General features: G+C 39.8%; 1 protein-coding gene, 1 long non-coding RNA gene and 1 pseudogene across 6 annotated transcripts; 2 read left to right on the top strand and 1 right to left on the bottom strand.

Moving 5' to 3' along the window:
- Positions 1–19,148: 19,148 nt before the first annotated feature.
- On the bottom strand, positions 19,149–51,516 carry tspan11 (tetraspanin 11). 3 transcript variants are annotated; one of them, XM_079656358.1, is made up of 9 exons: positions 51,354–51,516; positions 49,156–49,259; positions 46,947–47,138; positions 42,973–43,047; positions 41,519–41,623; positions 41,102–41,260; positions 38,946–39,032; positions 37,799–37,922; positions 34,096–36,033 (listed from the first exon to the last, which is right to left on the bottom strand). In XM_079656358.1, exons 2-8 carry the CDS (start codon positions 49,240–49,242, stop codon positions 37,845–37,847), a joined length of 783 nt encoding a protein of 260 aa, XP_079512484.1. In that variant the 5' UTR covers positions 49,243–49,259; positions 51,354–51,516; the 3' UTR covers positions 34,096–36,033; positions 37,799–37,844. The 3 variants fall into 3 exon arrangements, with proteins under 3 accessions (XP_079512486.1, XP_079512484.1, XP_079512485.1); XM_079656360.1 differs by lacking the exons at positions 34,096–36,033; positions 37,799–37,922 and adding an exon at positions 19,149–19,684 and having other exon boundaries at positions 51,354–51,515; XM_079656359.1 differs by lacking the exon at positions 37,799–37,922 and having other exon boundaries at positions 51,354–51,513.
- Positions 51,517–54,505: 2,989 nt separating this feature from the next.
- LOC307022777 (zinc finger protein RFP-like) lies at positions 54,506–56,723 on the top strand (annotated as a pseudogene). The gene is made up of 3 exons: positions 54,506–54,523; positions 54,698–54,836; positions 55,776–56,723. The product of its transcript is annotated as a zinc finger protein RFP-like (transcript).
- A 12,663-nt stretch (positions 56,724–69,386) lies between these two features.
- LOC307023112 lies at positions 69,387–71,487 on the top strand. 2 transcript variants are annotated; one of them, XR_013803603.1, is made up of 5 exons: positions 69,387–69,783; positions 69,885–70,011; positions 70,117–70,237; positions 70,316–70,386; positions 70,708–71,487. It is a non-coding gene; the product is annotated as an uncharacterized lncRNA (long non-coding RNA). The 2 variants fall into 2 exon arrangements; XR_013803604.1 differs by having other exon boundaries at positions 69,392–70,011.
- The last annotated feature ends 602 nt before the right edge of the window (positions 71,488–72,089 follow it).

Raw genomic sequence — 72,089 nt, 5'->3', positions numbered from 1 at the left:
GGAGGGGCACAACTACAAAAAGCCCTCCCTGTGTATGTTCAAGGGGGTAGGAAGGATGGCTGTGAAAAAACCTTTAATCCAGTCTCACTGTGGAAATGGAGGAAATGAGCAGGGACACAGAGGACTCATGTATTTGAAGAGGGGGGGGGACAGGAAAACCAGCTGGAGGAACAAGTGGTGTGAAAATACACCAGAGCATCCTTTAACACCCAGTGTTGGGGGTAACGCGCTACAGAGTAACGCACTACGGAGTAATACGCTAAAAGTAACTTTTGTCTGTAATGCAGGAATTGATTGTTGTTGATAACAGTATAATTATTACAGTAACTAGGCAGGAAATGTTCTTGTTACTTGCGTTACTTTAATGTCTTGAGCTGCCTGCGTGACAGGAGGACAGAAAAAATAAATCAAACGTCCCTTTTAGCTTGCGCTACACTCGTGAGTTCATGGATTAGGAGACAGAGTTGCACAGCAGAGATAAACAGGCTTGTTGCCGCATACATCGTGGAGGAAATGTTGCCCGTTTTGACGGTGGGATCGCCATCTTTCCGAATCATATCGAGCAAGATACAGGTAATGGACAGCTACCTGGACCAGTATCATGGAAACTGAGCTAAAGAGAACTGATGATCTAACAAAGAGCAGAAACAGAGGTCTGTGTTCAGTATTGTCCTTTTTACATTAAGCATGTGCTGATCTGGAATAAATGAGGTATGACTTTATATGGTTATTTATCATTTGATTTATGGTGCATCTCCGGTGATGTTACAGTCCTAAAGTGACGTCACTAGCAGTGTTGGGTGTGACGCGTTACAAAGTTATCACATTACATTTTTCGGAGTAATGTAACGCGTTACTGTTATAAATTCAGTAATCACACTACAGTTACTAACATTGCGCAAAAAAACTACTAGATTCTCCCTTTGACAGACTAGACTCTAGTAGTTACTACATTATTTAGAAGTCTACAGTAACTTTGGATAATAACACGGAAATAATAAGAGGAGCTTCTCTATCTATCTCTCTCTCTCCTTCTCTCCCTCTCCTGAAAGCGCGTCTGTATCAGTCTCGCAGCTCGCTGATCCAGTGAATGAGTGACCCGAGATGACAGTAAATAATAAACATATTTATAACTAGTTTAGCTAGTTCCAGGGGTAGATAAGATTGGTAAATGTGATAGGTCTAACTTTTTTTATATTTCTAGTCACTTGAAGGATTTCCGCCGAAGGTTTATATTTGCGTAACATTTGCGCGACTTGTCCACATGCAACTGTCACAGGGATTGTGCTGCAGAGACATGGCTGAGTCATCAACAGCTATTACTTTCGAGGGGTGGAGGTATGCCCATTATTTTACATTTGTAAGAAGAAAGGATAGGAATGTGACGGTAAGGTGCACTGCTGCAAACACAACATCAAACCTCTCAAAGCACCTGCAAAGGCAACATGCTAACACGAAGCTAGTAGCTGAAGGCCCCCGAACCCACAGTGATGATGTTCAGTGTGTGCCGACTCCGAACAAGCAGCAAAAACTAGAATTGTCACCGTTATTAACTTGTCTTATGTCTTCCTTATTGCAATAGTAATTGTTATATGTGTGCCTACGTTTTAAGTGTTGGCTATAGGCTGTTGCTGAGTAACGCAAAAGTAATGTAAAGAGCAGTGGCGAGCCCCTAAGATATTCCAAAAAATAATATTTGAAAACATTAAAACATTTTTTTTTTTTCATTAGTTTTACCAAAATAACTTGATTTAATTGTATTTAGAATAACATTTCCAAAGAAAAAAATCCTTTGAATTAGCATGTTCAGTTTCTGTTGGAATGTGAAGGTTTAAATGCCGTCTCTGCAAGTTATGTGAAGACGGGAGAGCTTGTTGGTCCCTCTGTAGATTCACAGAGGGCCCGCTATAGTAACTCAATGAGAGAGTAATGTCAAATGAAAGTACAATTGACCAATCATATCTTCCCTCTAAATGGGTTGACTTTATTTTCGCGGACTTTACAAGATCCGCCCCCTGTGAGGTTTATGTGTATAAAGAGCTGCAGTGACGCGTCCTAAAACCCATGAAGTAAGCTGCGCTTGGATTCCCTCGACACAAAAGCAATGGGATTTCTCCATAGGATTTTGGAAAATAGCTGGAAATAAGGTCTGTGGAAAACGAACCTGTTAGATAAATGCACGTTTTGTTCAGCCGGATAATCTCCACATGTCTACCCTACTTTTATTATTTTCGAATCATAAATCTAATCGATAGATTTATGATCGATAGATTTATGATTAGTATAAGTTCGTTCATGATGGCTCACTTCAGTGATAGTGATGATGACATCGTTGTGAAATTATTAACCGAGTCATTTTCAAGATTGAGTTACAATGATAAACTGGAGGGGCAAAGGATCAGCTGAATTATCTGCCATCAAGTGCTTCATCCAAAAGGACAGGAGGATGGACTTTGTGTTTAAGTGATTTGATCATCAAAGGTAGGCCTAAATCATTTTCAATGTGGGCCGCCGTGCCGAATTAATTCATTTTTAATTGTTACTTGGTTCTGGGTGCCCTGTCATGATAGGTGTTTATATAAATGGTGTTGTTTTGTGTGGTAGAGGGTCGCTGTCATTGATGCTTTTTGCACCACGGGCCGCTGTTTTGATATTCCGCTGAAGTATACGGTGTGACGTAATAACTCTTCTTTTTTTTCGAGGGAGGGGGGGGGGGGGGGTCTAGGTATAAAAGCAGGGCCAACTTGGCCCCCCCCCCCCCCCCCCCAACCGACAGGAGTGAAAACAATTTTTTTGGAAACAAAGTAGGCTACTTTGTAAATATAATTCCTGTTTATTATTATTATGAACAGTTACTTTTGTATACAGTGAAGTAAATGGTAAATGTGCATTTCGTTCAGTATGCGTTTACAGGTGAATACGTCTGCATTTCCTGCCAAATACGAACCTCAAAAAGATAAAAATATAATTAATGCAAATAAACTACTTCTACTAATAATCATAATCAATTCAATAATATAAATACCATATTATTTTATTATAATATAGTTTTAATATAGTCAAGACAAAACATGCTTATGACATGCTCAAAAACTGATATTTCTTAAATCTGTATTCAAATGTAGTTCCCTCTTTCAGCAATGTATCAACAACTACACACACATTTCTATCAGTCTTTCTCTGTGTTGTGGTTGACATGATGATGACTGTTAGGAGTTAAGGGGAGAGGCTGAGCATCACCATGAAATGTGCAAATTGACATAAAAATGAATATAAGGGGAAAAAATGCTCCATGTTTTTTAGGCTGTAAACTTCAACTGTTATGTAAGCCAACTAGACAGACAGTTTATCACTCTTCCTCCTGTACATTAGCAGATACAAGGAATCACATACTTGAATGAATGGTAAATAAAGAATGCTGGAAATAACTGCATCTCCATTAGCCTATGCCAGGCATCCTCAAAGTCCGGACTCCGGTCCGGATCCGGACCGAACCACAACTGTCTCTGGACTCTGAGCAAATTATACTTTTCATATGTGTTATCTGCGAGACATCGCCACAACGCAACGAGTCAAAATGTTCCGCTATGTCCAACAACAAACAGTGCTCTGCATGTCCGACTGTTCCACTGTCTGTGTGTGTCTGTCAACGCATTGGTCCAATCACATTCAGCATCCCGTCAGCGTTTTTTCCCCCCACCAACAGTCTGCGAATCAGAGGCACAGTAGGGCTGGTCTTCGCGGAATGCGGGTGGGAAAAATGCGTGTGTTTTAAAAAGTCAGAGCGAGAGTTAACAGCTCATCTAGTTGCATCTGTACTGTAGCTAGTAGCCTAGTTTCACCTACTGGGGTGGCATGGGGCCTTGCCACCCCAGCTGCCACCCCAGTTGGCAGCTTTGTTTTGAAAGAAAAGTTGTGGCTCATCGGACATTTATGAGAGAAAGTCTCTAATGTCCGAGTACAAGTGAATGCAGCACAAGACGCACGCCTTGTAACCCCTCCCCCGGCCCTGGCGCGAGCGTGGAAATATGATAGGCGGCGATTTCATTAGAACGGTACGGCGCAAAACGAGAAGCATTCGGACCCAAGTACTGAAGGAATGAGGTATTTGAGGTCTACAATGAGAGACTGTCAGGTTGGCTGTACTCAGCATTGAATCAAAACGCACTAAAGCTGTTGATCTTAATCAGTTTGTGAGGCGTTTTGCTGAACAAGATGGTAATCGCCGCATTCAGCTGTAATAGACATGTCAACTTGATGCTCTGCTCACGGATGAGCATACAAAACTGTTAAGATGATGACCTTACGTGTGTAAATATATGTTTTTCTTTGTGGGGGTCTGCCCCCAAAAAACAGTTTTAAGTCCTGAGAAAGTCAAATAAGACGGTGTTTAAAACTACACTGCCCAGCCAAAAAAAAGTAACCACTTTGATTGAACTAGGCCAGTAGGTAAGGACTTTCCACTGGATCATAACTGAAGTATAAAAGAATGCATGACTGAAGTGATGGAGAGTAGAGACCATGTTTGAAGGCAAACAAAAAGAGGAAATAACAGGTCAAGCAAATCCCCCTCTCAGATTCCACAGCAACCAGAAGAACAGAAACACTGGCTGGTGATTTGATTCACCAGCTTTGTGATGGAATACAAAATGCACAGTGCATTTCCTTAGCGGTGGATGAGTCCACTGACATCACTGACAATGCTCAGTTGCTGGTCTTTGTGAGTTTTTATGATGAGGCAAAGGGGAAGTTTGTTGAAGATGTGTTGGGCCTGACGAACCTCAGTGGACACACAAGGGGGCAAGACACTTATAAAGCAATAATGGGAATGCTGAATGAAAGAGGGTGCGGCTGCCTTTATTCATAACTGTGCAGCTCTTACACTGCGACTCTGAGGGATCAAACACAGACACAATAACAATGAAAATGCTGCATACAGATTATTTTTGTTTTTGCAACCTCGTGTTAAGAATCTTGTTATAATTTTTTAAAAGTTTGAATGACCGTAATAAACGGACCTTTGTCTTATTGAAAAACTTTTTATGGACCTTTAAGATTTGTATTTGAGTACCCCTGGCCTATGCTATGCAGAGACTGCCTTCTTCATGTCGTGAATTGCAGCTGATGTTTTAATATGGCAATTGGCAATTTGACAACATTCGCAAGTTGTACATTTGACTCATACAATAACCCACCTTCGAGTGATGCTCTAGTTTCTTCATGTTTTTTTTTTTTTCCCTCTTGCTTGCGCCGGACTGAAACTGTCTTTTCACCGACATCTCTTCACCTGCACTAGTGGCCGTATCAAAGCCGTGATTGGTCAGATGTCGATTCATTGCAACGGTGTCGGGTTACAGAAGTGGTCCCCTTGTCACCTCTCACTCTCGCGTGTCAGCTGGGGGTGCGCGGAGAACTGAGCGGAGAACTGCGCACAGCAGCTGAGGCCCTCTGGGCGGGGCCCCATGCAGCCTGCGTGATTGGCCTGTAGGGAGGGGCGGCCCTGTATAAAAGTCACGGCTCGCCACTGGTAAAGAGTAATGTAACGAGTTCCTTTATCTATAGAGTAACGAAGTAAAGTAATATTACTTTTTTTTAGAAGTAATATGTAATATATTACTTTTTTTGAGTAACGACCCCATCACTGGTCACTAGTAGTGTAACTGATTACTTACAGCAGTGAGGAATTTAGTAAAGTAAGGCATTACTTTTTTTTAAAGCTCACCTATTATGCAAAATAGTTTTTTATACATAAACATGTGTCCCCTCTGTGTAAAGAGATTCTGAAAGTTTCAGGAAAAAAGATTCCCTCTCTTTTTGTCGTGATCCATCAAAAACCTGAAAATGAGCTGATCAGATTTTGGCCACTTTATGTCTTAACGATTTTTTGGCTTGTGTGACAATTAGCCAATAACCAACCGGTAGCCCCCCGCCCCCCCCCCCCCCCCCCCACACCCCACACCTTATCACCTGAATCTCCTCCTAGAGCAGTGGGGCGTGGCACCTTATTTTCATCTAAAGTAACAGACAGAGAATCAGCACAGGACTGAAACAGAGGGGATTATGGGAAGCTACAATGATCTGTTTGGTATTTGGAGCCAAACACTTCAGAGACATGTTTTGTATATATCTGAGACCTATAATATATTGATGAAAAATAGTATAATAGGGGACCTTTAAGTCACTAGTAATGTGTAATGCAGAGTAACTACCAAAACACTGGTAATGAAAGGTGTTTGATTGTTAGAATAAAGGCTATGCAGAGATTACACCGGTAACGAGAACCACAACAAGACAGAAAGCTGTTCTCACCGATGTTCCTCACACCTTGAAACTTTGCCAAAAGGTTACAGTCTATGGCGTCCATCATGCCGTGTTCAGGAGAGTATCTTACACAGATCAGCGCATCTCCTCTCTGTCTCAGCATTTTTAATACAAGAGGGGCAATTCTGCTCTAAGCACATCTCCCCCCCACCCCCTGAGGACGTGCTGACTGGGGGAGGGATCGATGCTCCGCTCCAGCAGACTCCAGTATGTCGATTCAGCACCGGGCGGGGGGGACAAGGTAAAAGAGAGAGAATAAGGTGACGTCCCGGCTCACTCTGAAGAACTTGTGGCTTACTTTGTGAAGGTGAGTCGTTTTATTGCTTACAGGGACCCTCGGGACCGCCCCCGTCCTTTAGTGGGACAATGCAGGAAGGTGAGCCACAGCGAGACAAAGTGTCCCCAACCCTTACGGTGTGGATGAATGAGCATGACATGATACTGTTTTTTCTTTAAGGTGAGCTTTTTTCAAATATAACTGGCAATACTGACAAATGCTCAATGTTTGTCTATTGGTATATTGGTCTTTTATACAACATTCTAGAATATTTTATATTGTGTATTCTGATATACGTCTTTTTTATTGTAGATACTGTATGTATATACTTGCTGTTTATGTTTATTTTATTATGTATCTTATTCCACATTTTAAACAAAAAGAAACTACATGTTACTTATTATATATAATTTCCCAATTTGAGATGAAAAAAGTCTATCTATCTATCTACCTACCAATCCAACAATTACCCAAATAATCGTTATGTTTTTATTTGGTTCTTCGTTCGGTTTGTATCACATTGGCACTTCCTTGCCAATGGTTTCCTGATATGCCTCTGATACACACATGTGCCAATAAATGCAGCAATGTGGATGTAAAAAGAATGCATGTTTTCTAACTTTGGCAAATGTTTTGTAAGTAGGAGAAATGTATTTCCTTGACCTCAAATGCAATACAATGCATGAGGTGAGTAAGACTAAATGCAAGCAGAATGTTAGAAATAAAACTTCCCAGGATGCATATTAACATGATCATATTATGTAGCTACACTTATTCTACACCAAACCTGTCAACAAACAATAGGCCACTGATATCAGTCCAGATCAATTAATTTCGACCAGACAACCTTTTAAAAAAACTGCAGAAGAAGCACTGAATTCTTCTTAGACCCACATTGAACAGGATGCAAGAACACCTTGCAGCCATTTGTATCCCAAATGTGGATTTGCTTTGTCAAAGCAACAGAACAACGTCATTAGCATGCGTTTGGCATTATTTATACGTGTGCTGGAGGATCAGACTGGGACATCTGCTCTGTGTTGAGTGAGTGAGGAGGGCCATTTGAGCGAGCGTGGCTGAGGATCCTGATTGATGTCGCACACGGCGGATCGTCCCGGCGGTCCCATTAGCAGCTACAGCCTGCATTACTGTCACAGCCGTCAGCCTGACAGAGGACTGCTGCGCCGCCACAGCCATCCGTAACCCGCCCTGTCTACAGAACGACTCACAGGGACAAATGAATCCAATGCAGCACTTCCCAAACCAACACCGGTGGAAACCAGAGACACACAGTGCTTTAATGCAGCCCTCAGCCCTTGTGAAATAACTCTCATTTCCAGCACTCGCATTTGGCATTCATCAAAATCCATATCACCTTTCATGGTCTAGGTTGCCTCTGTGGCCCATTCTCAATCTTAACAATTCGCTTGGGATTAATAAAAGAGGGAATACTTCACATTATTTACATGACAACTCAATATGATGTTATGTACGTACAGCAGACTCTGTTTTGTTTTTGCCGGAGCGGTCCAGATGCGACATTTCATTACTTCCTTTTTCTCTAGGGTGAGTGATGATATTGGACAAGGATAAGATATGAATCCACACACTAGTAGTGCTTCAAAGGTCGCTCATACTGTATATAGATGTCTGCTTCACAAGAGTATGCTACGCTAACTAGAAACAAAGTTCTACAGAAATCAGTGTTGAACCTTCCCATTTGGCAATTCCCACAGCCTGTGGCATGCCTCAGTTTCCCACAAAGCTCTAAGGACCATGCCATATGTCATACAAGTACTCCTAAACTCAAATCAAATGTCTGTTTGAACAGCTCCGACTACACAAGACAACACAGAAAAACAAAAGGCTTCTTGTACCCAACTAGTACGCAGAGGGGAGAAGTAACTAAGTACATTTACTCAAGAACTGTACTTAAGTTCAATTTGTTTACTTGAGTATTTCCATGTTATGCTACTTTATACTTCTCCTCGACTACATTTGAAAGGAAACATTTTTTATTTTACAGCTTACGCTACTTATTAATGAAATGCATCTCAAAAGAAATTGTCACCAAATATTTTACATAAAGTAAATCAGAACTTTGTTTGTCTCCAACAGTAAAATGCTACTTGATGCCTCAATATTATCTAGAAATGTCACATAAATATAATTATATATCCACACATAACGGTCATTTTTCAGAACTATGATTGCTTTTACTTTTCATACTTTAAGTTCATTTTGCTGATAAAACTTTTTCACTTTTACTTAAAGTGTCATGGCCATTTCTACTGATCATAATTCCATTGTTGAGGTCACCTAAAATCAATTTATATTGTGCAATTCTCTAAACTCCCATTGGTTTCTCATACAGCATCTCTGTACAGTATGTGTATTCACTCTCTGTCCTAAACGGCTTGTTGGAGCTCCTTACCCCCCCCCCCCTCACCCTCCCTGTGAGCCCAGTGGCCGTTTGTGAGACACACACACCCGCAGCCTGGCTGGGAGTTTGTGTGTCTCGCTGTCTTGCCGACCCCACACCAGTGAGCCAGCTCACACTGTCCCGCTCCTCGCAGCAGCGAGCCTCGCAACGTCCCCCCGAGTGTGTGTGAGGAAGTCCGCGGATTGGTCCAAACGTAACGGCTCCGCGGACGTAACGTAACGGCTCCGCGGATTGGTCAATTTGGACCAATCTGCAGAGCCGTTACGTTACGTCACTATACCCAAGAAGTAAACAATGGAAAAAGAGAAATCCCCAACGAGGCGTTCTGGGGCAGCATAGACAGGTATTTTCTGTGTTAGAGTTGTACTCGCTACAGGGTGTACTTTGAGGGTTTGTGACTCTGCAGACCGTTTACATGCAGAACAAGCTACATAACACAAAAGGGGACGGGTAATAACCAGAAAAGCATGACATGGGACTTTTAAGTAATATTTTGAATGCAGGACTTTAACTTGTAATGGAGTATGTTGACAGTAATGTATTAGTACGTTTGCTGAAGTAAAGGGTCTGAATACTTCTTCCACCACTGCTAGTACTTCTCCGGCACCCACAACTATTTCCTCCACACAGTTCATGACAACTGCTCTCCGATCTGTTTGTAGAAGAATTATTTACTCTTTCAATCTAATTACCCTGATCCCTCCTGCACCCAAAGGCTTTCAACTCACAATGGAGCTGTTTGTAGAGAGCTGAGTGGGGATTTCAGCTGACATAATTGTGATGAATATGCATCTTAACCAAGACAAACAAGCAAGGATACTTAGAATTCCACAATAATTTAATTAAGACATGACAAGATGTATTTTTCGTTCTGGCACATTCCCTTACAGTAGCTCGAGTTATTGAGAATCAACAGAGCGGTTTACATAAGTGTAAGTGCATGAACATCCACAGGCTTTATTGCATTGGGCTCATTGGATAGCTTTTGTGTTGTGAAAGTGAATCTATCCTATTCTGTATTGTTCATTGTTTGTGCAGATAACACATGTGCACAAAAAGTAATTACTCATTTTTTGACACACGGTATAGCTGGGAAACCGAATTTAATCTCTGGGATTCAAGAAGAAGAAGGAATGTCTGTGATGGAGGGGCTGATGATAATCTGAACTCTGCAGGACTTCGCTGGGGAAGAAGGGCCTTCAAAGTCATGCCAGTCATACTCTCTGCATGTTTGGGATAGAATTGCATGCCCTGTACTTGATTCTTGCTCTAGTTTTCCAGCAATCCTTCTCATGTAAACACTGATGTTGATTCTGTTGGAGAATATCACAAAGGACATCCTATAGATCCAGACTATAAATAAACACAGCTGGAGGTCAGTGCTTTGTGCATACCATGTATACAGAAACTGTTCACCTGAATTACTGACAGTAGAAGTACTCAAATCCGGCCATTTCAGAATCATAAACAATATCACAAAATGTGAAGTAGCCATGCATTATTGCCAGGTAATTCAGACTACTGATAGGTGGCTAATCCATATTAATACATAAGAATGTATTTGTTGTTCATATTTTTGTATTAATAATCAGAATTTGAAATGTACTAACTTTAAGTTATCAAATCATTGCAGTAAGTGGTAAAAAAAAAAGTACAATATGTGTACAATAGTACAAAAGGTAGTCAAGTACTGTAGCATAACATGAAATAACTTTTAGACCTCTAAATTGTATGAGTAATTGAGTGAATGCAAATACCAATGCTGCTATATTTCTTTTTAAATGGACCGACAGTTGGAATGTTCATTAGCTTTCTGTCAGCAAAAGGAATGTACTGTCACAGAGAGAACGTTTTTATCAAGAGCGGAACTCGTGCAAAAACAAGTGTGCAAGTTCATCACCACTTGCAGGAGACACGTGTGAAGTTCAGCCAAAGGACGCACACCAAAAACACTTAATTCCTTCGCTAAGAACATGGCAACCTAAAGCCTTCACTTTCAACACTGTTGCAAATCAACTCCAACGATGCTCCTGACAGCGTCCCCCAGCCTCTGGCAACCAGAGGGGGGAGAGCAGGAGTGGACGGAGGTGTCAGTAATGAGAATGGATAGCAGCTCGGCTCCATTGATCACATGACGGTGAAGAGTGATGGAGCCCGGTGCGGGGAGAGTGCAGTGTGCATGTTCTAATTCTGCTTAGATCCATTCTAATTTGGCTCTTTATTGATAACTTCTCCCAAAGAACCCTTAGTAGCAATGTTCGAAAGCACAGCATAGAGTACATACAGCCAATGAGGTGTATTCATCATGGTGAAGAAGGTGGATGTAATTGGAGACGTTTATGGATGAATTCATGAATGCTGTGTGTGTCCAAATGCAGTGATCACTTCAAGTGTGTGTCGATACATGTACTAATGTTTACTCTGGAGCTGGGAGTTTGTCGCCATCAATCAGAATGACCGATAGCATGTCGCTGAATGATGCTGAGGCTGCAAATGTGAGGATGGGTCATGGTGATGGTCTCTGTACTGCATTTCAGTTTACATTATATTTGTAGCTCATCTTATTCTATTTGACTTGTATATAATTAACTCTTCCTGCATATCTTGCAATATTTAATTTCTACTCTGCATTGGTGTAAAGTAACTTAAAGTAATTTGTTTTGCTACATTGTACTTCTACTTCACTACAGTTCAGAGATCAATTGTGTACTTTTCCTCCACTACTATTACTTTAATATAGTTACTTTGCAGATTTGGATTAATGATGTGAAATACACTGCCCGTCCAAAAAAAAAGTCACCAACTGGATTTAACTAAGCAAATCTGTAAGAGCCTTCCATTAGATAATTACTGCAGTGAATAATATGTTTCAGCTGGCAACTATTTATTTAACCCTAGCTGATGTGGTGAGTAGCTTCTCATTTCTTAAACAAACATGTCGGAAGACTTATCCTGCGGTCATGAAAAGGATGTTAATCAGTTTCAGAAGGGTCAAATTATGGGCCTGCATTAAGCAAAGAAAACAACTAAGGAGATTGCTGAAACTATGAAAATCAGGTTAAGAACTGTCCAACGCAGTATTAAAACCAAACTAGAGAATGCAATTCCTGAAGAAATTGCTAGTGGGAATGCTTTATGCTGAAAAGCTGACGCTGAATTGCTATGCTGAAATGTAATGTGTAAGAAGAAAGTGAAGAATTTAGATTGTAATGATACAAGAACACTGGGGGCTTGAATGTGTGATGAGAGAAGAAAAGAAAGTAAAAAGGCTTGGAAAGCAGCAGAATATTTGAACTGCAAACTTTTGAACTAAGTTGATGGTGAATGATCTGTCGCCATGCCAACAGCATTTGATGACACCCCATAATACGCTTAGATGCGTTGATGGCTGCATCGTTACCAAACCTGTGAAGTTTTGGGCCATTTGGAGCATTTTCACTGAAGTTATGAGAAAACCGTGTTTCATGGCAAGCATTGTGTTTCCATGGCAACGACATTTGAAGAAATCTCAAAACTGTCCCTTAGATGTCTTCACGGCTGGACTGTTAGCACACATGTGAAGTTTGAGCACTTTTTGAACATTTTCATAGGAGTTACGGTAAAGCGTCATCGTCTTTTATGACGAGGGATGCGTTTCCATGGAAACGGCATATGATGGCACCCCATAATTGACGTAGAGCTGTTGAGGGCAGGACCGTTAACCTTTATCTGAAGTCTGCTGCTCTGAGCATGTCAGGTGGAGTGATGACATCATCGTGTTCCATGACACAGGTGTTTATATTTGAGCTAACGAGGCGTCCAGAGATCAGAGGTTTCCATTGTTCTGAATGAGAGGTAAACCTCTTACATGTGGACGTTTTGTTGAAGAACCGTAACAGATATCGGTGAATTTCAAATCGTGAAGCATCTCAAGGACCTTGAGTATCTGAAGTGTGCTTTTTGTGTACTTTCGGGTCAATAATGTGGCCTTTTTGGCAGATTAACTAAAGGTGTGCGGCTGCTGCTGTGAGGAAATATCAGCCTGAAATTACAATAGGCTTTAATGGAGACATGTTGAATGTTTTTGTCATTTCATGCCCTCAAGAGGCATTTTGTTTAATTATTTTTGCTTAATTATTTGTCATTTCTCAAGCTACGAGATGTTTTCCTACGTTTGTCATGAAAAATTATGTCTCAGGAAGGGTTTGGGAATTACAGGACTGTCTCAGAAAATTAGAATATTGTGATAAAGTTCTTTATTTTCTGTAATGCAATTAAAAAAACAAAAATGTCATACATTCTGGATGCATTACAAATCAACTGAAATATTGCAAGCCTTTTATTATTTTAATATTGCTGATTATGGCATACAGCTTAAGAAAACTCAAAAATCCTATCTCAAAAAATTAGAATAGTTCCTCAGACCAAGTAAAAAAAAAAGATTTATAACAGCAAAACACAATCAAACATTTGAAAATGTCCATTAATGCACTCAGTACTTGGTTGGGAATCCTTTTGCACGGATTACTGCATCAATGCGGCGTGGCATGGAGGCAATCAGCCTGTGGCATTGCTGAGGTGTTATGGATGCCCAGGATGCTTCAATAGCGGCCTTTAGCTCATTAGCATTGTTGGGTCTGGTGTCTTTCAGCTTCTTCTTCACAATACCCCACATATTCTCTATGGGGTTCAGGTCAGGGGAATTTGCAGGCCAATCGAGGACAGTAATGCCATGGTCAGTACACCAGTTACTGGTGGTTTTGGCACTGTGGGCAGGTGCCAGATCATGCTGGAAAATGAATTCCTCATCTCCATAGAGCTTTTCAGCAGACGGAAGCATGTAGTGCTCTAAAATCTCTTGGTACACAGCTGCATTTACTCTGGGCTTGATGAAACACAGTGGACCAACACCAGCAGCTGACATGGCTCCCCAAACCATCGCTGACTGTGGGAACTTCACACTGGATTTCAAGCAACTTGGATTTTGCTCCTCTCCAGCCTTTCTCCAGACTCTGGCGCCTTGACTTCCAAATGAAATACAAAACTTGCTTTCGTCTGAAAAGAGGACTTTGGACCACTGTGCAACTGTCCAGTGCTTCTTTTCCTTAGCCCAAGTCAGACGCCTCTTCCGTTGTCTTGAGTTCAGAAGTGGCTTGACCATGGGAATACGGCTATTGTAGCCCATTTCCCGGACACGTCTGTGAACAGTGACTTTTGATACCTGGACTCCAGCTTCAGTCCACTGTCTTTGAAGCTCCCCCAAATTCTGGAAGCGACTCTTCTTCACAATGCTGTTAAGGCTGCGGTCATCTCTCTTGGTTGTGCAGCGTTTCCTGCCACATTTCCCCCTTCCAACAGACTTTTTGTGGATGTGCTTTGAAACTGCACTCTGTGAACAGCTTGCTCTTTGAGAAATTTCTTTTTGTGTCTTACCCTCCTGATGGAGGGTGTCAATGACGGTCCTCTGGACAGCAGTCAGATCAGCAGTCTTCCCCATACTTGTGATTTAGTTTACTGAACCAAGCTGAGTGTTTTTCAAGGCTCAGGAAACCCTTGCAGGTGTTTTGAGTTAATTAGACGATTCAAGTGATTCGTTGAACACCCTACTAGTATACTTTTTCATGATATTCTAATATTTAGAGATAGGATATTTGAGTTTTCTTAAGCTGTATGCCATAATCAGCAATATTAAAATAATAAAAGGCTTGCAATATTTCAGTTGATTTGTAATGAATCCAGAATGTATGACATTTGTTTTTTTAATTGCATTACAGAAAATAAAGAACTTTATCACAATATTCTAATTTTCTGAGACAGTCCTGTATGGCAGTTTTAAAAAAATATATGAAGGCAAATTTCAAACTGTCTTCCACTCTAACATCACACACTCCTTAACGAGCTGCGCAATGTTAAAGTTAAAATGTTAAAAATGTGATGAATTATGGGCTATATCTCGGGAATTATGAAAGTTATGGATGGGAAAAGTAATAGCCATCGATTCCCGACCGAGCTCAACGTTTTGATGTTTGAACGGAGTTTCTGCGATGTGGAATGTGGGAGAAGAAGAGGGCCAAAATAACAGGCGGATAAAATAAAGAATTTCGTGCGTAGAAAAACAGATAGTTGGAATGCTGTTAACAGCATTCCCACTAAATCAATGAATCCAGAGTGATGGGCACATCAGGGTAAGAAGAGGCGGATTAAGTTATGTTCCCATCATGCCTACTGCCAAGCCTGTGGGGGCAGTGTATGATCTGGGGGTGCTGCAGTTTGTCAGGTCTATCTTCAGCAACGATAATGTTCCCAAAGAATAAGGTCAGCTGACTACCTGATACTGAATGACCAGGTCTTTCCATCAATAGAGTTTTTCTTCCCTGGTGGCACGGCCATATCCAAGATGACAATGCCAGCGGGGCACACATTGTGAATGAGGGGTTCAGGGAGCATGAGACATCCTTTCCACTCATGGATTGGCCCCCACAGAGTCCAGACCTCAGCCCCATTGAGGATCTTTGGGATGTGCTGAAGAAAACTTTGCGCAGAGCGGTGCAACCCTCCCATCATCAATACAAGATCTTGGCAGAAAATGAATGCAAATGTGGACAGAAATACATTTGTTGACATTGCAGAAGCTTATCGAAACGATGCCATGGCGACGGCGTGCCGCACTCAAAGCTAAAGGCGAGTGTGTGACTTTCTTTTTGGACGTGCAGTGTATAATCAAACTTTAATGGTCCTCTATTATACTCTTTTTCAACAATATAATTTAGGTCTCAGATATATACAAAACATGTCTCTGAAGTTGTTGGCTCTAAATACCAATCGGATCATGCGTTGTAGCATGCCATAAACCCCCCGGTTGAGCCCTGTTTAAAAAGTGCTGATTCTGTGTCTGTAGCTTTAAAGTCTAATTAACTTCCACCTGGAGTAAATTCTCAAGCTACCCTGCAGTATACAAAGTCATTCAAACTAGCTGCACCTTTACCAGCTTTGAGAACACTTTAATGATCAATCATTATAAAACATATCATATATATTATTCTGAAATGGACCAATCTGCACAATGACTACTTTTACTTTTGGTACTTTAAGTATATTTTGATGCAAATACTTTTGTACTTTTACTTGAGAAACATTTTTGATTGCAGGACTTTTACTGTAACAGAGTATTCCTAAACTCTGGTACTACTACTTCTACTTAAGTACAAGATCTATATTCTGTATCTTCTTGCACAATTTGTATTGTTTTTACATTTGTTTTTATGTCTTATATATATTTATGTTTCATTGTTGCTGGAACCTGGGATTTTCATTGTCACTACACTGTAGCTGTGCATATGACAATAAAGCATTTCAGTCTTAGTTTTGGATGAGAACTTCATTTTTAAGATTCAGCTTCTTTTCTTATTTCTTCATCCTGCAACAAACTTAAGTCCTCATTCTGGCTCTCAGTGGGTTTCCCTTCAGAAGTGGTGCTGTGAGTCATGAAGGGTCACATTGGAGCCAACACCATTACCCCGTTCTCTTTCCCCTTCTTCTATCCTCTACTCCAGTCCATGCCTCATAAATGTCATCCCGGCCTGTGTACGCATTAATCTCTATGAAGCTGGGGCCCAGTGACTCTCCAAAACAAACCAGTCTTGTTGAACTGCTTCCCTGCTGAATGCTAGAAGCTTGGCAGAGCTGGAGGAAACAGAGAAGTATGGATTGGGAGCGATGGAGGGAGAGAGGAGGGGTGTCTATGTCCATTTTCTTTTTTTGTTATGGATGTGAGGCAGCAGCAACAACAGTGGGGTCTCCAGTGGGAAAAATATCAGCAGCATTATAGAGTGGGGTTGAGCCTGCCATCACTATCAATGAGAGGAAGAGGCCTGTCACTGTGCACAAAGGGGAGACAGACACAATGCCAGACAAAGAATAACGGGAGGGACGGAGGGAAGGAGAGAGGAGAAGAGGGAGACAACGCGCGAGGAAGCGAGAGTCTGACAAAGAGAGGGATTAGAAAGCATTCCAATTAGGAATGGAGGAGAGGAAAGAGCCCCGATGAGAGATGCAGATAAACGGGCAAATTGAAAGAGATGGAGAAAAGATAGCAAGCCAGAGAGGGGAAGACAAAGAGGATAAGACAAAGGACAAGCAAGAGTGAGCAAAACAAAAAAAGGCACGGGCCAAAGAGAAAAAAATTAATGACTTTAACGAATGACGCAAGGAGGAACAAAAGGGAAGAAAATAGACAATGAGAGACAGAATTAGATGAAAGGGAGAAAAACGTCCTGTCACAGTGGCTTCAGAGCCCGCATGTGGCTCCGCTCGATAAGACGAGTGTTTGCCACCTTCTACGCTGGCATCCGAGCCCCTGCCCCCCCACCCCCCCTTCCTCCAACCATCTGTGCCATACAAACACACCAAGCTGTCCGTCAGCGGCTCGAGCTCACGACTGTTCCAGTTTGGTGACATCAGCCCGGCTCTCTGTGACAACCAGGGGCCCGGGGATCTGTGACATCACCAGAATTGTCATTTACGCTGGGGACATGTCCCGACCACTTTTTGAAATGGCCAATTTTGTCTCTACCACTTATTAAAAGTAGAACTTGATGTACATTTGTTTTTTTGTTTTTTTAAATAGCGTACTAAACAAGAGCCCTGGTTTATTTTGCACAAGAGAATGTACATCTAGAGAACAGTTGGTCTGTTCACTTTTGGTGGGTGTATTTCTGGGGACCCAAGATGTGCAATTTGGACATGTTAGTAAACTTTAAATAGAAAATGTAAAAATAAACATTGCTACTTACATAAAAAAAAGAATGTCAACTAAAAATAATTCCTACTTACTCTACTGACTCTAAAGTGACCCAAAAATATGCTTAAATATTGTTTGGCTTGTTTGCCTTTAGTAAATGTTGTCTTTTTGCTTTCTTTTTTTCTTGGACAGTACTAGAATGCGTATTTAAAATGTTAAAATAAAAAGTCTTATAAGGGAGGATCCACCCAGAATCCCTGCAGGGTTTCGGTTTGAAAACATGTCGTCTTTTTCACATGAGGTGAGTTTTTATGTCTCGCCGTGGAGAACAGGTGTGTGCAAATCTCATAAATAAAAACGGAGATCATTTGCTTCCTCAATAATTGTCCCGCCGCCTCCTATAATGGTTCCCATGACAATAGTCTGTAGCCTGACACTGTGAATCCTGTCAGGTGTTGCTGACGAATAGCAGGGAAACTAGTGTGTTCAAAAAAAAGGGTGGCGCGGAATACAGTATTATTTTTATCTGAAAAAAGGGTCCCCGCCACTTTTCAAAACAAAGCGACATCACTTACCAACAAGTGGAAGGTGCAAAGTAGTTAGGGTTTCAGTCATGTGAGCTGGGATCCCAACCGCAGGGCCTTAATGGTTATTCTGGACCCAGAGAGGAGCAGGAAGACGGAGGGAGAGTTCGCCGGGACTTTTGAGGAGCTGATCGACTCAAGTTCCGCTCTCCTCCCTTTTTTCCGTCTAAAGCTGCTGCGAACAGCTGTGGGGATTTGAGTTGGCCTTACACACCGCCCAGCAGGGTAGCACCCGTTGGCCAGGAATGACTGACATCTGACAAAGAGGCAAAGTTCCACACAAGGATGAATGACTTGGAGAAATCTGCTCCCCTAGAATAGAACCGTAGTGCTCAGAGTTAACCCGTCGACGCCTCCAAGGAAATGTGGTGAAAAAACAGGGTTGGTTACAGTTGTTTGGTTCAATAATGTCATCAAGGGCTACAACTAATGATCACATGTACTATCAACTGATTCATCCATGTTTTGGGCGGATTAATATCGTCTTTGAAAGTGAAAACTGCCTCGTATTTTTCCACAGCTCATCGAAAAGTCTTCAAAGTTGATTGGTGTCCCGCAAATGGTCCAGAAACAAAAGATATTCAATTTAGAATAATACCAAACTGAGGGAAAACATAAATATTTGAGAAGGCGAAGTCTGCAAATAGTTGGCCTTTTTGCTTTAACTCAACAATTGTCCTAATAGTTAGTCAATAAAATCACTAATTGAGCACTGATACCATCAGTTTAATCCGGTCCAAAAAAAATGTTATATACAGTGGAAGTTATCCACTTCTTATAAATTCAATTGTTTTAATAAACAGACTAGCATCAAATATGATATTTATGCCCTATTTCCTGCCTTAAATGGAAGAAAACACAACTCAATACTTCCAAGTAATCAATTATTTGCAGTGCCCTGTAAGAGCATTGCCGTGTGTGTGACTCAAGGACCTTTTCACAAAAAGTAATATCATATCCATGGCAACAAATCTATTATCCCAGATGAAGAGTGAAAGGCGTGACATGTAATGGAAAAAGATTAAATGTCTACAAGATATCCTCAATTGGTCAGAGTGAAAAAAGAGAGCGCACTTTGTCTTTCTCTTGCACACACACTTATTACTCGACCTATCACAGTCTCTATATCCGTTAAAGTTCCTGCCTGGCAGTATCTGGAGAAGCTCTCCCCGAGTTCTCTCTGAGCCGGGCAGGAATCCAAGCACTCTCCGCAGGCTTTGATGAAGTGTGCTGTCAGGATGTCAGCCTCCATCGCTCTGCGGCTCACCTGGGACCCCCCTCACTCTGAACCACTCCGAAAGTGAAAAAGGAAGCAATCCTCCTCCTCACTCCTTAAAAATCTGCCAATAGAAAGGGAACATTTGCTTGGTTCGATTTTTTTTAAATAAGATGGGATATTTAGATACATTTGATCTTTTAATAAGCAGGTCAAACTTATTTTGAACTATATCTTACAAGGAACAGTCAATGTTGTTTTACAAAATAAGCCTGACATGCTCAACATTTTTCAGTTAGTTAGTTAGTTAGTTTATGATTTTACAATAAGATTTTTTTTTTTTTTTAAATCAAGTAAGACGTATTTCTTGAAACAAGATGATACATCTTTTACAAAAACCCAAGCAGCTATAAAAAAAACTTGTTTCATTTGAGATACAACTCAAAATAAGATGTTTTCAAGAGTCTTGAAGATGCATTGTCTAAAAACAAGACCCTATATATCACTGCACTGTTACTTCTTAAGTTATTATATCTGTTATCAAGTGTAAAGACATATTCCGACTACATATTAGACTTGGCAAGATTCCGAGTTTCTAAAGCGTAACAATATGGATTATTTGTATTTCATACTCTTGTTTTCTCTCGTTCCTCCTGCTGCTTGCTGGCTGTCAGCAGGTTAGAAATGGCTGGGCACTAGCGAGGGAGAAACAATTACTCATGGCGCAGGCTGTGTAGACTTTAGAGGCTCTGTACTCCTCTGCGATCTCAGGGCCATGTGTTTCTAATTAAACGGTGCACTGGAGGAATTATCAAAGCTTAGGATTGCATAATGAGCACTGGCACATATCTGTGGCAGGCAGTGACACTCTAGGTCCCGAGAGGAAGACGGTGGTGAAAAGTGAATTAAAAATGGAAGTGTTTCAATAAGTGTCTGGGAGGAGCATTTGTTTTTGTGTGAGAGGATTCTCTGACTGTATTGTATAATTGTTTTTTTAATAATCAGCACCCATATGTTCCTCTAAATGGAAATACCCCAATAAAAATGGCCAACAGACTACTTTACCTTTGCCAGTAGAAGATAAAGCCTTTCAGTTTATTTTGTAAGAGTGTTTGATGGCACAAACGTGCTGGGCAGCAAAGTTAACATGAGAAAGCACTGCCATTGGTTATGAGTTGGTTGTTATTAGTATGTAATACCCCATACTAATTTAATCTGTCATAATTTGATTCGCATTCTAGCATCCGAAAAAGTTGATAAAAATGAGCGTGTTGACCCTAGTGTTACGTTTCCATCGACAGAGTAATTTAGCCTAAGAATAAATGCCAAATTGAACCTTTCCCACTGAAGACAAGAGCCATAAGTTATTGGGTTTTTCTTTTTTACAAAATGTGCAGATAAATGTTCCTTTAATTTGGAAAACCCCAATCCAAATGGCCAATAGGCTACTTTGTCAGTAGAAGATCAGCCTCAAGAGCGTTTGATGGCACAAACGTGCTGGGCAGCATATTTAACATGAGAAAGCACTGCCATTGGTTATTAGTTGGTTGCTATTAGTATGTAATACCCCATACTAATTTAATCTGTCATAATTAACGCCAACCAGAGTTGGTGAATTTTATTTCTTTCAAATTTGAATAAAGTGGGTTTAACAACAATAATGTTAAATTACAGTTTTGTTCAACTGAGTCTTCTTGCTATGATAAGAGCCTATTAATTTGAAGTTTCTATGTTAAGTTAACAAATTGTAATAACTCTCAAAATGCATAACATTTTGATTTATTATATTGACTTTGATTCGCATTCTAGCATCGCTCCGAAAATGTTGATAAAAATGTGCGTGTTGTCCCTAATGTTACGTTTCCAAGATTAGCCTCAAGAGCCTTTGATGGCACAAACGTGCTGGGCAGCATATTTAACAGGAGAAAGCACAATCAATGCTATTCATTCTTGTTGTTTTTACACCCCAAACTAATTTAATCTATCGTTTTATACCAGAGTTGGTGAATTTGACTTGTTTTGAGTTTCAAAAGGGGGTTCAACAATGATAAAGTAAATGTACTGTTTTGTTCAACTGGGTCTGGTGGCTTTGAGTAGAGCATATTGATTGTTCGTTTTTACGTTAATAAAATTGTAATAACTGTCAAAATCCATACAAATGTTATTTATTAAATAATGACTTCTGCGCAATGTAGAATCGCACCCAAAAAGGAGCTAAAATTGTGCGTGTTCACCCTGGTGTCACGTTACAGAGTCATTCACCCTGAGAATTAATGCCAATTTCAACTGAAGACAAAAGCCAGATGTTGGGTTTTGCCTCTGGTGGGAAACACTTAAAGCCATGTTACTGCACCATCACTACTAAAATATTGCTCAAATCTGAAATCAAGATGAAGTAATTCATTAAAAAGGGCTGCTGTAAGCCTGATTCTATTCATAAAAGACGTCTGTGGCATCAGATCCCGTGCCTCTGCTGGTGTGATGATCACTCACACCTCCCTGCTCCTCTCCTCAGTGTTCCTCTCCTCACACACACCATCATACACACACCAGTTGGCCGGAGACCGACATGGCTGATGGAGCTCGCCAAATGGAGGCATGTCCGTCCGTACACACCGAGAGAGAGAGAGTACATACAGACGCTGCTATAATAGACGTCGGGTCAGCTTTTGTGAAACATCACACGTGAGCCTACACACGCATGTGCCTCTACCACACAAAGGACACACACACACTTTAATCGCGGTCTCCATGGTGATTGTTTTAGTGGCCATGTGAACTTCCCCCCCCCCTGCATCTGTTTCTATTTGTTCCTTGCGATTGAGAAACAACATAATTACTTATTCATAACCACATTTTCATTTACTACACAGCATTACCCATAAATACTGAGAATAGGAATGGAACAAAGAGTGGCGACATTCTTTAGAGGAACACAGTGTTTCTGGTAAAGCCGCCTCTTGTTTTTACTGACGTATTTCACAGACTTGATTTTCACGCAGACCATCATCACAGCCTTCAGCACATAGTCTGAGTTTAAGGTTTACATTTCTAACAAGGAGAGTCTGTAAAAGAAAGCCTGCCTGCTCGACGCCAAAATGGCCATTTTATGCACCGAGTCCATCTGCTGGATAAAAGGAGAATCACAGTTCATCCTGTCCTTTGAATGTTTAATGCTGACTCTCAGAGGTGGGAGGAGTACTCCGATTGTGTACATGAGTAAAAGTAGAAGTACCAGAGTGTGGGAATACTCTGTTACAATTAAAAGTCCTATAATCAAAATGTTACTCAAGTAAAAGTACAAAAGTATTATCATCAAAATATAGTTAAAGTACCAAAAGTAAACGAGTCATTGTGCAGGTTGGTCCATTTCAGAATAATATATATGATATGTTTTATAATGATTGATCATTAAAGTGTTATCAAAGCTGGTAAAGGTGCAGCTAGTTTGAATGACTTTGTATACTGCAGAGGTGGGAAGTAACTAAGTACATTTATGCAAGTACATTCGAGGTACTTGTACTTAACTTGAGAGTATTTCCAATTAATGCTACTTTATACTTCTACTCCACTACAATTAAAAGGGAAATAATTGAATTTTATTTCACTACATTTATTCAAAAAGCTTGTCACAAAAGAGTCACATTATTTAAATATTTAACAAAAAGTAAATCAGAACTTTGTTTGTGTCCAACAGTAAAATGCTACTTGATGCAACAATATTACTGTATGTAGAAATGTCACAAATACTGTATAAATATACACACACTAAAAGGCCATATATCTACACAATGAGTACTTTTACTTTTTAAACTTTCAGTACATTTTGTTGATAACTCTTTTGTACTTTTACTAAGTAAGATTTCAAATGCAGGACGTTTAATTGCGGTGAAGTATTTTGACAATAATGTATTAGATACGTTACTAAAGTAAAGCATCTGGATACTTCTTACACCACTGGAGTGATGCAGGGTAGCTTGTAAATTTACTCCAAGTGGAACTAAAGTCTGATTTAAGACTTGATTATATTTCACATCATTCATCCAAATCTGTAAAGTAACTAAAGCTATTAAATAAATGTAGTGGAGGAAATGTACAATATTTACCTTGGATCTCATGGGGAGCATCTCTCATGCAAATATATGTGAAAAGTAAAGCTGGGGAACCCACACTCATACAGCTCACTGAGGAGCAGGGAAGACGCCAGGAGTAATGTGAGGCATGTGTGTCAGAGACAGTCTTAACTCTGGGTTATGTGTTGCATGGATCCTATTCTGGCAATGTGTGTCCATGTGTTTGAGTGTCTGTGCGATGGTATGTGGGTTTCAGAGTCATACAGAGTTTCCTTTATACACACAGACACACACACAAACACACACATACACACATTGCGGTCACGATATTGGTGAGCCTTTCCTTGCCACACAGAAGAAACAGATTACCAATGTCTGCTGAGCTCTCTGAACACCAGACTGTCAGCGGTAAATATTTGGACCCTGTAGAATTCAGGAGGATTTCAGTAGATTAGTATATTATAGAGAATTCCAACTTATTCTGTATATTTGATATTTCTTTTTTTACTGAGAATACTGTATGTATATATTGTTTTTTACATTTTCATTTTTGTATGTTTATCTTTATTGTACTTTTATTTTAATGTACGTTTTATTTTTTGCTTTATTTTAATGGTACAAAACGAGATTAATAAAAAAGTTATAAATATCCTAAAAATAAAATAATAATAATAATAATAATAATAGACATATGAAAGATAAGGACATAAATAAATAAATATAATAATATTAATAATAGGGGGGGGATTCCATGTGTGTCTGTGTACTTGCGTGTTGCTAAGGTGAAGGTTAGTGTCATTTAGGCTGGGGCTAAGTGGGTAGTGTGCTGGACTTCAAATCAGGGGATAGCAAGTTCGAGTCCCACAGCAGTCAGCATGTCGTTGTGTCCCTGGGCAAAACACTTCACCCCAAATTGCTCCTGTGGGGATTGTCCACAGTACCGAATGTATGTAAGTCGCTTTGGATAAAAGCGTCTAACAAATTAGATGTAATGTAATATAATACACATCCATCAGGAGGTTAAGGACCCTGGAGGGGATTAATATGTGGGGAAAGTGTTTTTAAGTACTTCTGTAATTCTTGTAGATTAACTGTCAAAATGCTGCTGGGACAAAACTATTTCCCAACTTGGGATAAATAAAGTATCTATCTATCTTCAAATCACCTGCGAGGGAAAAGCAGAAGAGGAGTTGATTCAGAAAGTGAGCCTGTAGTAGGAGGAATAGGAATTCCTCTTAGATGCATGAGATCTACATTTCAGACGACTATAATAAACACATATATATATAGAAATGGCAAGCCCCTCTGCTGCCTCTGGTTTCTATTTGGTTTGAATTTGCTACATCATTGTGTTTATCTTATGTACATATGTGTGCATTACCAAACCAGCTTTCATACACAAAGAACCACCACTCTTCCAAATAACCTTACTTTTAGGGTCACTAGGAGAAAGTTCACAAATCCAACCTACGTTCTCAAGATTTAAAAAGCAATTGAACGTGAGGCAATTTACTTTGGGAATAAATTGCCAGGATATATCAAGGATGTGTATAGTACTTCTCTTTACTATACTTTCATAAAGAACCACCACACTTCAAAATAACATTTTCTTTAAGGGTCTCTAGAAGTAAGTTCTCAGCGCAAATCTAACGTACTTTTGCAAGATTTAAAAGTCACCTATTATGCAAAATGCATGTCTCTTAAACATAAACATGTGTCCCCCCCCCCTCTGTGTAAAGAGATTCTGAAAGTGTTAGGAACAAAAGACCCCCTCTCTTTTTCTCCTGATCCATTTATAAAAAATGAGCTGATCAGATATTAGCCACTTTGTGATGTCATAATGTATTTTTGGCTTGTGTAACCATTAGCCAATCACCAACCAAGGTAGTGTGTGCAAAAAAGTACACGTCCCACCGTCCGGGACGTTTACAATATCGGACAAGTAGATATTTAAATTGACTTTTCCGGTGGACAAGTGACGTTTTTCGCCCTGATTTATTGACAAATTATTGATAAATTCAGTTTACAAAAGGCAGGACTCATTCGCAAATTGTCAGTGTCCGCCATTGTTCGTTTAGAAATGTTAGTTTCGGTTTTGCTTTTCGATTCCTAAGGAAATCCATCTCGCCGCTTTCTGTACAGTGAGACGGGGGCGGGGCTGGGAGGGGCGGGAAGTGTAGCACAGTGGCAGAGTTGGGAAGCAAAACTCGGTTCCGAGTAGGAACAAATAACGATTGTCCGGTCCCGGGATTGATAAGAGTTGTGAGGACAGGAGGAGAGGCCGAGCCCCGCAGCTCTCTCTCTCTATGCTCCATATCAGCTGTTCGCTGCACGGTGCAGCTCAGTGTCTCTCTCTCTTTCTACACACAGCGGATTCACTGCCCGTTTAACAGCCTCATCTTTGTCAAACTTTCTTATGTTCTTTCTCTAACACGTAATGAAGGTTATTAAGCGTTTTAGCTCCTGTGTTGTTAATATTGACCGCCATTTCCTTTATGAAGTGAAGCAGCCTCCCTGTGTCCTCGCGCTGTCCTCACATCCCCGGACCCCCAGACTCGGAGGAGCACAGGGATGTCAGTATTGTTTATGAAGCAGGGTATAGAAAGTACATTATTGAAATGAAAATACTATTTATTTACTTTTACAAACCGTGAGCAGCTGGGCAGCTGCACCATGTGTATTGCAGGACATGTGTAAGCGTGCAAGCGTCTTTGAGTTGTAGAAAAGCGCTAGGCCTATAGGCTATAAATATAATGTATTATTATTATTATTAGGCCTATTTTTTGGACATGTGTGGTTGGACTCTGTCTCACAGGAAGGTTGCAGCATGTGTATTGCAGGACATGTGTTGGACACACAGGCTGTGTGGTTGGACTCTGTCTCACAGGCAGGTTGCAGTGTAACATCAGAGGAGACTGGGCCAATTGTACATTCTCAAACTGCACCACTTAGAACTAACTAAACAATGCAGAGATTATTTTTATATAATTGTATTCAATAACCGTAAGAAATTAAACAGTATGAAGTGATTTGTAAATAGGAATACAGATTTCACTTAATGTTTTCATAAATATATTTTTCTCCCAGTTTGTCATGGGACTTATTTTTACCCTCTCAAAGAACCGGAATCGAGAACCGAAAATGACTGGAATCGAAAAGCAGAACCGGAATCGTTAAAATCCAAACGATACCCAACCCTATGTGTGATGCAGTAAAATCTTACCGCTCACTTACGTTAGCGGTGTCGTAAAAACCGTGGGAAAATGTAAAATACAACGGCGAAGAAGAAGATTCCAGTGGCCCCAATTTGTGTCCATTCTTGACAAGTGAAAAATGTATTCGGACAAGTAAATTGCCAAACTCACTTGTCCATGGACAAGTACTCTCTAAAAACTTTTTCTCACACTGCAAGGTAACACACACCCCCCCCCCACCTTACCACCTGAATCTCCTCCTAGAGCACCATTGTGTTCTTTTTAACCAAATATCTCTCAGAGGGGCGTGGGGAGTGGCTCCTTATTTTCATCTAAAGTAAAAGACAGAGAATCAGCACTTTGGAAACAGGGCTGAAACAGAGGGGATTATGGGATGCTACAATGATCTGCTTGGTGTTTCAGCCAATCAGAGACAGGCTCTGGATATATCTGACACCTATTGTATATTGATGAAAAACAGTATAACAGGGGACCTTTAAAAGCAATTAAAGGCAACTTTCTTTCGGATTAAATTGCCAGGATATTTGAAAGAAGTATTGTACAGAGTTTCTTCATACATGGATAATATGGATTTTCTTAATTATACTGCTGCCTGCTTTACATGAAACACCCTGAGCCTTCCTTTGTTTATAAATGGCGTCAGCTTGGAATCATTTAATTTGCAGATGTGTTTCACAGATGGGATGCAGCAGCAGCAGCAGCAGGACGGACAACTACAATACTCAAACTCGTGTTCGCTGGATAAATCCTGATTTATTGAGACATGTTTCCTCCCAGCCAGTGTCGAAAAAGGAGATCCAGATGTGAGGCTCCCACAGCTGCACCCCTTAAGGCCCAACACACACCTTTCTGTCCGCAGAGAACCCAAATTAAGGTTGACGCTTCAAAAGGCCTCGTGCATACACCGAATCACACTCCCATGAAACACCATACGCTGTTTACGTTCCCAAACCTGCCGTACAGCTTTGTTAATGTCAACATTATATGCATATCAAATAAGGATGAATACCTCAATGCACTGCTGCCGTGAAACTGTCAATTAGAACATTAGTTTCAGTAAACACACGGTTTCCCGGAGAGCCACAGCACGAGGAGATCCACACGCTCGGTTTACATTCTTCTGACTTTATCGGAGGTATTTTAAGACGTTACTTTAGCGGAGGAATATGGGCTTATTGGCCCGAGCGATGACAGATGGTAGAGAAGTTGAGGGAGACAAATTGTGGGAACATGTGTTACAATAGTTTGTATAACTGTTGATAATTGGTCAATATTTTTACATGTCAACAGTTTGAAATGAGAGATATGTTCGGAGCTCTGACATGGACGGAGAATACGTTTCATTCTTTTTTAGCAAGTGGTTCCAAAAGCGTTGTATTACAGGCTGAAGTTATGATCATCAGACCTTTGATAGGGTGAATAAGATGGAAAAGATATGTCTTCAAAATCGAATAACATTCAAAATTAAAAAACAATACTGGTTTGTATATACATACATACAAACCAGTAGTCTGAGATATAGTTTATTATGCTTTAAAATAACAGTTAAATTCAAAAGCGCTGTATACTATCCAATCAAATTGATAACTTAGCAGGAAACCTTCCACAGTTATGAAAAAATGCCATTTCTACAACAAAGGACGTGCATCCCAGTGTGAAGCCTGTGCTCATTTATTCTACATTCTCTATTAATCGTATGCAAACAGCTTCCTCGTCCCTTTCCACCAATTTGCCATCTGTCTTCATTGCCTCTATCCTGACTCTCAAGGCCATGCGCAGTAATGGCGCCGCGCCTCATGTCTAATTGTTTACTTCCTAAAGGGCACTCCAGAGCCTGTTTACTGATTACAAAATCTCTTTCTCCGTCTCCGCCTCCGAACTGAAGCCACTGTCATGACCGAATCAAGGTCGCTCCCATGCTCCCCTCCATGCTCAATCTAATAGGGAGTAGCAAAACTTCCTCTCACGCTATACTTTGTGTGCCCTTTCTTTTGTTAGTGATAAATACACATCCCCCTCCAATTATCATATCCGCTTCGTCCTCTTCCCTTGGATTTGGACTGTAAACAGAGGTTGACAGAATTGATAGCCAAAACCAAATCAAACCGTCGTAAACAGTCGTATACAGAGACATGGTCAGTTTGAATTCCTTGCCAGTCCATATCATTCAGGAACATTCCTAAGTATTTCAAAAGTTGGCTAAAAAATCATCTCTGTATTAAAAAGTATAGTTTAACTGTTTGTGGGTATGTACAATATTTGAGTTTGATGATGGGTAAAATAGGATATTTCTTGTTTTAACTTCATATTGAATTGCATGAAATTATGAGTTGTTGGGGATTAATGGGGATCCTTATAAAGAATAAGAATAATTAGTTTGTATGTCTTATCCTTTCCGGCTCACAGCTTGTGTTTAGAGCACCCTCATTATTTCTGAAAGAATGTCATGTCATGTTTTTCAGTGAGCTGAATGGTAGGGGTTATTGATATCATGTGGACACGCAAGGACTTAACTGTATAGTACGCCCACAAAAACACCAACAGTACAAACACACACAATAAGATACTTGGAAATGGTAATGATATACCTGAATAACACCATAAAGCTCAGTATATCTATTCGATTTGGAGAACAAACAAACAAAGGTTGACAGAATAATTAGTTTGTATGAAAGTCGTATCCTTTCCGGCTCACCGCTTTGTGTTTAAAACACCATCATTATTTCTGAAAAAAATGCCATGTCATGTTTTCCATTGAGTGGAAAGGTAGAGAATATTGAAATCATGTGGACACGCAAGGACAAAACGCCCACAAAAACAAACAGTATAAACACACACGATAAAATACTTAGAAAAACGACAACGCACTATAAAGCTCAGTATATCTCTCTGCATGCTAACCAACTGACAGAGCAATCCATCGGGCTACAGCCAGCTTGTAAAAGTTTACAGACTCCAATCCCGTCTTCAAACAAAAACTCCACTCAGCCCATATAAATTACAGCGTAGCGACACCATCAGTGGATGCCGAAAGCTGAAAACCCAGCGCTCCAGACATACTCGAAGCATTAAATTCCATCCTGTTGGCCCACTCCACCGCATAAGCAACACAACATCCATCACTCTGAAAGCCATTCTTTCAACCCAACAGACACTTCCCTTTGACTCACGCTGGGAAACGAGCATGCTAAACCCGACTGTAGTGTAAGCAAAACTGATCTCAAACCACAAATCACAACAATCCACACAAACACACCCATATACAAACGGAGATTATGTAAACAGGCTAATTTAACTGTCAGTATTTATCAAAGTGGTTGATGCTGGTCAAGTACACAATAGGACATCAGTCTGACTTTATGATATCCATATCACAGGAGGTTTTCAGAGTGCACGGACACTGGAAACACTTCTCTACGCTCCTGCTTTATCGCTCTTTCTCCAGGTACCACCACGGTACCTGTGCAATCCATCACTATGTGGCGGAGTAACCTTGCGAACACCCCGTCATCTGTTTAGTATCGATCAACGCCCTCACCAACTCATCATCATTATCAGACAGCCGGCTTTTGAAATGACGTCTTGAAACACTTTCTGAAGTTTGTTTCCATCTAGACTCTTTCTCCCATGCTCAAAGACCCTCCCACACACACAGACACACACACACATATCTCAGAAACCACAGCTTTCTCAACTGCAGGGGTACTGGGAACGAAGCTAGGGAGAAACATTTAGGGGTCTGGGGTATGCACTCAGCTAAAAACGGTCAGTATAAACCATAAAACCTGAAGCTGCCAAGTATTCACCAACTATATCAACATCACCCAGAATGGATATTTGCTAAATGGCCAAAAGTTGGGCTGATGCTAGGCACCATTTTTCCGCTTTATCATAGTTGTATTATTCATTAGTTTAATTGCATAGCTAACGTGTTATTAAAGGCAGCACAACACTGAGTCTGCTTTAAGACAGAGGTTCCCAACCGTATTGGATTATGACTTATCAAAATGAAGGTACTGTATGTGTATTTGCATGGCGGCCATTTCACCCAAATATTATAATTGTTTTGACAAGAACTCTATATGTAAAACTATAAAGAAACTCCAAAGTCAAAAAAAGTGAAAAAATAAATAATTTTCTGCAGCAGAAATGTTCGGTTTTCTGAACCTGTGACTCGTCACTAAAGACTTTAATTTATCCTAAAACCCCTACCAAGAAACACATAGGAAGAAGTACTGAAACCCTATATTGTTGTGGAAAAGAAGTGTTGACTTAAAAACGAGATATTGAAAGAATAAATCCCAATGAAAAAATCCCAGCCTCTTTCTTTCGAGAATTTCTGCAAACATAAACACTTCTTAAATAAATTCCTTTCCTCCTTCCATAGCTTTAATGGATTTCCTATTAATTTGACATTTGAGCCCTCATCAAATAAAGTCACCTTCACAATGGAAAATGGCACAGTGACAAAAATCCTCAAGGACACTCAAAATGAAGATAAGAAATAAGTTCTAAAATATGGAATAACATACTGTTTGCATGTCCAGAAGAAGCGTATGTGCACGTAAGCAGCTACACTCAAATCTAAATTCCAAATAAACGTTGTTTTTACTAAGCGAGGACAGATGGCGTGCTGGTCTTCAGGCTCCTAAGCCTTGACGTCCAGTGCTGAAGTTATTTCCACACGCCATCTCCTCCCCTACGCCTTTTGATCCTGTGGAAATCTGTCCAACACATTTATGGCCGGAGCTACCGCAATGTGCGTACAGGTCTGGCACAAACTCAGTGAGAGGTGAGTCTGAATCGCTACATTTCATATCTTAAAAATAGGAAATGAGTCCCAAATGTAGCTAATCTGTTGGAGCTACTAGATAGACGGTGAGCGTTTAAACACTAGAAACAGGTATACACTGATATAGTGTTTATGTGAAAGGAAATTCATCCACGCGCTCTTTTCGTAAAAGATGATTTAGTCTATAATTTAGTATTCAGACCTTTGTTTTGTTGCTTTAAAGTCTACTTCCAAAAGCCTTTACCAGCAGACAAATGCTAACTGACATTCAAGCTAATCTAAACCACCTTGGTAGAGTAATTGTGAGGGCCTTAACTTCAAAGTACTTCTCCACAAAGTGTTGACATTATATTGTCTGTATATTTACATGGCTTCAGGCACGTCTAGTCAGACACAATGGCCCGGGAAAGACTCGGATAATGAAATAGTCTTCGTTTTGTTTCAGGACCAGACACTGTTTTGTGTAGATGTAAATGTAGACATCCACACGGAGGCCATTTTAAGAACAATGCTATCACAATGAATTCTTAACCACACTTGTACAACTTCAGCCTTGTTACAGTCAGCACAAAACGTGCCACAGAAGTCCTTTCCCACACATCCATTATGCTAAAAGCTCCGCAGTATTCCATCACCGCAACTGAGGCCTTGAGTTTTCCTGCACATATTGAACACAGGTGCACATTGTGAGACAATAGCTGCCAGAATACGTTTTTACGAGAGCTCAACAAACGCCTTATAGAGGCAGAAAATACATAAATCAAGTGCACGCTCACAGGCAAAGGGACATGCACAGAATTGCACACGAGACAATTCATTCTTCATCTTCACCAAGGACGTTGTTTGGTTTTGTTTTTGTCAGCTGGGTCACCAAATAAACAATATTCATGACTTAATGGAAAGATGCAACATGGGCCAAAGAAGAAACCATTTCATTTTGGAAGGGATCTGAATCACGGGGCGGATGAATAAAGTGTTTTTCACTCAAGTAAACAGCCGTGGCGAACGTCTCTTTATAGTTTGGTTCAGAGATGGCATCAATATATTTTTGTTTTTGCTAATTCCTGAATAAGTTGCTTGTTTTATAGTTCTCTGCAACAGATAAAGGATATTGCAACATGTGTTCTAAGGTACTTTCTTCAGCTTTGCATACCGCCCCTACGGCTACATTGTGATGAGGGTGGAGGGTGTGAGATTGTGGCGCAGAGAGGCCTCCACACATGGGAGTGTTAAATCTCCAGATGCTTCTAATTCTCCCTCATGGGTCTCTTCTGGATAAGTGTGTAAACCGCATGCTAATGTGTGCAACCTCTGACTGTGATATCTTGTCAGTATGAGTGTGCCACTTTTTGGTATGTGAGACATGGGCAGGAAATAAGAGCCATCCTCCTATAGCTGATGAAGACAAAGGGACTGAATGACTCTATGGGGTCAATGAAGCCAAACTTTTGGAGAACATCCAAAAACTTTTCCCCAAAATGGGTGACAATGATGGATCGCTCTGAACCCAAAGTGTCTTGCAAGTAATCTGGAGCTATGGGAAAAGTGGCGATTCAATGACAAATATTTAGGTCATATGGCAACAATACAGCACAAACAATATAAGTGCATGTCAGGGTGTTTAATAAACGAAGACCTCGTCTCAACAAGAGCGTAAAACCACACAACGCTGCACTAGCTTTGCGTAATGAATAAATGTGGTTTGAACTGGGAACACTAGAAGAATTTTCCAAAGTGGAATGGTGGGAGACCCCACACGTAACAATTGTTTTCCCCACACACTTCCTGCTAATGTGAGCAATCTCGACCCAGGATCTCCCTCCGGGTCACATTATCCTGCATGTGTGTACACTATTGATCACAGAGTGAATGCAAAGAGACAGATTGAAAAAGATTCACACGAAACATTTGCGGCGAGAATAGTGAGGATGCATGAAGAGAAAACAGGATTTGATTAGTGTGTAACAAAAAGGCATCATCAATGTGGTATCAGAACAAAAGACACATGATTATATCAAACATGCTCTGCTCAAATGTGGCAAGTCTCTTTGAGGCACAGTGGGGACAAAATGTACCTTTTAAAGCAGTAAACACAAGAGAATCAGCTATTGAAACCTCTGCTATTGGGAAATACAATTCTGAGCATCAAGTGAGACCAGACGGGTTCATTGGGGTCGGCTCTAAAATGAAACACAGCAGGGTCTTTGACATGATCAAAATGATTACAACCCCCTGCAATTAGAAGAGCTGTGCCTCCCTCTAGTGGTGTGCTACTCCAGCTGCAGGAAGTATGACATGAAGTAGTGTCAACTTGTGATTCTCACCACAGATGAGACAATTCAAATGACTTCATTTTCCATAATGCTCCAGGATCTAAATCTCAACAATTAGAGCACAGACAGCAATCATGACATCCTAGATCATCTCCTACCGTTTCATAAAAATTCTTAATGTATTAATATTTAAACATTTATTTAAGAATTTGATATCAATATTTTTGGATAGCAGTCAGTAGTCGGTACACATGCCAAGGTCATTGTCTCATCAACAACCATCTACATACATTAGCTGACTTTATATGCAAGTTAAAGGATTATAGCAGAAAACCATTGAGGTCCCTTTACATAGTACTTTGTATTGAAAAGAATAATTGAAAACGCACTTTTTGATCCTTATAACAGAAACACAGTATATTCTTATCACTTTATGTTTGAGGTTAGTGTGGACAAGGCCACTGGTTGTTCTATAAGTAATAGCAGCGGGGGAAAGGGCTGGCAAATGATAGATAAGAGAGGGAAATCAACCTTTCGTTAGGTCTGCTTCTCCCTGCAGAGAATGAAACCTCAGTGTCAAAGAAAGAATGAAAATAAGTCTAAAATTCACAGAATGATGGTTTGTTAATGTTAAAATGATTCTGTCACATATACATACATACTGTAGCATTAAAAGGTCCCATGTCATGGCCATTTCTACTGATCATAATTCCATTGTTGAGAGCCACTAGAATAGATTTATATTGTGCAATTTTCCAAAATCCATTTGGACCAATCCACGGACTTAACGTAACGGCTCCGCGGACGTAACGTAACGGCTCCACGGATTGGTCCATTTGGGTATGGGCACGTCACTGTACCCAGGAAGAAAAATAGAAATCTCCAACGAGGCGTTCTGGGGCAGCATAGACAGGTATTTTCTGTGTTAGAGTTTTACTTCCTGCAGGGTGTACTTTGAGGGTTTGTGACTCTGTAGACCGTTTACATGCATAAAAAGCTTCATAACACACAAGGGGACGGGTAATAACCGGAAAAGCATGACATGGGACCTTTAAATATCACACACAGTATAGTATATGTCAAGTGCCAACCACTAGATGGGGTTATCGATTCAAGGATTTAGCAACCATTTAAAAATAAATACTTTCACTATTTTATTCATTTATTTGACTATGTTAAAGAATGTTTATTTTAATAACAGTCATTAAAAAAGCAGTGCAGTTATTTTCCAGAATATAGATATAACTAAATATAAAGATACTAAACTAGATTTTTATTTGCTGCCGTTTATCACAGTGCATTGTCGAATCCCTAAAGCGAATTTTGAGGCACATAATTATTAACAATCATTTACCATCAGACTTGTGAAAGAGGCACATTGTGTTTACAGAATACACAACCAGAAATTCCCTTTCTTCCCAAGCAGTGACACCAGGGTAAACAGTGCCATTACTCAGCAAAATAACACTGATATTATATAAATCTCTGTGCAGTGAAAACATGATAACTCATTTCAGCTCATCATTAGTTCAACAGATCCGAATGTATTGAGAGTTACTTTTAAGGCTGGCTTCTTTTAATATTCTAATGTATCACTTTGGTCTTTGTTAACAAGGATTTCTGTAGTTGATCCATATTTGTTTCCCCCTTTTTTTCCAAGAAGCACATCTCAGGCAAACTGATTAAGTGTTATGCATAATTATTTTTGGATAAACAGTTTGGAAATCAAATCAACGAATGGATTTGTCTGAAGTCAGCAAATAAGTCCTTTGGTCAAGAACAGCCCTATAGTAAGCATGTCCCGTGCATGTAAGCCAAGGAAGTGATGCAAGCAGACGGGTTGTTTCAGCTGGCCGACATCAAATCCGGTTTCAGTCATGTTGTATAATCCTGGATCGGAACAATAAGCAGCCCCTTTGGTCAGTGGCAAGTGTCTATCATTTGGCTTAGATCGCTATGTCAGAGTTCAAGATTTGGAGGTTTTGGTTGGTGGTTTTATTGTCTGTCTTCCTGCTGAAGATGGTGTGTTGTGGGTCTGGTGTGTTGTGGGTCTGGTGTGCTCAGTAAGGTTCCATCTTGATCCTTCTGTATAAGCAGCTGGTGAACACCATGCCACAGACCTGAAAACAGGAAGTGTCGGGTCAAAACGAGCTGCTGTGTGTCACCACGGCAGACTGCCGGGAGCTTGAATGCTATTGGCTGTGAGGACAGAGAAGGGTTATAGGTGATGGGGGGATAGAGACAGCTGGAGAGTATGTAGCTGGTTGCTGTGGCGATGGCAGGAGGTAAGCAGCCATTGTTGCAGAAACACGTGTGTGCACATTATACAAAACAAGCAATGGCGGGGGGCAAAAATACATCAAATGTCATACAAAAACAAAACTTAAAGCAAATGATCTGGTAAATTAAAGTGTTGATGTTTTGGCTAAAAGAAGAAATGTATCCATTAATAGGTCGGTTTACATAATGTTGTATTCTGCATCAGAAAGCAGGACCATCACAGCCTTAATTCTAACATTGAATACATCATGTTATATTACCAATTTTACAATTACAAACCATATTAAATAATGATCAGAACAGTTTGGGAAACATTTGACTAGAATATCCCTGATAATAAAAAAATAAAAAAGCTAATTTGCTGGACTGCAACCATGTAGCTCGTTTTAGCTATATCTTATAAGGGGTCACAAGAATAAAAAAGCATTCAGATTTAAAACACCTAAGGTAATACAAAACAAAAGTATTATTAAACCAAATTCATCAGGAGGTTTGTAGACCTCTAAAGACTAATGATCTGATGCTGGGGTCTGTGAAAGGCATGCAGAACATTTAAGGATTCACAAGATATGACTTACATAAGCACTAGTATTCCATACTGTACTAAAGCACTATAGAGGGTCCAGAAATAAAGATCCGCAGGAGCAGATTGTGACCTGAGCCGCTGAGCCTGAATGGAGGAACAGGCATTTGCCCAGATCCAATCTTTGCCTCTGTAAAAGTCCTCTGAGAAAGCCTCATCGAGCGAGTCTCGGTGTATTGACTCATCACACTCTTTCTTAAGAAACACTTCACTTTGTTTTACCACTACCAGTGTCAGCTATGTAGAAAAACAATATTCTGGCTGCTGCGAGAAGAAGAAGAAACAAGCAAAACACTTATTTCCTGTTGGACGGCAGGCGTCTGTCAATCACTATTAAAGAAGCTTAATGTTCAGGATAGCCCATTTTAGATTGCTAGTAACTATAGCAACAGAACTAATGCTTTTCCAAATGATAATGCATTAGGAGGTGTCCGAATAAATAACAAAGAAAATAAGAATATGGTGCATTAGCGCTTCTAAAAGATGATCCATGAAAGTAAAGCCGGATAATCACTTGTGATACGAACCATCGTACATTTCTGAATTATTTAGTATTATTTCAAAATCTCTTACCAAATCCACCCCCACTATTAGTTCCCATTTAAAGTAATGAAGTGAATCCTGATGATAATGATTGAAACTGCCAGAGATACAGAAAAAACTCAAATTTCAGAGGCGTTTTTTTCTTTTCCCACGCAGCACAGATACTATGAATGAGGCGTTACTGTACAAAAAATCTGAACATTACTGTTGCAAACAAAATCAGTGTGCAGAAGCTAGGTTGAATTAATGGAGCCATTCTCATGATGCGTTGGTCTTAAACATCCCACAATAACAACATGCAGAGCAACAAGCTGCGATACACAAGCTGCGGCAGCCGCATGCATCACTCAGCGAGAGGCCGTGTTAGAATGTAAATATGTTCACTGAGTAACCAAGCAGTTTCACATGTAACACAGAGCGGGCAGCCACACAGGGACAGACATGCAGACAGGTGTCAGGTTCCCACTGTGCCTGCAAACCTTGTCTCTCCGGTTGATTAAAGCCCAAAGCTGCCCTAGAGCTAAATCACAAAGTACCGAAGTCCTCCTCCTCTTCTTTATAGAGCAGATAGATAAAGCAGGCGGTCAACATTGCCCCGGCCAGCTGCAGTCACAGCACACACACACAAACAAACACACACACACACACACACACACACACACACACACACACACACACACACACGGACATACAGTAAAGACATACAGTGCAACAGGGGATAATGAGGGAACGAACATGACAACACAAAGAGGCACAAACTCTACATTTCAACAGATCTATATTATTTTCTGACAGTTATTAGAGACGGGAAAGTGTACAGACATTAAGACAGACTGGAAAAGCTGACAGAGACAAGACGAACAGTAAATCTGCAGTACAAAAGGAAAGAGAACTTGGATTGAAATGTGTTAAATACACAGGCTCACATGTATATCCATTTCTCCAGGCTAGTTCTATACATCCAACACCTCATCTATATGTGTTGCATAATCCATTCAGATCACAGGGGATGGAAAACGCAGAAAGCTTGATCTCCACAGCAAAAGTTAATGGAATTTTTATTTTTAAATTACTTTGTCACAAACTTGGATGTCTGGTGCCCTTTTACGAATACAATGGTTTAATGACCTCATGAATAAGCGTCTGTGCCCCATACAGTTTCTATGTTTCTCATTAAAGCTACATGTACGGTAAAATGGTGGATATTCAAGGACGTATCCGTCGTAGAATACAACTGGAAAGAATCAATGCAGGTTTGTTTTTTCTAAAGTTTCACTGCAATTCATTTATAAAGAGATGGGGCGGAGGTACATTCAGCCAGCAGAGTGTTATAAAGAGCCCCTCTGTGAGACCACGTCAAACTGGGACCAATCAGATAACAGGAAGGAACTAAATGAGATGATGACTAGAGAGATGAAAAGAAATGTCCATTTAGAGGTTGTAACCTGCGATGGTACAAATCCAGTAATGGAAAAATGAAAACCTGTCTGTCTGGGTTTATTCGACAAAGGTAAAAGCAATATCTAATATCACATATTTGCTAAATAAAAAACGGATCTACAAAAAGCAGACCCAGGATTCTGCTCCTCCAACGTCTATCCAAACTACATATTATATTTCACTGACCTGCAGACAAGCCACTCCTATTCCCACAGCGCCAATGACCAGCAGGTGATTGGCCAGAAACTGCTCCAGCTTGGTGATGCAACCCCCCTGCAGAGGCAAATTAAAATCATATATTAGATTATGCATACGATTGCACAGATAGACATACAGCTTGCACAGTCTTCAGAGCTTGCTTTGTCTGCAGCTCTCCATGGCTAACTGGCAAATGGTTGCAGTGAACAGTAAGACATCCGGCAGGGAATAAGTGGGTTTATTAAAGCTGGAAAACGCCAGCCTATTAACTGCAGCAAAAAATCTGAAGTTGACATAAGTATAAACAGAGGAAGGGTTCATGGTAGATGGACTGTGTTTATATAGCGCTTTATCCAGTCTTTACTACCCCTCAAAGCAATATCTTTCACAATGCCTGTTTAATGTATAACGTAGAACAGGGGTTCCCAACCTTTTTTCCCCAAGAGCCCCCCCCAAATGACTCCTGTTGGAAGTTGCGCCCCCCCACACAGACACACACGGGGGCGGGGGGGGCGCAACAACGGTAATTAAAGTTTAAAACTCTCAAAAATGCTACAATTACAGTCACAAACTGGATGAATGTGAAGTATTTTGTTAAAGGAGGATGAAAGCCTAATTAAGGAGCTCTATTGGAGTGACTTTGATGGTTATTGGACTCGGGATTAATTCATTTGGATTCCCGCTGTATGAAGAAATTAAAGGACGGCGCGGAAGTGGAAACAATTCACAAAGGGATTAAACTGTTTAAAACACATGCTCAAAGTAAGCCGGATTTTGCCGATGTGTTTATGTGGATTCAAAAGTCTTAAATAATCTACAAAATGGAGGAGACCGATCTGATCGGAACAACTGTGACAAATAATCCAACTGAAACTGGCATGGACAATGACTATGTTTTAAAAATGCGCTTATCCAGAAAAGCCTGGTTTGGACACTTTACGGGCAGAAGAAACAATTCTATTAAAAGAAAGAATTATACATTTCTGTCTTGTTATGCCTTTATTAGCTACTAACTTGAATTGTTATTCAAATGAATTAATCAATTATTTTTTATATTTTATTGTAATGTAGAGACAAGGCTTTTCGTGACAACCATGTATTGCTTTACAATTATATGTAAAAGAAAAAAAAAGTCTAAATATGATATTTGGCCTCAAATCATCTGAGGCCTGGCGCCCCCCATGCGATCTTTGGCGCCCCCCAGGTTGGGAACCACTGACGTAGAAGATGTGTTAAATCAAAGACCTTACCCCAACTCATTAACCCTGGCATACATATGAAACTAGGAATAAGGATTTTATAGAGAGAATAGCGCAAACTTGAAGTTACCAGCTTCAGTGTGGTCTGCAGAGGTTATCAAGTGTGGATTTAGAGTCACTGATAACACTATAAACATGTCTTTGTCCGTCTTTAAAAAATCCTTAAAGTGAAACGGACAAATATGTCAGATTGAATCGGTGAATGGCTGTGAACTTCTAACAAGTTCACTTTCCTCGGAAATGCATTTTTATGCACCATACATTTCCCATATAACGCGACTGTTTATTATCTTAATTATTTTTAATCAAATGTTTAAACTGATGAATTCAACATTTTAGACCATTTAGTAGTAAGGGTTGGAGTAGTTTAGTCTGGTTTTTGGTTATTGTGGAGTATATTTTTGTAATGTTTCTGAACAATACACAATCTCTCTCAATTCTATATGTATTTATGATATGTATGTAAATACTGTCTGGGTTCTCAAGCTTCATATTGCAAATTGGGGTATCCCATTTCACAGGTCTCCATGTCTTATGATTGTATTATATTTAACAAACTTGTGAATAAAGGATGATGATGAGTCATCATTCACACCACATTCATACAAAGCAACTTGCTCAAGTAAGCTAGCATTCACAAACATGTGTTAGCCATGCCATCGGGAGCAACTTGGAGTCCAGTATCTTTCCCAAGGATACATGGATGGAAACTGAAGGTATTGATACAAAATAGTATAAAAACGTTTAGGCAGAATGAATAAGCATTGGAAAGCTCAGTCATTTGATCAGATAAATGTTTTTGAAACTACAGGGCTTCTCTGTTGGTGTCACTATTTGGATGCTACATGAGTGTGACTGAAAAAGGAGCATGTGCAGTCCACTGACCTCCACCTTGTAGATGTTGGAGGGGTGGTCTCTGTTGCCACAGTGGGGGGTGATGGTCTTGCAGCAGCTGTCGGGCACCAGCCTGTCCTCAGCCTGCTTTGATGAAACGTACACACTCACTATCCAATCACGGGAGTTGTTGCTGCCACAGCACTTGAACTGCAGGGAGAGGAAAAAAAGGGTTTATTTGATTATAGCCCACACTGTTAAAAAAGCACAAATAACTCCAGCTAAATCTCTACATCATTATGACTACTTTATGTATGGTAGCTGCAGACAGAGTCAAGGGAAACAAATCCATAACAAAGTACCACTACGCCAATATATACACCGGTATTCTATCTGAAGGACAGTGCATCATACAATCTAAAATAAACCCAACAAAGCCTTGGAGGCTGGTGTAAATATAGTCCATACGTCCTGTTGTAGTCTGTCCACAGCCAAAGTGATAGCCTCCCGTCCTGGCTGGGCGTAGTTATCTGTCATAGTCTGGTTGAGATGCTGCTTCAGCTCCTCACTCAGCTGGAAAAGAGGAAAAAAGAGAGAGACACACACAGTGAAAAACACAATGAATGTTGTGACCACAAGCAGCTTCATTTAGAACACAGGAAACACATCAAAGGCAAACATTTGCAGGAGAAAAAGACTTTAAAGGCAGGTGAAACTTGACAGAAGTGAGGGTGGATCAGGACGAGATATACCAGTGGCAACTCATCTGTGAGAGATGCAGACGAGATCAAAAAAATAGACTTTAAATATAGCCTGTGATGTGCACATATCGGTGTGCTTTGATACACACACAGAAGAAAAACACGAGACAGGTAGACAGGATGAGAGCTCTATCCTGACAGTGATTCTATCCTGTGCTGAACACTCTTCCATTATCATAAGTCTCTGAGCCTGCAGAGAGCACGGCGCTCTGACTGAGACAGCCAGATGTGTGTGAGATAACAGGATCCTAAGAGCTGAATTCAGCGCAGGTGGCAAACAGGAAATCCCACACACATATAAAAAAGGAAGAGCAGTAGAAAAGCTAAAAGATACACTGTAGAGAAATGTAGGGAAAGCTTTTCAAACAGATGAAAAATGACATAAAAGTGTAATTAAGTTAGCTGACTTCACTTAAAACAGGAGGTTACATGAGCCCAGAAAACACATCAAACAAATGGATTCATCCATATAGTCTCATTGGTAGGCACATGGCATTGCTATCATCAAATGTAATGCGCCTGCATGGCAACTGTTCAGCTTCCTAACTCTTGGCCATAGAGAGGTAAGTTAGCTCCCCTGAACAAGAGAAACTGCTCTCTAACTGCAGAGCTTTTACTTTATTGCAGTAAGTGCTGCCCCTGTAACACTGTGGTTGGACCCCCCCCTCCAAAAGACTACATCCATGATAATGCAATGTGTGATAGTGTTGCAGCCAATACTGCGCTGTAACCTGGGACTAAGATAACAGGAATGTTTTTTTTTAGTTAAATATATTTAAACTAAGTTACTGAAACAAATGATGTTACTAAAACAAAAACCAATATTAAGAAATAAAAAACATTTGTCTGCATAAATAATGTATTTATTACCCCAAACTGCATTTAGGTTCATGGTAAAACTAAACTTGTCACCAAGTCATTGACACAAATTATGTTATTAAAACAAACATTTCAAGTTGAAATCTTAAACACTATCTTTGTCTCCCTTGTCCAGCATTTAACGTGCCCCTCTCATTCAAAAACTGCCCCCCCCCCCAGTAAAGAAGTGATCTACACTCAGTCATTGTAACACACTAAACTAAAAAGCGATTCAAACGTTTTTTCAGAAAAAGTTCCTAACTGATGTATTTTATCCACTACCAAAAAGAAAAGAAAACTTACCCTCTGGTAGTAGACATAAGCCAGTACTCCAGCCACCAGTTCAATCAAGAAGATCACCAGCAGGCAGAAGAAATACTGTGAATGAGAAACAGGACGGACAGGGAGAGAGTACAAAAGGAAGCAATTCAATTCATTAGACAGAGAAAGTCACCTTGATCCAGACATGTCCGCTTCATAGTCATCACCGCACTTCTCCACTGACCCAACTCATTTGAGAAAGTTGCTCACACTCGTGACGGCTCAATAAAAGCATCCATCAACTGTCCTGGCTCTGCATCTGTCACTTTTATCACAGATGGCAAGGCTCCACAAAAAGAGACAAAGCAGGAATGTATTTGACAGCCTGTGGAAGCAGATTTCTCTAGGGTATCTTCTAAAGATGTCAACGCTGCTTGAAACCCACTAATGATGTATCATAATTACCTCCAAATCACCATCGCAGCAGAAACTAAATTAAAGGTGATCTAAATATGAATCACCACAACAGCACACATTCGCATTCTTGTGGAAAACAAGGAATAAAATGGTTTAATTACCTCATAAATAAGCGTCTGTGCCTCATCAGCCAAACACAAAATATTCAAAGAAAAAAACAAACAGTGGTGGCTCTAATTGCTTGGAAGCACAATTGTACGTACTGAAAAACAGAGAATACAGAACATGACAGATACAAGTTGTATAGTACTATATACAGACTAAGTAACACAATCACAAACTTTTTGATAAAATGGTTGATTACCACACACAAACATGGGTCATGCCATATAATGCAAACACAGGAAAACAACTAATAAGGAGCAACTGTGGCAGAGTGGGACGGTAGCAACAGTGACGCTTCATTGAGACCCTTATGGAGACACAGATGCTACTACCCAGCCTGTCTGAGTTTGGAAAGCAGCGATGCTACACTACCTGTCAGACAAACAGACGCAGGAGAGCGATAATCTCTCTGAATTAAGATACTTCAGCAAATGTTCCCTTCTGCTTTGCAGTAATTATGAACTGCAGAAACACAGCCTGCTCGGTAACTCTTGGTTACAAGATGTCAAAAAGAAAAACTGCGAGCTTGCTGCCCACACAAAACCTTAACCCATACTTATTAATCTCCCAAAACATAGCTCTAAATAGTAGATAAATACAGCTGACATCGAACCAAAAGGCACCACAGAGTCCAAATCCTCAACACATCAAGCTCTGTGTCTCTCCTATAGCTCCATCCATTACATCAGATAGAAAGATCTATAATTAGTCCTGCAGCAGTGACCATTAACCTCTCTCCCACTGGGTCCTGTCTCTGTGAAATAATGAGGACAGTAAGGTCCCTGTCAGAGCCATTTGTCATCATCCAGACCTTCACCCAGGGCGGGAGTGGGGGGGGCGTCATGTTATGTCGTTGCATAGTTGGGAAGAGAAGGCAAAGCTTTGTTAACAAGAAGGCGAGCACCCAGCTAGCTTAGTGTAACCATGGACTGGACCATCAGACTTTAACACATCGGTTGTAAAATGTCACTTATAATTATTATCTTTACTGGCTGCTATCTCTTGGTTAAACTATTTAAAAATGTAACACAATCTTCTGCATGCTACACTTATAAAAAAAACGTTTACTGTACTTATTGTTGTCCACCTGGATGGGTACAACTGTAATTTGTGTAATTTCTATCTCTAATATTTGATGCATAATTAATATGTTGCCTCTTTACTGTTGCTGTAACAACGTAAATGTCCCCTATATCAGGGGTTCCCAACCCCCGAGAGGTGTTACTGCCGGGCAGCGAAATAGCTGTGAGTTTATGGTAATATTTGCAGAATTATAAATATTTTCAAATATTTTCAAAAAGAAAAAAAAAAAAAAAAGATTTGCACCTATAACAGTCATATTATTTCATCCAAAACATACATAATGAATCAAAATAGGTTAGCATAAGGTCTCAGCCTCTCGTGCACAGAGAAAGTTACCGGTGCACCAATAGGAAGTGGAGCACACAGGATACAACCGTTTAATCGCAGACTGTTGTGTTTATGCGGGGAAATGCAGTGCATACATTATTTGAGATATATTTCGAACTCGGACTTCATTTTAAGGACATTGCGGCCAGGGGTGTAGAGCTATTTTTTTTTATTTGTAAAACCTCCTTCACTTCATGAAATGGCTGCAGCATCAGGAGGCACCCTCTGAGAAGTGCAGCACCAGCGCGTACACACCGCCTTCACTGTGTTCCCCACTTCTGTCGGAGTGCACCGGAACGAACGCCCCGGACGTTATTATGGCTGGCAAACAAGCCCAGGGGTCTCCCGGACATTTCAGTTATATCAATATGTGTACAGTGGTCCTAATTTGTTTTAATTGTATCCTGGTTTTAAACGTTGTTAATATGTTTTGGATGCATAATGTTCTATTTGTTCAGGCTGTTATATACAATTAGCCACTGTTGCCACCTATATTAGGCTATATTATATATTATATTAATATTTGTAAAGCGGTCCTAATTTTTTGTTTGAATTGTATCCTGGTTTTAAACGTTATTAATATGTTTTGGATGCATATTGGTATTTCTTCAGGCTGTTAAATACAATTAGCTTCTGTTGCCACCTGCTGGTGAATAAATATTAAAATCAGCTAAAATTCACAACCGATCCACACATTTTTTTTAATGTATCTGCCGGTCCTTGGCACAATAAAGGTTGGGAACCCCTGCCCTATATTATATTCTGATTCTGATTGTGGCATACATGATCATTTAAATAATATTACAGCTGCACAGTATTTCAAGCAAGTGCAACTTGAGGAAACACCAACCTTTCTACATCAGTACTAAGCAGAAAATAAAGAAAAAGGTAAAGTTAATTATTTTTATTTTATACTAATTGCAATACAGTCCTGTCTACATATTAATCTTCATCACCTTTGTCAACATTAGAGATGCAGCCAACTTGTTCTAATAAAGATAACTCGTGTTCAGTGCGGGTACCCAGGTCATGGACCATCAATTGATCGAGAGTGTGAACATTAATGTCTGATGGTGATAATGTTTCATTCATCACTCAAGGTATGATGTGATACTACTGTATGTCCTAATATTCATTTGAAGTCATATCTGCCAAAGGACATGGCGATATGTGAATTCAGTCTCCAACCTAGAGTGGTTTTGACCAAGTTGCTAGAGTCTGTTCAGTTACAGTGCAGCTTATTGAGACATTTATTATCACCTGCACATTGGAATTCTTATGGTACGTTCAAACCCAACGCGAAGCGACAAAATCACCCCGCCTCAAAAGACACGGCCACACTTAATTCACGATAGTTACATTTGTTTAACTCGGGCGATAAACTAAAAGCCAATTAGCAGTGAGAATCTCACCCTGTAGTCTCTGGCCGTTTCTCAATGTCGAGTATACCTGCTGCAGAGCCACTATTTCAAGTATACTACGTCATCGAGTGGCGCCGAATTCTGGGCATTTAACATGCATTTAAACAGTCCTTCGGCGCCACTTGATGACGTAGTATACTTGAAATAGTGACTCTGCAGCAGGTATACTAGACATTGAGAAACAGCCACTGACGTTGTTGAATCAAAAACACAAAACACCGGATCTTGGCTCTGGGCGGCGGCACACAGTCCCTCATATTTATCAGTATAGTTATTTTGGCATTAATTTGATTTGTGTATTAGAATTAAATCCTGGCATAATAAATTCATTTTGTTGTTGATATCTACATGGAGAAAAGCCCCGCCTCCTCGCCAGTGTGTCTAGTTTGAATGACGCACTAAAGCGATGCAAATCTTCTCTTCTTGTCTAGTGTGCACCTTTAGAGCAAACAATTCTTTCTTTGTATTGTTCATTTGTAAGGGCAAAACATTACGCCCAACATTTTTTTTTTTTTAAAAGGCATGAAAGAATTTGAAGATTTTAAGCACTCTTGTGTTTGCAAATCTGTAAAAGTTCCCATTCCATCGTTCCCCAGGTCTCACCATGGACAGACAGCTCTTCTGCTCCCGGATGACGGCACAGCAGCCCAGGAAGCCGGTTACCACCACCATGCTGCCGGCCAGAATGAGGATATATGCCGAGACAGCAAAAGTGCTGGAGGCCAGCAGACTCAAATAATCACTCTTCTCCACCAGAGTCCAGACTCCCACACCTAAAACAGCTACTCCTCCCACCTGGAAGAGAAAGGAGAGATGAGGTGGTGGGGTTAAAATAATACTCAAATATAAATATAAAGAACACATACTATAAAACTGGGTGTAGCTTTTGGTTGGGAAAATAAAACAATCTTGTGAGAACAATGAGGGTCAGGAAGTGACAAATAGGAAGAGAGTTCAATGCTTGATGAGTCACAAAATGCAACAACATGAGGGCGCAGTGGGTGAATTACAAGGGACAGAGGAAATAGAAAGAGAAAAAGGCAGAAGAGGCCATACATAAGGACAACAGCCATAAGGGCAACAGCAGGCCTCTAAAAGGTCAAGTCAGGGCATAATGACCACTTCCTGACAAACAATCCTGAAACACAGGGTGACGTCCAGGATCTGTTCCTCTCATCAGTGAGAGGCGGAACGAGAGGAAATGCCTCGGAGAGTCTCTCCCCTTAATCCTCCCAGTCCATTTCCGTCAAAAGCAGGATCCACAAACTCACAACAACACATGCTCAACCAAGAAGTACCGCTTAGATACTCACATGCCTGAGGGGGATTGCTCTTTGGAATAATGAAAACTATCAAATGTTTTCAACCAGAGCTCCGAACGTGGGCAGAAGCATTCAAAATACAAATGTTTTAAAGTGCTTTTAAATAGGAAGACTTAGCTTTTTAATCAAATCTAACCCAGAATCAAAACCAGTTCTTCAACACAAATACTTCTTAACATTTTAAATAGGGACGCATAAATCCAACATGTTACGTCCGTATCAAAGTGGATAGCCATCATATTGAGAAAGATGTTTTGAATAAGGATCTTTGTTGAAACTAATAAAAGCCAGCAATGTCCCAAAAATGTGATATTAGGGTAATAATTAAGTAAAGTACCAAGGGCAAAAGAGGAAATGGAGACAATGGCTAAATCTAAATGTCAAGATTTCACTGCCTTGCAGGCTTTAAGGCGCGTTGCCAGGAAGTCTGCAAGTGCTGAGTGCTGTCCAAATCCACAATTCATCCAGTCCACAACTGGCCTCAGGCGAACTGTCTGTAGACATCTAGAGAATGCCATTGGGTGCAGAATTCAACACACTTCCCTCATTTAACTACTCTCAACATTAGCAAAATGGAAGAGGGAGAAAAGAAAACTTCCTAGTATAGCAATCTGGATTAGAGAAGACAGGAAAATAAGGCAGTGGCAAATTTACAGATTAATGGCAGAGAATGCAAGGATACAAAAACTATTGAAAAGGAACTGTTTTTGAAAATTGTAGTTTTTTTCCAATTTCAGACCAAAACAAACAATCAACAGTAATACTCGTAAAACAAGCAAGCAGACTCGATGTGATGATGGTGAACACGTTCCAGTGAGTCCTTAGGCTGGGCATCTGGAGTCAGCCATTTTGTTTCCTCAAGGGATGAATTTTAAGGAGGTGACAGAGCGTAGCCCAAGCATGAGGGTAAAGCCTGATCCTTTTCCTCTATGTAACCTCCACCACAGACTGATCTACCTCCGTCCCTCTTCATCCCGGTACTCTCTTTGCCTTTCTTTGAACGTTTTAAAGCGACACGACAAACTCTGTACATTAGCTGTAAGAGCACACACTTTCTGCAGCAAATTGCAGTATCATAAAGTGTGGTGCCAGAGAGCAAGATTGTTCCCCATCGTACAGAGCCTTAAATAATCTATGACTCACTTTGGGCCGAGTCCATAGCTCAGCCTTTCTGATCTCAGATCTCTGCTTTATTCCCTCCCTGTTTCCCTCTAATGCCTCTAGGCATGCCATTTTTAAAGGAACATCTTTACTATTTATAGAAAACATTTGGATTTCCCTTTCAATAAACATGTCTGGTGATAAAGCTGGAATCACTGTATCCATTAAAAAACGTAATGTAACTATTACAGTCACTCTGAGACCTAGATAAGGATGAATTGAAATGTTGTGTCACGCTGTGTGAGTATAGTACATTGGTAGTAAACTCAAGTCGATAGAGAGGAACAAAGTATGTGTTTGTGAGTACTACATGTACAGCTGCCACTTACCCAGAAGAGAAAGTTGAAAACAAAGAGCAGGTACTTGAGACACACCGTCAGCCAGTCCGCCTCTTCATCTTTATAAACTGCCGTCATCTTCCTTCACTTCAATCCTGAAAGTGCAGTTACAAGAGGATCATGGGAAATATACAATTATATAGCAAACAGATTGGATCCTTGCTTGAATAGCTTACACAAAACAACACTTTTCAGTCAGCAGGACTCTCAGGAAAAGAACAAAAAGATGTATTGAAAAATATTGTCTCAGATTTATGAAGTTTGACTGCAAGGATGTGGTCAATAATGAGCCATTTTCCAGACTGACCTCAATTATCCATTTAACACCAAAACATCAAGGGTTCATAATTAACTGTAAATCTCAAACTAATTGTTTAACTGCTTGGTAAAAAAGTATTCCAAAAACAATGTGAAAATGAATTTGAAGTGTTAATATTTCTAATATTGCCCGAAATATAAAGTCAGAATACAACTCAATTTCTATCCTTTTTATATGACTCAAGTTTTGTTTTAGCATCCAAAACGCATTAGGTCTTACCTGGGGCAAAGTTAAAATAAATATTAGAAAAGAGTAAAACAGCAAACACACAAATATTGACAGGTAACTGCAGCATTCAAATGAGTGAGGCAGGGGGGGGAAACACACTCATCTCAAGTATTGTCATTAAAGAGCTCTGCGTGAAATGTGTATGGAGTTTGTTTGCCAAAAGAATACATCTGGCTGACAAATGTCACAACAAAAGCAACATCTCAGCAGGAACACCAAGTTGATTTCTCAGCATTTACAGTTTGCCGTGAAGTGAAATAAGCTACAAAAATAAAAATGCTCTTCTTCTCACATTTGTAGGACTCTTTACAGCACATATCTCCCAGCCGATCACACAGTAATATCAAGTAGCTGTCTCAAAGGACATTTAACTTTGACTATTAAAACAATTAATCATTCTTACAAGTATGCCACTGCAAATGTTGGATGTACATTTTAACTCCATCTGCTATACATTTACTATGTATAGCAGATGGAAGCACATGTTGCTAAGTGTTGCAGCCTCCGAGGTATACAATATAAACTTCTCTTATTATGGCCATACATGTAAAATATTCATAGCACTGAACAGGCCATAAAACTTTTAATCTTGAATTGAGATGAGCAGTTTCATGTCTGTAAATAAAAGGCCATGGGGTGTGAAGCACTTAGACCCATAACATTGATCTGCAGGGTGTCTCCCCAGTGAATCCACCAAAGGTAATGGTGCAGGTTTTGTGATTGTTGTCCATGGAGTCATGCAGCAGCTCCAGTCCTTTACATATGACAGTAGAGGCTGCTGTTGTTTTTGTCATTTTTGTGAGAACCACAAAACAAGTGTTCCTATTGGACCCTAAGGCCCTAAAATAAAGTATAGTTTATGTCCACTTGATTAATCCACCTGTGACTGATTTTAGCTAATGTTAGCTTAGCTACTTCAAAGAAAAAAAGCAACAAACAGAAATGGTTTTGAATGTTGCTAATGGAAGAAGCATGCGGTTTACCTAATAGCCTACTAGTCGAGTTATGTGTCAATTATTTTCAATTTGATGTTTGAAAACTACGGAAGGTTAGGGCCACATGAGGATAACAATTTGGGACGCGACTGTAATCTCAGAATACTTAGAAAAAGTAAGTTTTGAGAGAATTAAATACTTGTTTTTTTCCTGAAAGTCTCAGAATTCTTTGTTTATAGTCATATCTGACTTTTTCATAGAATTCTGACTTTAAATTCAGAACCCAAAAAAGTGAATATAGAATATAGGTAACAGGTGAATTAGCACCTGAGCTAATTTAGCAAGGCTCTTCTGTGACCGTTTCCCGTCCAGATGCGTTCACTGGCAATGTCAGATAACTTTACCGCTACGAAGGTTTCTTCTATGACACATGCCTTGGGGAAGACGGACTTTGACCACAGCAGGTGTCCTCTAGTCTCAATCAGGCCATAACTCAAGCTAATATGCCTCTTTTTATGCTTTGGGACACACTTTCCTGCCTCCTTTTACAAGGCGGGGTGTACGCTCGAGCATCCTGGTGATGATCCTTCGAGAAAAAACATCCCTCCACCTGCGTCGTTGATGCGCAGGACAAAGTTTAACCAGATAATCTTAGCGTCACATTGCTAATCCAACATTTTTGTAACGTAGGTCAAGAACATACTCACCACACCAGGGTTTAGTGAAGATAGATAGCCTCTTTTTGTAGTGTTTCCCGTTAATTCACAGTGTGTGTCGCTGCTGCAGGGGCGTGTATCCAGTAGCTTGTTGCTCTCAGGCTTCAGGGGGTCCGAGAGCAGGGCTGTGTGCATGACGCCTTTGGGTGCAGCTCGGATTTTCAATTCGATAAGCATTACAGGACTCTTGCTCTCAATAATAGTCGCGCAAGCAGCAACCATAGAGATCTAGACGTAGCTTTTCTCGCTTTAAATATTAAGACTGTTCTGAAGTTCTTTTCTTTCAATGCAAACAAAGAGAATATACTTTTTACAAATTGTACTACTGCCTAATGTTCCAGGGAGACGATACGATGCAAATGAAAGTTACAGCAAGGTCAATGTTAATCAAACCCCCATTTAATTTGCAATTACATATACATATGTTCATGTAAATAGATGAAGAGCAACATATGTCAGTTAGCCTATATATTTAGCCTAAGGTATATTTTTGGGATATTTAAAATATAAGAAAATGCAAATAATGTCAAGTGTAATGTTGGAAGGGTTTTATTTACTAATGGCTAAATACGTAAGATATAAATAAATCAGGGTGTTTGAAATGTTGAAAACATAGACGATCATTTTCAGATTTCTGATAGTCTTTGAAGGCAGCACAGTGTGAACTTGTGGAAAGGGTCACAGTGACAGTAAAGGAAATGAAGTTGCTACCCTTAACCACAAGATGGGCTGAGTACCACGTGCCATTAATAACGGCATAACCTTGGTTACAATGTAACCAAATACCACAGGAACAGTTTCTCAATGAGGTCTAGATGAATAAACAGAGATAAAGAGGGAGGAAACGCAGTCACTTGGTGTGTGTAGGTTTCTTGCAATGCTAGTTTGTACATACATAACTGTCTATGAATGCAAAGTTGAAGCCCTTATTGTTGATGTATGTATATGATTGTTATAATTTCATAAAAAACAAATATTATCTTCTAAATAAAGTCAATGAAATGGTCCCTGCCCCATTTTGCTTTTGTATGGATTCCAACTTCCTCTCGGATCATTGACTATGTTGTTGCCTCTTTTTTCCACCTCAGTAATTCAATAAGCTTGCAAGCTATCAGGAGTATAGTGGCTCAAGTGGGAGGAACTCTGCAGTGGACACCTGGACTGGAGACAATCAGTCTACCAACACAACATTACAGAAGATGTGATCCATAGTTTGCCATTGTAATTATCATTCTAGCTGAACAAAATGAAAGCACAGAATATCATCGCTCTGCGGGAATTTGGACACTGCCTGTTTTCCATTTCCTCATATTTGCATAGGCGACACATGGTAGAACAAACAGAAATGTGGTTTCCCCGAATGCCAATTCTATGACTAGCCAGAGCCTCTGTGTCCAGTCACATTCTCCTTGAGTTAGTTTGTGGCCCGATAATGCTTTCTCCCACAGGAGCAGGCATGACTGACTGATCATGCATGCGAAACACAAAATGATTGAGGGGAAAGCTAACATAATGTGCATCAGTGTGTGCATGTGTGATTGTATGAGACACAAATAAAAGAATGATCTGTCAAAAAATAAAAACAACAAAACCTGCACACTTTTGCATCATTCATTAAAAGTTCAAACAATATTTGACTGATTTTAAGCATCTGTTTGCTTGGATTTGTGCTTGTCTTTTTAGATGGACAGCATGGTGTTTCTCCCATTGTGAAAGTTCTATATAAAGTTAATAATTGGTTAGAATACTTGAAGGTAATATAGGTAAATACAATGTTCTTGCTTGAGCGTTATTCTTTTATCAAAATGACTTAAGACTTAATAACAGAGAGATAGTATGTTTTAACATTTTATATGTTTTGTTTGAAAAGTTAAACCAGTAATTACAGGTTCAACTCCCAGAAGTAAAAGTGCAATGGTGTAAAGTTTGTCACTCAGCTTGTGCTTGTTGTGGCTGACCTCTTGTGGCCAGACTCACCTGGAGGCCACATGACTGACAGACAGGCATCCTCAAAAAGAGCAACTGGGGAACATCTTTAGAATGTGTGTGTGTGATAGGAAAAAGCCAGGATGGACTTACAGTATAATTATTATTCACAAGTAATGCTCACATTGGCTATGATATTCTCTATTTGTGCGTTCAACAAAGAAGTTTCCTTGGGTTGTTTACAGGGTTGAGAGAGTTACTTGAAAACTGTAATCCTTTACAATTTCTAGTTATATACTATTACAAAAAATCAGTAACATAATCTTAGTATCACAATATGAAAGAAATGTAAACTAAATACTATGTCTATATACATTTTGGTTACCTCATTATCAAATGCAATGCAATAAGAGAGAAAATAAATAACAATAAGTTGTTTTTTATTTTATTTAAAGCAACAAAACAATATGTTCTTAGAAAAAGAAGAAACCAAGATATTTCGTATAAAAAATGTGTCATCTTAAATTAAAGGCAAGGCCCAAAGAATAGTTTAGTAATGCTGTTATTAGTTTAAAACATTTATTAAATGCAAACACAGTATTTATGAGTATTTAATCAGGTGTCCACCTACTGCATTAAAACTAAAAAGTATGTTTGATAAATTGATATTTATTTCAAAATGTATTATAATGTTGTAGTCCTTCTAGTTATCCCCATTTTTGAAATATGTACAAACTAATCAGATTTCTTAATGTAACTGTAATAGAATAGAGGTTTTTTTTGTATCCTAATGACGTTTTCCGTTACACCCACAACCGGGTCGTTAATTAACTCTGTCACAGAATAAAATTCATGACTGTAAACATATGGAGAGTGTAAATGTGGTTGTAGCTAATCTCATAAAAATGTAACAAATGGTTTAACATGATAAACATTATAAAATGTAGTGTTGTCATTGTAAGCTTCTGCTGCTCTGAATTTGCACTTTAGCACTGTGACTCAATAGAGATGCTAGCATAATGTTTCTCTTCTCCTCATGAAATAGGATGAGATAAAATAACTCCCTGCTAATAAAGTTGCAAAAATCAATATGAAGAATCTGATGTTTATAAGCTGCTTAGTTTTTGCAACAGTCCCTGCAAATATACAAAACTTGTACAGTTTTCTAGACTAAACATGAGTAAATTATCCTAAGTTAAAAACAATACGAGGTAACCATGAAGTGGTTAACATCTGTATGTCGATATTAAATGTCTATATTGTTTTGCAGTTTACGGTAAATGTTTGCACGGAACTATTTGTAAACAGCGTGTTTCATGACGGACACACACAGCGTTGGGTAGGTCAGGTAGGGCAGCACGTGAAGGCCCAAATCCAAACCACACCCTACCCTCTCCCCCTCCTTTCAGGTGGAGGGTGTAAATGGATTTTGGGACGAACTTGAAGTCAGGTGCGATGCAGACTCGCTGCTTGATAACCCACTACCCCTCATCACTTGGTGGTTTGGAACAGCACTTAATGTGGCGGACCCTCCGCGCGAACGCAAGGGTAGTGTGTGTAGAGGGAAAAAACATTTTTGACCGTTGGCGCTCATCCAAATGTTCGGCCTTGATGTAACAACATTCATAATTAAGTAAATATAACACCCTTTTCACCCTGGTTACACGTTTAATTTGCCCTGTACGGTGGGCGCTGTAAGTGATGAAAGTGGGGGATGTTGGCTTATCAGGCGCCTGCAGCTCACAGCCAAAGTGCGAGCGTGGTAGCGAGAGAGCGAGCAAGGGAGAGGGCGCACCGGTACCGGCGCTGTTGTTATTAGAATCTGGTGCTAGCTGCGCTAACGGATATAAGAAGTAGATGTTTCTACAACCAGGGTGGAGGAGAGCTCTCCTGTCTGACTGAGAGGCTCAGTGAGGTTAAGGACTCTCTGAGTATTTAGATAGTTAATTTTAGTCTAAGTTATCTCAGTGGGTCTCAAACGTTTTGACCACAAATTATGTAAACACAATATTTCCAAAGCACTCCTTTATAATTATTAGGATAAATAAAAAGTTTATCGCCGGAGCTGTTAGATTAACATTAACATGCTTATTGTAGTACTAAGTGCAATGCCTTGCGGCCTGTAGCACCATCCTTGATGGAGCATATGTGTGGGCAGGAAAGGAGTGAGCAGAGAGTAGAGTAGTTGTCGATTCTTGTTCTGTTTTCTGTGACTATCTGCCTCACCCTGTCAGACTTTCAGTTGCGCGCGCTACTAAAGAGACGTGTTACCATGGAAACCAAACAATGGTGTAGCTGTATTAAAGTCAGAGTGGAAACAGTCCTGAGTAAATCTGATTTAGTCAGAAATCGGGAGAAATATGACCCCGGGAGGAAACCGGGAGAGGGCAATGAAATCGGGAGTCTCCCGCGAAAATCGGGAGGGTTGACAAGTATGCGTTAGCACCGCTACTATGACTCCATCGTAGGGGAAACACTGAAGCTCAGTGGTGAGCCAGAAAGAAGCCAGTGTGCAGGTCTTCAGCGACTTGATCATCTCCCTTCAGAGAAACCAGGCGGAGCTTGTTGAGGTGATTGAGGAGAGGTACAGAGCAACAAAGCAGAAGGCTGACGGCTTTCTCACAGATCTGAGGATGGAAGTTGCTGATCTCCAGAGCAGGAGCAGCCAGCTGGTGCAGCTGTCACAGTCTGAGGATCACCATCAGTGTGTTCAGACTTTCCAAACCCTGTGCTCTTCTTTAAACAAGCACTGGACCAACGTTGGTGTCCACTGCCATCTGTCCTTCCAGGCAGTGAGAGGTACTGTAGGTCTGCGGAAACAGAAGGCTGATCAGATCGTGGAGGAGCTTCAAAATGAGATCAAGATGAAAAGAATGAGAGAACATGCAGTGGACTTGACCTTTGACCCTGACACACACAGCACATTGCTCACTGATCATAAGCCAGGATGGGAAACAGGTGGCAGATGCAGGAAAAGAGCAGATTCTTCCCTCCAATCCAAAGAGATTTGAAATGTATCCAGAAGCTTTGTCAAAAGAGGGGTTTACAGCAGGGAAGTTTTACTATGAGGTGCAAGTGAAGGGACAAACTGAGTGGATTGTTGGAGTGGTGAGAGAGTCCTATGAAAGAAAGAAGGCCATAAGTATGTCAGTAGAAGATGGTGGCTGGGCCATTGAGCTTCATAATGGATCATACAGTGCATTAACATCACCAATAGTTAAAATGACACTGAAAGAAGAGCTTCAGAAGGTGGGCGTCTTTGTGGACTATGATCAGGGAGTGGTTTCTTTCTACAACGTGAACTCTAAATCACAAATACATTCTTATTCCGGCTTCCACTTTACAGAGAAAATGTATCCATACTACATTTACAAAAACAACAATGGAAGAAACTCTGCTCCTCTCATCATAACCCCTGTACTGCAAACAGACTGAGTTCATTACTTCTTTAAAGACCACAGAAAGCACTGGTCTCAAATCAGTTAACACCTCTTTATTATCTAAATTGCATATATCTAAATTACATGTATTATCTAAATGACTTTCAATCCATGATTGATATGTGAAAGAAGTAAGACACTGCTTCATCATTAGCATTTCCTCCTTCTCTCTTTACTGTATGTGTGTAGATGGAAACTAATGATACTAATGTTACATAATGTTGTCAGATCCTGTTCTATGACAAGGGTTAAGGTTATCAATGTCATTTTACTTTGTTAAGACCTTTCACTGATAAAATAAGTTAAATGCAGTCAAATGTAACATTCCTGCAAAATGACATATATTTTTGCCCACTTGAATCAAGACATTATAAATACAACTACTTCCCTGGCTATGATTCATCTTAAGGAGAATCACTAAAAGGGACGTTACTGGAAATAAGTCTGTATATATTCTTAATTTTGTTGTTTTCTTGAGATTATTTTGTGCATTTGACAAATATTGCTGAATGCACTGCACATGTGAACTAATTATGTAGTCACAATATTAAAGTGATCGTTGTAAAGCATTTGAACAACTCTTGCTCATTGACGTTCTCCTATAGAGAAAAAGGATGAATTTACAAGCTCTAATTGGAGCGTCTGTATTTCAGCGCCTGAACACAAAAGAGAAACAGATGTTTGAACGTGGGACATTAAAGTAATTTAACTAAATCTGCTCTCTCTTTTAAGGCCATCACACATTGTATACATGCTTCCAGCTTATTTTCACACTTTTTCCCTTAGTGCATAAAACACATTCCAGGGAACCAGTCTTGCCAACATTCTGTAATATGAGATGTTAGTTTAAATAAATTGTAAAATTATATTTATATTGACATCATTTTTATATTTTATACATCTGTATTTTATTCAGTTTTAATTGTTAGGGTGATAGTTACTAGGAGATGTTTTAATGTTTGTTAGACTGCAGATGGAAACTATCTGGCACATAGCATCGCTTCTCTTTTTGATATTAATGTATTTTTATGCATGGTCCTTGTTCAATAAAGACATCTAATAATGTTAATATAATCATAATTTTAAGTATAATAATGCAATGAATAATAATAATGATTCCATGAATAATAATAACTCTAATAATAATTATAAGTATACTGATACCATGAATAATAATTATCGTAATATAATTATTTACTATTATAATAATAACAATATTAATAAAAATACTTTGAATATTAACTATAATAATTCAAATAATAATATCATAAAAATTGTACTTTACTATTATAATACTATAGTAATAATAAAACATTAATAATAATATGAATAATAATAACTATAATAAGTGTGTGTGTTGGATGCACTGGATGCACACATCATTCTCGAGTGTGATGCGTGGGCCGATGTTCTTAAGCACCACGGATGGAACTCATCCATGACTAAAACCTGGTGCTTTGTATTTGTGATTCAAGCCCATTTTTCTGAGTGACAAATGTCTTGTTATATTTTTCAGAGAAGGTTCCAGCTTTTGACACAGCACGAAATGAGTCAAAAATGAAATGGAGGTGTAGACAGCATGAAAATGGTAATCAAACATCTAGAAGTAGGATATATTATACAGAATTCTCAGGAGGAAGGCAGCATGTAGTGTGGATATGAATGCAACATTATGTAGTGAGAACTCAAAATGGATAATACACGTATTTCTTTTTTTCATTGCATTCTCACTAAGATGAGGTAATTCCAGCAACAAGAAAAACATTTCTTTTTTGACAGACAGATAGACTGTCAATAGTGTCATCAGGTGGAAAATGGAAATACAATTATAAGGGAGACTTTATAGAGAGGTGCAGTGATGCGTCCTAAAACCCGGAAGTAAGCTGCTTACGGTTCCCTCGACAAAAAAGCAATGCAATTTCTCCATAGAATTTTGGAAAATAGCTCAAAATAAGGTTGTGGTTGACACAAATTTAAGAGACGGATCACGTTTTGTTCAGTCGGAGAATCTCCACATGTCTACCATACTTTTATAATTTTCGAATCATAAATCTAATCGATAGATTTATGATTCGAGCTATTTTCCAAAATCCTATGGAGAAATTGCATTACTTATTTGTCGAGTTAACTGGCTTTTTGTAAGCTTTTTGTACGTTGAGCCACAGCACAATCAGATTCAGAATACTTCAGTTTCCATAACATTTACATAATGGAAATGTGTCTTTGGCACTGGCAAATAAGATAAAATAACACTCACTATAAACTGTACAACGTTTGATTCATACACACAAAAAGAGGGAAATTGCAAACTAAAGTGACTAAGTGGCAGTCTTAATACAAGTACAGAGTGATACTTCCACTGGCTTGGGTCCATCAAAATATCAGTTGTTTTTTAAATAAATAATTACATGAAAATGAGGTGATGTTGGTGGCCCTAAGAAGGATCATTGAGGCTTGAAAAGATGATATTGTGTTTTGCTTTTTATTGAAAGAAAACAAATGTTGACTTTAAATAAATATTTTTCTCCAAAACATGTGTGCCACAATTATTGGCACCCCTTGAACATCCTATGATTAAAATCTAACTGGAATATATTTCCAGTCATATCTTGCATTTTTAGGTGCACCTGTTTGATTAAGAACTCTTAATTGGTCAACCATGACATAGGCCAAAATTCCCTTCGGGAAAAGACCCGAGAACACACTGATGATCTGCGACGAAAAGCTGTTGAGCTGCACAAATTAGGAAATGGATATAAGAAAATCTTGAGACAGTTGAAAATGCCCATTTCCACTATCAGGGCAATAATTAAGAAGTTTAAAGCAACAGGAGATGTTTAGAATCAGCCTGGAAGAGGACGTGTGTGTACATTGACACCACACACAGTGAGGAGCAGGCCCGGACTGGCCATCGGGAGCACCGGGAGGTTTCCCGATGGCCTGGCCTGTTAAGTGGCCTGCTGGCCTGAGGATTTTTTTTATGTATGTATTGTGAACGCAACGCTGCGCAAATGTGGGTCTGACTCTGCCTCACAGAGGGTGACTGGCTGTCTACGATGTGGCCTGCCGACATGGCCACTTTCATACAAACCATACACTAATGCCCTCGATTGGTTTCTGTGTGTCATTCAAGCTCGGGAGCAGTGGTGTAGTGGGCGTTGGACGCGGGGGTACGCCTTACCCCCACTTATTTGGAGCATGATCTTTTTTTCAATAGTCTAATACGTATGAAATCATTGCCAGTGTTATCAGTTGCAAGTGTTTATTTGTTGTAATAATGACAAAAACATAATACATTTCACAGTAATTATAATAAAAAATAAAAACGATTTTCTTAAAAAATATGTGATTCCTCATCACGCTCGTGACCCCGAGAGAGACAGACAGACAGACAGACAGACAGACGCTGTCTGCTTAGTTGCAATACTGTAGCTTATGCAATTTAGGCCTATAAATTGTTTATGTGCCAGTGTGTCCATGGTTTTGAGTCTGTGTGTGTCGAGCGCAGCGCCGTCTGCTTTTAGCATCTGGTGCTAGCTAGCTGTGCTAACGGATATAAGGAGCTGTTTCAACAACAAGGTGGAAGAGAGTCCTCTCCTGTCAGACTGAGAGACTGATAACTACAACTCAGGTGAGGTAAAGGACTCTCTGAGTGTTTAGATCAGGGGTCCCCAAACTTTTTCCTGTGAGGGCCACATAACTTTTCCCTTCTCTGATGGGGGCCGGGGTCAGTTTGTAACAGAAAAAGTGTGACGATCGCAGGGGTGCCTAAACGTAAACATTTATTGTTTTCTAGAAAGCCACACATAACCAAATATTAATAACCCTTTCCGGGATCTTCACAGAAAAAAAAGTCAGGAAATAAATAATAACACTATTAATGAAATAAATAACACTATTTATTAAATAAATAATAACCAAATAACCCTCTCTGGGATCTTCACAGAAAAAGTAAGGAAATAAATAACACTATTTGTGAAATAAATAATAACCAAATAACCCTCTCTGGGTTCTTCACAGAAAAAATAAAGTCTGGAAATATATAATAACACTATTTATGAAATAAATAATAACCAAATAACCCTCTCTGGGTTCTTCACAGAAAAAAAGTCCATTGAACATTAACTTTCTGTTGTGCCGTGCACAATCTTAACAGGTAAAAGTTTAGCTTAGTTGTCAGAGCAGAATCTCTTACTCAAATGACTCATATGCAGTCTCTCAAAGTTCTTGTGTTCCTTCCTTATAATCCTTTTTTAGGTTCCAGTAGGCTTGTAGAGACCGCTGTTTGCAGCTCTCTCTCATCAACTTCCCTGTGAAAACCACAAAGCAAGCAGGCTGAGAAACCAAACTAAGTGATACAGCACCTGCACAGCACAATACATTTCACGACCAGTATGGTTGTGGAGATGGATTTTATCGCAGTAGATTTTATTATGATTACATTTGTTTATACTCAGAATGACTCATTCAAGTCAGAAAAGCGAGCTTACCTATGTATGTTCATCAGTGTGAACCGTGGGCCTGCATCTGGCTGATGAGAAGTTGAATGTCAGGTTCCATTCTAGTCACAGCCAGTCTCAAACACTGATGCAGATGTTCATCTGTCAATCTTGATCTCATCTGAGTTTTCAGGTGTTTCATGTGTGAAAAGGTTTGCTCGCAGATATACGTGCTGCCAAAAAGTGTAAACATCTTCATTGCGTGTTTTTTATGTTAGGGTACGTGTCGTTTGGGAGGGCGGCATAGAAGTCAATGAGACTGTTGGGCTTGAATGCGTCTTTCAGAACATCACAGTTCTGTAACTCGGCCAACTCAAACTGATAAGAAGGCTGGGCTTCACCGATGTCGGCAAGAAAGGGGTTCTGGAAAAGACGGATTTCTTTTGAATTAACATGTAGTATCCGGAATCGCCCACCGAACTCCGTCTTCAGCATTTCCAGAGTTGAGTAAAGTTAGAACGATATTGGCAGATTCGGATTTCACGGATCAATAACTCATGAACAAAACGTTGTACACACACAAATTACGTCTCATAAGTACCGTGGTAAGGTTGACAACGAACTACAATCACATTTTGATCCAAAAAAGCCAATACATGCTGTCCTCCAAACTGGACACATTCAATTGGTCTCTATCTGCAGCCGGAGAAGAAACGAGTGCTCAGGGACCGTCTGCAAAGGGCAACTCCGAAAAAAGAGAATACAATAATATTCAATAACGTTACTAGTGTACAGTATATTTCTACCAAATTCACTACACACATCAATAGTCTCCTGGTGGTCATACTACAGCAGAGAGTTTGGAAGAATGTGCTTTTGATTAATTTTGGTGAATAATTATCATGTAAAATCTTCAATAAATATGGCATCATCTTCAATAACGTTACTATTATACAGTATATTTCTCCCAAACTCACTACACACATCAATAGTCTCCTGGTGGTCATACTACAGCAGAGAGTTTGGAAGAATATGGTTTTGATTAATTTTGGTGAATATTTATAATGTAAAATATTCAATAAATATGGCATCATCTTCAATAACGTTACTATTATACAGTATATTTCTCCCAAACTCACTACACACATCAATAGTCTCCTGGTGGTCATACTACAGCAGAGAGTTTGGAAGAATATGGTTTTGATTAATTTTGGTGAATATTTATAATGTAAAATCTTCAATAAATATGGCATCATCTTCAATAACGTTACTATTATACAGTATATTTCTACCAAACTCACTACACACATCAATAGTGTCCTGTTGGTCATACTACAGCAGAGAGTTTGGAAGAATGTGCTTTTGATTAATTTTGGTGAATAATTATAATGTAAAATATTCAATAAATATGGCATCATCTTCAATAACGTTACTATTATACAGTATATTTCTACCAAACTCACTACACACATCAATAGTGTCCTGTTGGTCATACTACAGCAGAGAGTTTGGAAGAATGTTCTTTTGATTAATTTTGGTGAATAATTATAATGTAAAATATTCAATAAATATGGCATCATCTTCAATAACGTTACTATTATACAGTATATTTCTACCAAACTCACTACACACATCAATAGTCTCCTGGTGGTCATACTACAGCAGAGAGTTTGGAAGAATATGGTTTTGATTAATTTAGGTGAATATTTATAATGTAAAATCTTCAATAAATATGGCATCATCTTCAATAACGTTACTAGTGTACAGTATATTTCTCCCAAACTCACTACACATATCAGTAGTGTCCTGTTGGTCATACTACAGCAGAGAGTTTGGAAGAATGTGCTTTTGATTAATTTTGGTGAATAATTATAATGTAAAATATTCAATAAATATGGCATCATCTTCAATAACGTTACTATTATACAGTATATTTCTCCCAAACTCACTACACACATCAATAGTCTCCTGGTGGTCATACTACAGCAGAGAGTTTGGAAGAATATGGTTTTGATTAATTTTGGTGAATATTTATAATGTAAAATCTTCAATAAATATGGCATCATCTTCAATAACGTTACTATTATACAGTATATTTCTACCAAACTCACTACACACATCAATAGTGTCCTGTTGGTCATACTACAGCAGAGAGTTTGGAAGAATGTGCTTTTGATTAATTTTGGTGAATAATTATAATGTAAAATATTCAATAAATATGGCATCATCTTCAATAACGTTACTATTATACAGTATATTTCTACCAAACTCACTACACACATCAATAGTGTCCTGTTGGTCATACTACAGCAGAGAGTTTGGAAGAATGTTCTTTTGATTAATTTTGGTGAATAATTATAATGTAAAATATTCAATAAATATGGCATCATCTTCAATAACGTTACTATTATACAGTATATTTCTACCAAACTCACTACACACATCAATAGTGTCCTGTTGGTCATACTACAGCAGAGAGTTTGGAAGAATGTTCTTTTGATTAATTTTGGTGAATAATTATAATGTAAAATATTCAATAAATATGGCATCATCTTCAATAACGTTACTATTATACACTATATTTCTACCAAACTCACTACACACATCAATAGTCTTCTGGTGGTCATACTACAGCAGAGAGTTGATGAAATGCTGGACACCAGAGAGCATTCTGTGTCAGACCCCCCTCGAACCTTGTGTCTTCTTCAGATGAGTCCTGAAGCTCGCTGGCAGAAGAAGGCTACAAGATTATTTCTGAAGTCTCTTCTGCACTGACATGCTTCTTCATTTTAGTTCCTATTCTCTTTGCTCCAGGTCTTTCTCCTTCTCTGCTCACTAATGAAATAAGCCCTTGGTCAAACTGCATGTTTCTATTTGGCAGCCAGGTGCATAAACACACTAACAGTTGTAATCAAGCAGCTCTTCAAAGACACATCAAACACATCCCTCAAAAGATGGCCTTTTTTTACCCATGAAATGATCCGTGCATGCTTACAGATTCTCACAGACACACAGACACACAGGGAGAGGGAGGAGAGGTGTGTGCTGGTTGTGCACAGGCCTAAAAAATAGTTGTTCTATCACCTGAGAGAGCACCAGGTCACATGCTGCAGGACCTGCTGGTCTGCTGCTGGAAATGACACACACACACACACACACACACACACACACACACACACACACACACACACACACACACACACACACACACACACACACACATACATACACACACATACATACATACACACACACACCACTCTCGGGGCCCCCTGTTAGTCACACGGTTCCATAATATAACTGGCAAAAATGTAAGAATTTCATGCATCGGACTACAGTGGGAAAATGGTTTAATCTGTTGGAATAGAGTAGAAATATCAAATATCACTACTTTTCTTCTAAATGAAATGCTGACATTACAAAATGCATGGTTTTTACATTACATTACATTACATTGCATTTAGCTGACGCTTTTATCCAAAGCGACTTACAATAAGTGCATTCGACCAGGAAGATACAACCTTTAAGAAAACAGAATCATATAAGTACATCAGGTTTCATAGAGCCAAACATTTCAAGTGCTACTCAACTGGCATTTAGAAAGCCAGCCCTTTATTAGTATATAAGTGCTTTGTTAGTAATTTTATCGCTCGAAGTGGAGTCTAAAGAGATGAGTTTTCAGTTTGCGTCGGAAGATGTGTAAGCTATCTGCTGTCCTGATTTCAATGGGGAGCTCATTCCACCATTTTGGAGCCAGGATAGCAAACCCACGTGTTTTTGCTGACGGGAACTTGGGTCCCCCTCGTAGTGCGGGTGCAGCGAGCTGTTTGGCTGATGCAGAGCGGAGTGCACGTGCTGGGGTGTACGGTTTAACCATGTCCTGGATGTAGGAAGGGCCAGATCCATTCGCAGCATGGTACGCAAGTACCAGTGTCTTGAAGTGGATTCTAGCAGTTACTGGAAGCCAGTGAAGGGAGCGGAGGAGCGGTGTGGTGTGGGAGAATTTGGGAAGGTTGAAGACCAGACGAGCCGCTGCATTCTGGATGAGCTGCAGAGGTCGGATGGCACATGCAGGTAGACCAGCCAGGAGGGAGTTGCAGTAGTCTAGGCGTGAGATGACGAGAGCCTGGACCAGAATCTGCGCTGATGTCTGGGTCAGCTGGGGACGTATCCTCCTGATGTTGTAAAGCGTGTATCTGCAGCAGCGGGTTGTAGCAGCGATGTTTGCAGTGAAGGACAGTTTGTTATCTAGGACCACACCCAGATTCCTTGCAGTCTGAGTCGGGGAAACAACAGAGGTGCCGATGTTGATTGTTAGGTCAAGAGTGGGACAATCTTTTCCCGGAAGGAAGAGCAGTTCAGTCTTGTCAAGGTTGAGCTTGAGGTGATGAGCAGACATCCACCGAGAGATGTCTGCTAGGCAAGCAGAGATGCGTGCGACGACCTGGGTCTCTGAGCGGGGAAAGGACAGAATTAGTTGGGTGTCGTCAGCGTAGCAGTGGTATGAAAAACCATGCGGGCTAATGACAGACCCGAGCGAGTTTGTGTACAGGGAGAAGAGGAGGGGACCAAGAACCGAGCCCTGAGGGACCCCTGTAGTTAATTGACAAGGGTCGGACTCGGACCCTCTCCAAGTAACCCTGTAGGTGCGGTCGTTGAGGTATGAGGTGAGGAGGGAAAGTGCAGTGCCTGAAACTCCAAGTTCTTGGACAGTGCGAAGGAGGATCCGATGGTTCACCGTGTCGAATGCAGCAGACAGGTCCAGAAGGATGATGACAGAGGAGAGGGAGGCTGCTTTAGCAGTATGCAGTTTGTCAGAGACAGCAAGGAGAGCAGTTTCTGTTGAGTGACCTGCCTTGAAACCAGACTGGTGCGGATCCAGAAGGTTGTTCTGATGGAGATAAGAGGAGAGTTGTTTAAAGACAGCGCGTTCAAGTGTTTTAGACAGGAACGGGAGGAGAGAGACGGGTCTGTAGTTAATAACATCAGACGGGTTGAGAGTGGGTTTCTTTAGGAGAGGGTTTACTCTTGCCTCCTTGAGACTGTTTGGAAAGTGACCAGAAGTTAGAGAAGTGTTGATGAAATGGGTGAGAAATGGTAGAATATCAGGAGCGATAGTCTGAAGGAGGTTTGAGGGGATAGGGTCCAGAGAACAGGTGGTAGGACGGGCAGAGGTAACGAGGGTAAGAACCTCACTTGGAGAGAGAGGGGAGAAGGAGGTCAGTGTGTGGGTGAAGGGAGGGTCTGGTGACCCAGCGGTGAGTAAAGGTGAGTCAGAAAAAGAAGAGCGAATATCATCAACCTTTTTTTCAAAATGGTTAACAAAGTCGCTTGACAGAAGGGAGGAGGGGGGAGGTGCTTTGGGGGGGTCCAAGAGGGTGGAGAAGATAGAAAATAGTTTTTTGGGATTGGAATAGGAAGATTGGATCTTATCTTGAAAGAAAGTGCTTTTTGCCTGAGAGATGGAAGCAGAGAAAGAGGAGAGGAGAGCCTGATAGGTTAGGAGGTCGTCATGGTGTTTGGATTTCCACCATTTCCGCTCTGCTGCCCGAAGGATGGTTCTATTAGCACGCAGTGCATCATTTAGCCAGGGAGCAGGAGGGGACTGACGAGCCGGCCGCGATGTGAGAGGACAGAGAAAGTCCAGAGAGGATGAGAGAGTCGAGAGGAGAGTTTTTGCAGCAGCGTTTGGAGGCAGGAGTTGGAACGAGTCAGAGGAAGGGAGGGCTGAGAGCACCGATGAGGTAAAGGTAGAGGGGGAGAGGGAACGGAGGTTACGGCGGACAGGAGCAGAGTTAGAAGAGATGAGGTTGTTATGTTTGGAAAGGGGTAGAGAGAATGAAATGAAGAAGTGATCGGAGGTGTGGAGCGGGTTTACAGAGAGGTTAGAAGTAGAGCAGTTCCTTGAGAATATGAGATCAAGGACATTGCCAGCTTTATGAGTTGGTGGGGATGGAGACAGTGCGAAAGCAAAGGTGGTTAACAGAGATGTTAGTTCAGATATCTTCCCTGTCTGGAGGTTGAAATCGCCGAGAAGTACAGCGGGAGGGCCAGTTTCAGGGATGTGTGAGAGGAGATTATCTAACTCCTCCAAGAAGTCCCCCAAGGCGCCTGGTGGACGGTAGAGAACAACAATGGTTAATTGTATAGGATGGGTTACTGTGACGGCATGGAATTCAAAGGTGGAAGGAGTGAAATTAGGTAGCTTGAAGAGGGAAAAGCTCCATTTGGGAGAGAGCAGGAGACCAGTGCCACCTCCTCTGCCAGAGGGTCTGGGTGTATGGGAGAAGGAATATGCTGTGGAGAGAGCTGCTGGGGTGGATGTGTTGGATGGAGTGATCCAGGTCTCCGTGAGAGCAAGGAAATCCAGAGACTGCAGGGAAGCGTAGCCAGAGATGAAGTCAGCCTTAGGAACAGCTGACTGGCAGTTCCACAGGCCCCCTGAAACGAGATGTTGGATCTCAGTGGAGCATGTGGGATAGACGAGAGCAGGCCGGTGAGATCTAGGAGAAACACGGGGCCAGTGATAATTGCGAGAAGACACATGAACAGGAATGCAGAAAATACACATGATTAAAGCATGAGGGGCTAGAGAACCCAAGAGAATTGAATAAAACTAAATAACACCAGCGATACTTGGCGCAATCAGAGTAGGATTTGCCTCCTCTTTGCCTCCCACGTGACTCCCACAGGACTCTTAATGTCTTTGTCAGTCTTCGTCTGGCTGACGCTGAAGCTGACGCTCCAGGAAAACGCAACCTAAGATGGATACCTGATTGCTCAGTTCTCACAGATTTGGGGGCACGCCGCTGTAATTAGTTAACTATTTTCTGCTGATGGGCGACAGCAGAGTCTTCCTGCCTATTGAAATGCACACTTGAGGGGCGTGACTCACTGAGACCTGAGTTACGCCTGGAGTTGAGCAGATCTGAGATTTTAAAATCTCTCAGAAATCGCCGTTTTAGCTACAATAACTACAGAACAATTATACAGAGTAGAATAAATGATGGTTTTATATTGCAATGGCAGTGAGATCAAAAAATGTGGTTTGAATGGAAGTCAATGAGGCATTTTTGAGAGAAATGAAATAATTCAAATAATGAAACAGGCGTTTAAAGGGTTAAAATCCTGAAAATTATTGAATGTTGATGTATGATAATTTAATTGCAGTTTTTATGGGCGTGTACATTTTTGCCAGGAAGGGGTCCAGAGGGTGCAAAATGCATCACGAGAGTATACAAAACATGTAAGAGTAAACGACATTGGATTTCAAAAATGTTACTCAAAAGAAGACTTCTTGCAAAAATCCATGCCAAAAGCTGTAACACAGCTGAAATGATCACCAAATCCAAAAAAAAAGTCAGGAAAAATGTAAAAAAATGCCCAAGGAGGGCACAAGGGTTAAGAAAGTTCTAGCTAAACAAGGGTATAAAAGTAAGTAATAAATATATACAAAAAACACAATCAACAAGAAACATGATTTGGACATTAGTGCAAGTACTTCTTAGTGCAGTGCAAGAAATTAGGACTAGGATTTAGGACTAGAAATGAAGCCGAATCGTGAAAACATCTTCAGGTGCAGATGATGTACACAATAATCAGGGCCGCCCCTGGCCAACTTGAGGCCCCAAGCGAGATTGTGTGATGGGCCCCCCCCCCCCCCCCAAAAAATGTTGGGACACCAAGTAGTTTGGAAAAAAAATTGTATCATTAACAACACAGTAACATATGTATACAGTCAGGTCAATGTGCATGTATGTCTTTCAGTATGCATTTACAAGTGAACACGTCTGCATTTCCTGGATGCAAAGTCATCAACAAGGTCATCGTATGACAGCTGCTGTGCCAACTGTGCGTTGATGCTTATGATAGCCAGGCCACCTAAGCGTTCTTGTGCCATTGACAACCGGAGGTATGTCTTCATAAGCTTGAGTTTTAAAAGCTTCTCTCAGCAGACGCAACTGTAACAGGAAGAGTTACTGCAATGCGGAGGGCAATCCAAAGATTTGGGTACAGTTCCTGTAACTCTTTTTCATGGAGAAATGACAACATCTCCAGAGCAGATTTTGGTAGTGGCAGCTTTGGGGATCAACTGGTTGTGCACTAGTGACAGTGCTTGATACCTCACTGATTGATGGATCTTGTAATGTGCTGGGTGCTGCTGCGTCTGCAACTGTTGAGCCGCTGGTTGACGGGCCTGGCAGAGTATTGGTGGTCGCTACTTCTCCACTAAAGATTTGAGTCTTCTGACCCCAAATTGTGCAACTTTCTTTCATCTGATCTGACATCTTTAATTATTTCAATACTTTTAAGTCTTTAAATATACACATTTAAAATGGGTAGTTATTATTTTAGTATTACTTTTAATAGCTTTTCTAAAAAGTTGAAGGGATTTTAATAATATGAATCTATTAGTTAACTTTGTTTTTCATTTTTGAAGAAAAGCTGATACATTATTGTTACTGCTGACATATTGAAAAAGGTTTGGTTTAATTATACGGTATGCTACTTTTTAAAACAGTACCTCCATGCCCTTTCAAACCACATTTATGTGGTTGATCCTCTGCAAGGGTCAAATGAAGTTGAGGACTCCAGAAAGGCTGGTTACAAATTTGGGTAATATAAAATAATACTACAGGAAATACATTGGTTAAACGCACATTTGGTAAAGGCAAAGAGCAAGCGCAAATGTAAAAAATGTTCCTATTGTTCTATAGAGAGTATTTCAAGATGCGCCGGAACAGACTGGGAAAAGAGGACTGGGTGAGCATTAAATGGCAGCCTGGAAAGATAACCCACACCTTCCAGAAAGATGCCACCAGTTGTGGATCCTTTGTCATGCAGGTGATTCAATGCAACATGTTGTGTTCATTAATAATAAAGCATTTTATTTTAAAGGGAAATTCAAACACACGTCATAACGTCATGTTATTTTTACCATCTGTCCAGATGGCCAAGATGACAGTGAAGGAATTTCCGAAAATACCACAGACGTTTCACATCAACTCATCAAAACAATCTCTTCAAAATCTACGAAGAGACATGGCAGAAGAAATTCTCAAAGGATCAGGTATTAGCCAAAAATATGAAATGAATATATGGTTCCCTTCCTGTAAATTGAACAGTAATACACCTGTTATTTTTTCAGTTTCAAAGGATGACTTCTGTTCCTTCTGTGGAATTGAGGACCTGCCCACAACTGCTGTTGATGCTGTTTGGGTGAGAATAAATGATGAATTGTTTTGAAACTCCAGAAGATAATCTGAATAATAGATAATATGTAGATCATCTGGAGTTAGATTTCAGAAATAACATAAAAGTAATGACATTTTGTATATTTTTATGCATTACAGGTTTCCTTTTGTTTTTCTTATAATTTGTTAAAGTTTTAGCACAGTACAGAGAAACCTGAATAACAACAAGTATTTATATTAAAAAAAAAAGTATAATCTCTATAAAATATAAATGAATATGCCTGCTTTACAAGTGTCCTAAACTTGACATTTTCTTAATATCTTTCTTGTATTTATCCCCATGTAGATTCAGTGTGAAACTTGTGGAAGATGGTTTCACACGCAGTGCCTCGGAATGACTGCTGCACTAATACCAAAAAAAGATACCCCGTGGTATTGTGTGTTGTGTATCATCCCTAACTAAAGAGGCTATGTAAGAGTTTGTGTAACTTTTACCAGAGGTACCAGGATTTGGGGAGGTAAGGCTTGTAGTTAGAACTACCACAATAGAACTAGTGCGCTTATAAACGGCATGTGGGGGGAAATCCAGCCCAGCCAGTGATTTCAATTCGGCAAAATGAAAGCTGAATTTTGTACAAAACAAACAAAAATCCAGAAAAAAGCTTTGCTAAAGATTTTGGGCAACTGAAGTAATGATTAATAATCACCTGTCCATAGTTTTAAATTTTTATATTCTTAATTAAGATGTTAAATATATTTTCCTTTACAGATTAAATTAGTCACAGATGTTCATGATGTTTTCCATGTCAGACATTACATTGTAGATTTGTTCATTAATATTGTACAGTAAGATAGGTGAAAAGCCTGAAATGTTTTTTTTTTCAATTTTAACTTTATTTTACTGTTTCATAGCTAATGAACAAGTTGTTTCATGTCTTAATTTATATATACAATGTGTAACATATATATGTATATATCAATGTGTGTGATGTCTAGTTTATTGATGATTAAAAGACTGTTCTACTTTTGATGGATCTTGCTTTGATGTAGGTGATACCATGTATATATTCAGTCTGTAAGTTAATTAATGAAAGAACAATAAAACAGTGCAATGGTTATGAATAAATAGGAGATCTTCTTTTGAGTTAAATTTCAATAGCTTCTGGTTAAAATTAAGGGGTCTCCTGTTTGACAGTAACTTATACTTAACAATACACTTTATTTTTAAAATAACATAACGACCATTAAAATACGTTTTCAAATACACTTTTGTAGTGTAGCAAGTTAGAGACCATTAATGTCTGAGGTGAGTTTGGTAGCACTCCACTGTATAATAGTGAAGATATTGAAGATTATATTATATTTATTGAAGATTTTACATTATAAATATTCACCAAAATTAATCAAAAGCACATTCTCCCAAACTCTCTGCTGTAGTATGACCAACAGGACACTATTGATATGTGTAGTGAGTTTGGGAGAAATATACTGTATAATAGTAACGTTATTGAAGATGATGCCATATTTATTGAGGATTTTACATTATAAATATTCACCAAAATTAATCAAAACCATATTCTTCCAAAATCTCTGCTGTAGTATGACCACCAGAACACTATTGATGTGTGTAGTGAGTTTGGTAGAAATATACTGTATAATAGTAACGTTATTGAAGATGATGCCATAGCCTATTTATTGAGGATTTTACATTATAAATATTCACCAAAA

This window comes from Notothenia rossii (genome assembly GCF_949606895.1).
Source record: "Notothenia rossii genome assembly, chromosome: 10".
In the NCBI taxonomy this organism is placed as follows: domain Eukaryota; kingdom Metazoa; phylum Chordata; class Actinopteri; order Perciformes; family Nototheniidae; genus Notothenia; species Notothenia rossii.
This window is presented reverse-complemented; position numbering and strand designations above follow the sequence as displayed.

What these genes read in the sequence shown, in the direction of transcription:
- tspan11 (XM_079656358.1), bottom strand. Translation starts at nt 49,242, where the DNA reads ATGACGGCAGTTTATAAAGATGAAGAGGCGGACTGGCTGACGGTGTGT. An exon ending in AGAAGAGCTGTCTGTCCATG is followed by an intron (nt 43,048 to 46,946) that starts GTGAGACCTGGG and finishes TCTCATTCACAG; the next exon opens with TATTTCTTCTGCCTGCTGGT. An exon ending in TAGGAGTGGCTTGTCTGCAG is followed by an intron (nt 37,923 to 38,945) that starts GTCAGTGAAATA and finishes CTGTGACTGCAG; the next exon opens with CTGGCCGGGGCAATGTTGAC.